The sequence below is a fragment of the Labrus mixtus genome, chromosome 10 (assembly GCF_963584025.1).
Source record: "Labrus mixtus chromosome 10, fLabMix1.1, whole genome shotgun sequence".
Lineage (NCBI taxonomy): Eukaryota > Metazoa > Chordata > Actinopteri > Labriformes > Labridae > Labrus > Labrus mixtus.
The window spans coordinates 20,830,540-20,901,189 of record NC_083621.1 but is presented as its reverse complement, the minus strand read 5'-3'; the positions used below and the strand labels follow the sequence as shown (position 1 = coordinate 20,901,189).

Genomic DNA, 70,650 nt, shown 5'->3' with positions numbered 1-70,650 from the left:
ACAAATGTATTACTTTGTAACATGCTTTCTCACATGGAACACTAAAAACCCATAAATGATCAACCATCAACATGGGAGTCTTTAGTGACCTTTACCTGCTGGAGAAACAGATTCTAAAAATGACTAATTTAACAGTGAAAGACTAGGTTGACAGTTTAGATGGAATTTTTTTCCTCTAAAATAGTATGTTTAAGGTTTTTTTCCTACACCTTGATAGCACATACAATCCCATAAAACAAGGTTGTGGCACAACAGAATCATAAAGTATGATAGTGGCAAGGACGGAAACAACATTTCTGTATTTTTTGTTTATGGCTACAGTAAAGTGGTGACTCATGCTGATAAGGTTATTGCCTCTTTCTCTCACTATCTCCTCAGGGACATCTAGTGTTGCACTGGCATGGAGTGGGACCTTTGACGATCTCATAGGGGGCGTCATATCCAAATTCTTTGAAGAAAATGCACCCATGGGCCTCACTGGCCTGGCTCCTTACCCGGATGTGTTTGCTGCTGTTCTGGTGCTTCTTCTGTCAGGTAAAACTTTTGAAAATGGTTTTATATGGTGGCAGTATTGCATGTAAAAACATTTTCCAATCACACTGTTTTCTGTGTAGGTGTTCTGGCTTTTGGAGTTAAAGAGTCAACAACAATCAACAAGATTTTCACAGTAATCAACATCCTAGTGCTGGTGTTTGTGACCATCTCTGGATTCATCAAGGGTGACATCACCAACTGGTACATCAGTGAGGAGGCTCTGATTAACGCCACCGCAGAACTCAAGTAATGAGTAATACGATCTTGTCTGTGTGGAGTAGCCTGTCTCACACAAATGAAGTAACATGTGTAAAGAATGATGATAATGCTCTCTCCTCTCTGCAGAAACCTGAGCACCACTGCCAATGTGACGAGTGTGTATGGAGAAGGGGGATTTTTCCCTTATGGATTTGGTGGAACACTGGCTGGAGCTGCAACGTGTTTCTATGCCTTTGTTGGATTTGACTGCATCGCAACAACAGGTCAGAAAACCACTTGAAAACGTTATGAAGTTTGCCAAGTAGAAATTGTACAAATTGAAAGAAATATATACTTTCATTATTCACCAATAATCAAGCTTTTGTCAAGTATTAGAAATCTACGGAAGCCCATAGGCAGACATTTATCAATACAGTTAATACATTTTCCCATGACAATTTGAAACGCTACATGTCAGAGTTACACATTGCTGCTTTAAAGTCTGATGGTGATGATGATGATGATGATGATGATGATGATGATGACGATGATGATGATGAATGTCATGAGAAGCTCCTGAAATCCTCCCTACTTATGTATGTGATTTTGTCTAACTACAACTTCAGTATTCAACCTTCAAGCTTAACTGGCAAGAAGCCTGGTATGATACAGTAGCCTGACCCTCTGTTTGACGTTTAAGTTGCAACTTGTGTTTGTTCACTCTTATCCAGAAGACACAAAAGTCCTTTGAAGGGTGCTATCTTAATCAGAACACTGATTTAATGAAGTGTTTCTCACTTTTCTACTTAACTAATCAAATAATTAAAAACTTCTATAACTGCTGTATGAAAATGTTTCGCTAGGGATTGTTGTGCCCCCCCCCCAAAAAAAGCGTAATAAATACAATAAGTACAATGAACTTTCCCTTCTTTTTTCATAGGTGAGGAGGTGAAGAACCCTCAGAAGTCTGTCCCTATTGGTATTGTGGCCTCTCTTCTGATCTGTTTCGTGGCCTACTTTGCTGTGTCTGCTGCTCTCACATTGATGATGCCATACTACATGCTCAGTGAAAAGAGCCCCCTGCCAGTGGCCTTTGAGTATGTGGGCTGGGGTCCTGCCAGATATGTTGTGGCTGTTGGATCTCTGTGTGCTCTGTCCACCAGGTATGAAACAACACATGGGATTATTCCCAGCTAATTTTTGTGATCAACTACTTTTTTTTGTGCCATCATGAGTTAGAAATGTGTAAATATGAGAGAATTGTCTCAGTAAATACATATTACAGTAAATATTTATGAGTCCATTGGCTACTCAGAATGAATAGAAGTAACTTTATGAGGTCAAATCTTATATTTATACTTTTTTAAAAATAAGATTTATTTTTGGGCTTTCTGTGCCTTTCTTGGAGAGAAAAGGACAGTGGATAGATTTGGAAATTGGAGAGAGAGAGAGAGAGAGAGAGAGAGTTGGAATGGAGCCACAGGTCGGAGTCAAGCCCAGCTGCCTGCTTCGAGGACTACAGCCTCTGTGCATGGGGAAAATTAATTACTCGGCCACCGGCACCCCAAACATAATTTTTTTTATACCTATAATTGTAACAATATTCACAATGGCTTTTGTGGCACCAATTAGTAAATGTTAGCATGCTATCACAAAACATAGCATGCTATGGTAAACATTAATCTTTCTCAACATTATGCTTGTCCTTGCTGTGCTAGTAAAGCTACAATGTGTCAGAGTACAGACAAGCTGCACTCTCCACACTCTATATTTCATAATAGTTTTATCCACAGGCTCATATCTGAATGTTAACAGCTTAAGATAAGATGATCACCTCCTTTGTTTCAGTCTTTTACATTAGTTAATGCAAAGGCTTTACCCAAGCTTGAAAGATTTTTAAAAAACCTTGTGAAACAAACAAACCCCAAAAGGCAGCGCTGTCTGCTAGAAAATGATTCTACTTCTTGTGTACATAGATTGCCATGACTTGTGAGTATGAAGTAGTTTATTCACAATTAAGAGCAGTTAGGAGACTTCACTTAGCAGAAGGAAACTCTTCTTCCTTTCACTAGCCATTACATTGGTGAAATATGTATAAAAGATTGTTCAAATCAAAAATTTAAAAGAAATACATTCATTTACGTAATTTTATTTAACAGGTCAGGAATCCAACAGGCCATCAATCAGCACAACAAAAACGCGTTTGTGTTTTCTCAGATTAGACTGCAGTCCGAGTCAGATGCAGATTTTATCATCAGTCCAGAGCTGTGGCCTAGTAAAGAGAGAATTACATTTTATGTTTCAAGGATTACAGTCTGTCGGTCTCTAAATTAAATATATAATGGTGTTGGCTTGATACTAAAAGAATGAATGTGGCTTTACAGACTGTATTTGCATTTTTCTCCTCAGCTTGCTGGGTTCAATGTTCCCAATGCCCCGAGTGTTGTTCGCCATGGCAAGAGATGGCCTGCTTTTCACACCCCTGACCAAAGTCACCGCCAAGGGCAGTCCTGCTATAGCTACCATTTCATCAGGAGTCGTTGCGGGTACAGAAGCTCCAGCTGTTCACATGCTTCTATGTACATGCATGCTGTAAGGTTTATAGAAATAAAGTAATTCTTTCTTTCTGTTTGTCATCTTCAGCCATCATGGCTCTGCTGTTTGACCTGGAAGCTTTGGTGGAAATGATGTCCATCGGGACTTTGTTTGCTTACACACTTGTTGCCATATGCATCTTAATACTCAGGTAGGCTGCTTTATCCATTTTCACTGACACAAAGCTTTAACGACTTGAACAAAAACTAAATTCATGTTGTAATTAATTTTGTATTCAAGGTACCAAGAGAGTCAATCTGACTCAGAGTGCGACCTGAAGATCATAGAATCAGAGAAGTTCAACATCCTGAAGCCTCCATCCTCCCCGAATTCATCCACCTCAAAAACAGTCACACTTTTGACTGTTTTCTCGGGTATAAACAGCTAACATTACTGAGGCACTTGTTAGATTTCAGTCTCATGTGCTTGTAATTTTTCCTTGACCACCAACAATTGACTTTTCCTTTTCTGCAGTTGCATGTGTGGTTGCACTGTGTGTCACCCTGACCCAAGCCTTGGACGCTCTGTCTCGTTTGGAAGGATGGAGTGTGGCCATCGTCTGCATCCTCGCGCTCATCCTGCTGGTCAACACTTTCATCATCTGGAGGCAGCCACAAAATCCAACAAAGGCTACTTTTATGGTTAGGATATATCAGTTGGGATTTCAAAAGATTAGACCCACATTTTGTCTTTAAGAGCTAATAGACATCAATATCTTTTTCTTTTCACAGGTGCCCTTACTCCCTGCATTGCCTGTGGTTAGCACACTCATCAATGTATACCTGATGGTCCAGTTAGGAGCAGACACATGGTTACGATATGCTATTTGGATGTTAGTGGGTAAGGCCGTGTTTCTGACTGAAAGATTCAGAGTCCTTGTAAGGAGTTTGTTTCTGAATGATCTCCTTGTTTTTCTTTCCAGGGTTAGTCATCTATTTCGGCTACGGTCTACGTCACAGCGTCCAGAGGAAGCGTATCAGGGCCGACCACATGAACATTGAAACTGTCAGCGAAAAAACAGACACAAAGGTCATTAAAGAGGAAAGATTCTGAGCTCTGAAAAAGATTGAGATGTTACAGTGAGTTACAGCTTTAGGTGTTTAACTACTGTTTGAAATGTACCAGTGCTGATCTGCTTCTGCACATGTTCAGTGATGAATGGGAAAAACATGGACACATGGGCCACTTTCTCAGCTTTTGTTCCACATTGACACTTTATGACACGTTGATGGACTTTATATCTTTTCTACATATTCTTACTGTAAACATTGAAATGATAGCAGACGTATTTTGTACCTGTTCCTGTGATGCTGTCCTGGAGCCTGAAAATCTTCTATCAGAGCACTTGGTATCACCTGTATTAAAGGGCTCAGACTCTTTCCTGTTGATAACTGTTTTATGACATCTCAATGACAAGTGTAAGATTTGAATATCCATTGTAAAATGAGGAATTATTGTAATTTTGTACAATTCTAACAAAGTGTGATTATGATAACAACAGTTGTTTTTTCTGTATGTCAAAATATAGAGTTTAGTATTTACAGTGTAGATAGAGAAATGTCATACTTTGCTCTGTTTTAACTTGAACTTTGTTAATAAGTTGTTTGATCAATGTAAATACAGAGACTGTACATGTTTTCTAATTATACTATATATTGTAAATATTTTCCCTAATTAAAAAGGCTACTACTTTCTGGATGTTTTGAGAGGCGTCTTATTCAAAAATGTTCAAGTTTCATTTGTAATCTTGGATAAAGTTGCTCGGAGTTCACTGAGAACAAAAGGACCTTTCACAGCAGCTTATCTGTCATGCTCAAAACTGTGTCTTTCAAGGCACTCGAAAGAAAAGATTTACATTGTTCTTCCTGGGAAAAAGTCTGAAAAAGTTAACCAAACCTGCATACATGTACCTGTCCTTTTTGTCCCATATTATTCCATCAGGAATAATCTGTTATTTATATATATATATATATATATATATATATATATATATATATATATATATATATATATATATGTCAAGAAGTGAAGGCTAGTCCATTTAAAAAGAAAGTCAACATTGTAGATTCTTACCAAGTGGATTTATATAAAAGAAAAGAAAAATAAACTATTTTAAGTTGTTGGATGTTCACATTATGTTTGCACAGATTTGTTTGATACAAAAGTTGATGTTCATGTCAGTCTCTAACAGGGCAAAGAGGCTGTTTGAATCAGCACATGAAAATTAAGAATATTTAATATTCAATATTTTATATGTTTATATGTTTCATATATTTATATGTATTGATAAATCTCCAAAGGGAAGTCAAAAGTTAGATTACCAGTAAATAAAGCATTTTTAATGCATGACCTTCTTCATTTTATGTTCATATAAAGCTGCTCAGGATTGTGATTGGCTTGACCTGAGGGCAGTCAGTCAGTTAGTGAGCGACAGAAGGTTTATTGGGCACCAAATGCCTGTAGTAACAATGCCACAGGCTTCGTCTGGGCTGCATGGTGTTCCTTTCGGGACCAGACTCACGCTGCAAGCACACTCCCAGTCCAGCAGCTAAGCAAACATGGCTGTGTGATTCCACATGGAGAGGCCTTCATGTCTGGACCCTCATTGGTCCGGACAGGTTTGAAAGCCTCCATTGAGCCAGTCTGGAGGAATTTGAGGTACTAATGCCACTCACTGAGGAGGAATTTGTGGTAAACAGCTGACCGCTCACTTGGCAAGCTCTGCCCCTAACTCTTCTCTCTCTTTCTTTGCCTCTTACTGGTTTCTGCAGTTTCTTCTCTGTGCATGAACGTACAATCCCCAAACTGCTGTAATACTCCAGTGATTTATCCTTCCATTTGTGAACATGTTTGGGTCACAGTGGAGGCTGTTGTTGAGCGCTCTCCTTATTTGTGGCCTAATCTTCGAGTTAGGTAAGTGATTTTATTCACTTGCTGAGCAGTTCTGTGAACAAGTGTTCCTAGAATTACTAAAATGTCTTGTTGGCATAATGCATGAAACAGCTTAGACTAGAAGTCAGCATTTGATGGAAATGATCACAAAGCAATATTGGTGTAATCCATTCTTAAGAACATTCTCATGTTCCTTCTTGTGTTCCTTCTTTAACTTGTCAAAGCAGTAAACATTTAACCATATCTCTATTTGTAATAATCTATGTGTCATCGTGTGCTCTGTACACTGTGTAGCTTACTGTCAAAAAGATGCCCAGCAAAAGCAGACCACTCCAGGGAGGAGGCCAAAGCAAAACAAACCCAAACTCGGGAAATCCACAGATAAAGGACCAAGAGCAGCAACAGGCAAACCTAAGATCAAAGCTTCTCCTGCAGCCCCAGCACAGACTGTACTCACACAGGTACTGACCACAATAATATTTGATATGTTACAGGATATGTTGCAGGAATATTCATCCCTGCACTTAAGACTCCACTGACTATCTCTCCAAAATTAAATCCTCCTTATCTTCAAACACTAAAGAATCACTCACTCTGGTCAGTCAATACTGTAGCTTTTATTGCCCCACTCAAAAGATAAGCATGCAAACCAAGCACTTCTCCATTGGCTTATCAACCACTCTTGATCTGTTAGCAATGACCCCATAAAAAATAATTAAAAGTACAGATAAGACAGGCCTTTGAGCTACTTTAATATCTATGGCTGTCACTTCTCAAGAATTGTATTCAACACTAAACCCTTCTATCTCTCGTCTCTTCTTGTTTTTGTAAGATTATACTGAAAATATTAGGCTAGAAATGTCTCCCTTCATTAAGACAATTGCCATACGTTAATGGAATGAAGCGTCTACCAGAATTTGACCATTTTCTTTCTATTTGCCTTTCTTTTCTCATTAAAATCATTTCTTCCATAAAAACCTCTACCAGCTGTCTTCATGCTGTTTCAACAAAGTTACTGCAAGAGCTGTTGATAGGAAAGTAAATGAGCATTCTCTATATCATTAGCTCTCCTCCAATATTTATAAAATGTTGTAGTTAGACCCAGAATGACAACTTCTGTGACACTGTTAGATGAACATAAAAATACAAATATTTAAAACAAGTTTACGACTACAGGTAGTTCAAACAGAGATTACAGTTAATGAATTATACATTCAATGAACTAGGTGTCAGCTTTGTACTGTGGGTCACTGCTAATACAGTTAGAAACCCTCTCCAAGAAGACAGTAAGGAGCACAACTATAGGGTCATAATAAAAAGTCAAGCTATGGAACATCAGGTGGGCGCTGTAGTCGTTTCAGTAAATGTTTGACTTTTGTTTAACCCTTTTCTTAGTCAGCAATACTAAGGCAACCATGTAATCTATTAGTCTGACAACACAGACCCCCATGGCTTCAAGTTTAGACATACACATATTATATTTCAGTAAACTCTTCTCCATGTTTACCATATTATCAACTCTTACTTTTACCTGAAATTCCACCTGCAAAAAACTCAGCTAAATATATTTGGTATCGATGCACTTCCTCTATCTCTCTACACCTCATTATTCATCTCATACCTCCTCTCAACAGAAGGCTGAATTACTCCAAGTGACAGGCAATAAAATTAATTCAGATTTGGTATGGTTAAGTAACTACAACTGTGTGGCGACAAATTACTTTAATTGAATAACACATGCCATAACACTGGGGCTTTGAAAGCATTATAAATTCCAGCTACAATTATACAATGTAACACATAAGTTTATTATGTAATGGACATTGGATTTATTTGTTTCCTTATTTAAGATAACATTTTTTAACTCATCACTTCCCTCCTAAATAAGATCCAACAGAAAGTGCTTGAACTTAAAATATAAAAAACAATCTGCTGCTTCCATCCTCTTTTGTTATCACACGCACAACTTAATGTGACGCAGTAGCTCAGTCTGTAGGGACTTGGGTTGCAGGGAGTCGACGGTTCAAGTCCCAGTGCTGACCAAATCTGAAAATTGGTCTGGTAGCTGGAGAGGTGCCAGTTCACTCAACTGAGCACTGCCGAGGTGGCCTTGAGCAAGGCAATGATTTTTTCTATACACAACTGCATAATCATGTGTCTGATGTTTTAAGGTGCTAAACAGAGGGAAGTTTAAGAGGGTCGGAGAGACCATCAGTGTGCAGTCAGGAGACACTCTGGAGCTGAGGTGCAGAGGCAAACCTGTGCAGTGGAGCGTCCCCTCGTACCTGGAGGAGGATGATGATGGACGGCTAAGGTAAACTCCACGGTCTATTGATCTTTATAATACGTACAATCTTGTTGGAAAGTCAATATGTTATATGTTCTTTGAAACTTTCCTGCTTTGGCTCTGCAGAATTGTCCAACAGGAGAGATATGGTGTCCTGACTTTAGTCAACACTACTGGTGCAGACACAGGGGAGTACACATGTTTTCCTATGTACTGTGAAGACACAGACTGCAGGAAGGAGTACCAAAAAGCCATCAAAGTCTTTGTCTTCTTTCCTGGTACAGTGAACACATTTTATTGCTGCTTACACACACACTTCTCAGAATCACAAGTTTTATATTCCCATAAGCTTGATAGAAAGCCTTTTTACATTCAGTTATCTTATCATCAATCTGCCATATCTTCTCCCTGTGCCAATCAGACCCACATGAACTGTTTGTTCCTTCATCTGATTACTACGAGGTGATTCAGCTGAGATCTAACTGGCCAACGGTCCTCCCCTGCCAGGTGACATCACCTGAGGCTAAAGTAACTCTGCACAGGGAGTTTCCACCAGCGGAGGTGGCAGTGGATGGAACGGAGATCTCCTTTAATGTGAGGAAAGGCATGACCATTCATCGACCTCGGCCTTATCACGCAGGAGCCTTGTTCTGTGTTGCCAGTCTGGGCAACTTGAGGCAGAGCTCCACCAAATACATGCTTATTTATGTCAACTGTGAGTGCCTCCAATAAGTTATCCTATCGTTGTCTTCTATTATTTTGCGTCAAAGCCTCTCTTGGCATTAGACATAAACCAGCACCATATAGTTATAGAGGATCAAACCATTTAGAGACTGCAGTCTGCCCATCTTACATGCAGTGAAAAGTTACTATTCTGGATGACAACTGAGTAAAATAGCATTTTTTTTCCCCCCACGAGTATAACAGTCAAACAGACCAACCATTTGTAGGCTCAGAACATCTACATTGTAATCATAGCAAAGCTTACTCTTTGACATTCACTACAAATCCTTTCAAGTCCAAGGTTTTCAAGCTACCTGTAAAAACAACTAAACAATAATACTTACAGCTGCTAAAAGTTGAACTGGTTGTTGTTTCTTTATGCACTACTGGCATTCATTTCTCTCAAGTCGAGAGGGATGACTTTCTAGTCATTTTAATATTGCATTTAAATATTTGACATTAACACTTTTCTAGGTCAATCTTCAACCATTTTTATACAGTTTCAGTTTCCCTGAGCACTTAAACTTAAACTAACTATTCGACCTCATTCAGCACTTCTATTTTAAGATGCTAATTCAGTTTCATTTAGGACTAGGAGTTAGACTGCAACCACATCTTCCACTTTCAACAGAAAAATCAAAAGCAATTTATTTCCCGGGAAGATAGCCTTTTGGTTGCACTTTTGTTACACACAATTTTATAGACTTTGCAAAATATATATTTATTAAAAACTGCTCTAGATGTGACACTTTGTGTTATCAGTGTTGGTTGGTCTACCACTTAAATACTCGAAGAGGGCAGTAGTCCATACCTCCTTCATATGCATACTTTAAATTGCACAAGAAAAAAAGAGTCACTTTGAAATTATTAAAAAGTATAATTCACCTGTAATCTCTATTTCAGATCCCATGGCTCCTCCTGCTCCAGTGATCCAGGCCTCATCAGGGTCGGTGGGTGTGGGGGACAATTTGCAGGTCAGCTGCTCTGTGATTGGAGAGCAGGACGTGGGCGTTGAATTCGCCTGGGAATACCCAGGACAACAGGTCAGACTCTTTGGAAGAGTGAATGAACAGTTTAACTGGTGTACATCCTCTGACAATAGTGAATTTGTCACTCACTCTGGTCAGTCAATACTGTAGCTTTATTTGTGACTCAATTGCCCCACTCAAAAGACGAGCATGCAAAACAAACACTTTCTATTGGCTTATCAACCACTCTTGATCTGTTAGCAATGACTCCATAAAAAATAATTAAAAGTACAGATAAGACAGGCCTTTGAGCTACTTTAATATCTATGGCTGTCACTTCTCAAGAATTGTATTCAACACTAAACCCTTCTATCTCTCGTCTCTTCTTAACAGAGATACAATACAAGAGAAACAACAATAGTGAGCTTTAAGTGTTAGCCAAGAACAAAAATTCAAGAGAAATGGGGGAGCATGGTGTATGATATTTCTGGATTTTACGCTTTGTTTTTTGTAAGATTATACTGAAAATATTAGGCTAGAAATGTCTCCCTTCATTAAGACAATTGCCATACGTTAATGGAATGAAGTGTCTACCAGAATTTGACCATTTTCTTTCTATTTGCCTTTCTTTTCTCATTAAAATCATTTCTTCCATTAAAAACCTCTACCAGCTGTCTTCATGCTGTTTCAACAAAGTTACTGCAAGAGCTGTTGATAGGAAAGTAAATGAGCATTCTCTATATCATTAGCTCTCCTCCAATATTTATAAAATGTTGTAGTTAGACCCAGAATGACAACTTCTGTGACACTGTTAGATGAACATAAAAATACAAATATTTAAAACAAGCTTACGACTACAGGTAGTTCAAACAGAGATTACAGTTAATGAATTATACATTCAATGAACTAGGTGTCAGCTTTGTACTGTGGGTCACTGCTAATACAGTTAGAAACCCTCTCCAAGAAGACAGTAAGGAGCACAACTATAGGGTCATAATAAAAAGTCAAGCTATGGAGCATCAGGTGGGCGCTGTAGTCGTTTCAGTAAATGTTTGACTTTTGTTTAACCCTTTTCTTAGTCAGCAATACTAAGGCAACCATGTAATCTATTAGTCTGACAACACAGACCCCCATGGCTTCAAGTTTAGACATACACATATTATATTTCAGTAAACTCTTCTCCATGTTTACCATATTATCAACTCTTACTTTTACCTGAAATTCCACCTGCAAAAAACTCAGCTAAATATATTTGGTATCGATGCACTTCCTCTATCTCTCTACACCTCATTATTCATCTCATACCTCCTCTCAACAGAAGGCTGAATTACTCCAAGTGACAGGCAATAAAATTAATTCAGATTTGGTATGGTTAAGTAACTATAACTGTGTGGCGACAAATTACTTTAATTGAATAACACATGCCATAACACTGGGGCTTTGAAAACATTATTTGTCTTTTAAGTTGGTTTGTTTGTATTTTACAACCTATGAACTGCTGAGGATCCAGGCCTATAATTATTTATCAATGACTCAACATAAAAGCTCAACATCGCTCGTGCTGTATATGATTCTTGTTTTTAATTGAACCAAACTCCTGTGCTGGTTGCAGATTGGGAGGCCTCTGTACACACAGGAGAGCATCAGTCCAGTGGCTGGAGGATCGGCCCGACAGCAGTTTAAGTCTGTCCTCCTAGTGGATGAGGCGAGGGACGTGGACGAGGGAACGTACACCTGTACCGCCCAGAACCTGCAAGGAGCTAAATCAGTGTCCACCACAGTTAAAGTGGTCCCAAAGGTCAAACCTAAGAAACCACTAACCAACAAAACTAAATGATAATACTGAGGGGAAATAAGGAGTTAGGTGGGGTGGGGGGTCAGGTGCAATAGCTTGCATTGTCGCCGTATTAAACAGCATGTTATGAGTGACAGTTACAGAACCTATCTTCTGTCAGTCTGAGTCATGGAAACATAAAATGATAATAGAGATTCTGTTGTGTAGATGAATGTATCTTAAGTAATGTGCATCAAGCTTATGTATTATATGTTTTTTATAGGATAGTTCTTGCTTTTTCTAATGATTTCTTTTTGTGCCAGACCCTGCCAAAGATGTTGATGTAGACAATAAAAATACAATAAAACAAAGTTATGAAATAATTGTTTATTTTTCTATGACATATTGTTATTTTATGTCTTCAGACATAAGGTAAAAGTGTATTTGTCTGATCTGGGGTCCAGTGGCAACAGTTTGCTGATTGTCCACAGTTGACCCCTGTTGACCCCAACCCTTTGGGAACTGTGTATTGACCAAAGAACTAGAAAGATGTTTAATAAATTAAAATGTGAATATCACAGTATAAAAACACAAATACTACACATTTGTTTCAAAAAGTAAAGTACTCAGTTAACAGCCACATTTCAGTGGAATGTATTTATATAGCAGTTCCCGACGTTGGGCTGAGGTCAGATCCGGACGTTGGGTTGACGTGAGATACCAACGTTGGATTGAGGTCAGATCCGGACGTTGGGTTGACGTGAGATACCAACGTTGGATTGAGGTCAGATCCGGACGTTGGGCTGAGGTCAGATCCGGATGTTGGGCTGAGGTCAGATCTGGACGTTGGGTTGAGGTCAGATCCGGACGTTGGGCTGAGGTCAGATCCGGACGTTGGGCTGAGGTCAGATCTGGACGTTGGGCTGACATCAGATCCACATTTGATATGAATACAACCCAATAGATACAAGACAGACAAGATAAGAGTACGACAACAACAAAAAACATTTTGTTTCATGCTGAACAGGGTTTTTTTTTATATTGGGGAGATTACTTTGCGTACCACCACAGGGAGCCCGCGTACCACAGGTGGTATGCGTACCATAGTTTGAGAACCACTGGTCTAAAGGACTTCTTATGGTTCAGAATGAAAGTTTTAATGACGTATTTTTTAAACATCTTTTTAATGTCCAAGAAAGACGTCACAAATACGTTCAATCTGAACCATATAAGGCAGTCCTGTAGACGTCGATACTGTATGTTAGACACTTGGTTTTTATCGTCTTTTAAACGTTTACTATTGACGTCCAAGTGACATCCTTACAGGATTCAAAATGAAAGTTTTCATGTCGTCAGATCCCGACATTGGGCTTATGTCATATCCTGATGTTGGGTTGACGTTAGATCCCGACGTTGGGCTTCAGAGCAAGAGAGAGGGGGAGCGATAAGGTCCACTGTCCGTACACTCTTGTAAATGTATCAAAACTGAAGCTTCTCCTGGCTCCGTTTTAAAAATGTAAATGTACAGCTGCTTGCAGCCGATTCTGTTCTGAACTCCAATAAATAACAGAATATCTGTTAATGTAGGCCTACAGCTGTTTGCTGTGGATTCAGTGCTGAACTCCTATAGCCTAAATTACGGACTATCGAGTGGAACTTTTGAAAACGCGAGGGAACTTTTCAAATAGCCTAAATGTTGTATTGACAATCTATTTACTTCGAAGCCCTCAAACTAAAGTTGTCAAATAAATGTTTTGATGTTAATTACAAAACGTGCCTTTGAGCCTTGGTGGAGAAGAAGCAAAAATGGAAATAGGTCCACTTATGTTAAATAAGAGTCACTTAAAGTTACTTTCCACCCTTGAACAAAGTAGGCTACTAAGAACAGATTCTTGATTTACTCAGAATCAACCAATCAGCAGCCTGACCTGACATACTAGCCTACAGTCTAGCCCCGCCCCCTAAAGCTGTGTCTTAAGATATAATTCACTATTTGAACACAATGAGAATTAATATTGTAAAAGAAAATGTAGAAGGCTAAATAATTTTTATGATATCTTGGCTGTTCGTAATTTCAAATGTATAAATCATCAAATCACCAAAAATGCTGACAGGTGATGAACCTATAGGACTTTTGCGGGATCTTTGATGGGTACTAGTTGTGGTGGGTTGAAGATCAAATGGCCTTGGATTTACTCGTCTATGTTCACTTGAAGAGGAACAAACTTCCACAGGACTCCGAAGTAAAACTGATCAAACAAATTCCTTTAATCCACAGTTTTGTTAAACAGTCTTACTGGATGATTCAAAGTCAAGTTCTCCTGATCAATGAACTCTACTACGGTAAAGAAACCATGTGGCTCGGTCCTTAATTGATCCTCAACTGCCTGAAACCGGTCTAACCCTCCCACAGCACTAAAGAGCTCTCTCTACAGAAAACCCACATGAATTAAATCAAATTACCTTTAGCTGACTTTTAATACATTTTATAACTTAACTTATACAATGAAAAATAAAAACTAAAATAAAGATGAACTCAAAATGACACTGCTTATTTATTTACGTTAACATGTATGAATGTAACTTGGCTCCTACACTAGTATCTGAACTGTGTTTCAGTGCTATTGTTAATTGTATTTACAGTGAGTGTACTATATTGCCTGGTCGCTAGATGGCGCTGTCTCTCTTCATCTTCTGCAGTGTGTCAGTCCGGTCACCGGGGCACATGTGCCTCTGCCTCTCTTCTCACTCTGCCCTGAGCTGTTCAAACCTCCGAGAGGGAAAGGAGGCCGTCCCAGTGTGCCGCTGTCTCTGCACGCCGCCAGCAGCTCTGATCCTTGTCTGCTGCTCCGCTTTAAAAGTCCTGGAAAAATATCCTGCGGAGCCACGTAAACTCACTTTATTTCGTTATATAACGAGCGAGAGACCAAACTGCAGCAAAGAACCAGAGCTGGTCCGAGAGATGTCCTGCATGCAGAACATGGTGAGCTCCGATTTTTCTAAGCTTTTCGTGAACTGTTCTCGTCTGCAGTGCACATGCAGCCGGAACCTGTGTCAGAACTACTGCATGGGCTTGTGATCTATAGAGATGGCATGATCGAAACTTTCTGCACAATATACCTGAACATGTTAACTTGTTAAGATGCTTGACTGTGTTAAAACAGAATCATAGAAGCCTGATGCCAAATGCCAGACTGTTGCTTTGGATGGATCAATGTGTTTGTCCCTAAATCAGGGTTAATCCTTAGAATGTGTTTTCACTGTTCTGGGATTTTAAAGTGTTTGAGTGTGTGAGGGAGACAAAAAAAGAAAACTGATGGACGAACAATCTTTTTATTAATACCTAGCCACTCTGCAGCTATGGTGGTCTCCTTAACGTCCACTGCAGTGTATTGAGAAGTGTTTGGCTGTAAATGTTTGGGTTGACGCTCACACTCCAGGGTCTCTTTGGTGCTCAAGACTTAAGGGACAAAAGCTGCTTCTATGTGTGTGAGAGTCACTAGTGTGTGTGGGTGGGTGGACGGAGGGGGGGGGGGGAGACACCAGCCCAGTCTTGGGGACTTCCAGACTGTTGTCCTGGAGACCAGAGGCCACAGGTGACCTCTGACCTGAGGACTCACGGAGCGTTGCAGGAAGAGACCTATAGTATTGTGGTTATGTGCGTGTGCTGACGTAAGTGAAGGAGCCTGTCTGACAATAGAGACACGAAAGATGTGTGAGCTGTTTTTGGAGACTTCATGGTAACCGCGCCTGTAGTTGAGGGATGGATTATTGGAGGATTCAAAGAGGGGATGCAGTGTTGTGATATACTGCTGTCATGTCAATGTGTTTGACCGATCACTGCACGGCAATCACAGAGACAGCTTAAGTGTTGTTTATGGTTAAAGTCACCACACAAAAATGCAGTCCCCCACCTCGTCCAGCCCACTTCACTGTGACACAGGGGGTGACTGAGAGGAGAAGATGAAGGATATTGTGCCGTCAGCTCTCCTTTATCATTAAAGGCGAAAAGATATCAAACCCAATCAAATAGTGCAGAGACTGAGCAGTTTCAAGAATCTGGCCCGATCCAGCTAGTGTTATATGATCAAATGATGATATAACTGTGATATACACTGACTGATTTAGGTCTGCATTCAAATACATCCAATCAGCTGTTCAAGCGTCTTTAAAATGATCAGTTTAAGCATCTTCCATAACTTTGATCTTATTGGCACAACCGAGGGCTGTGCAGTGAATCACAGTTTCATTTTTATCAGGATATGAGTTGTTGCTTAAACATATTGCAAAAATCACAGTTATCACAATGAAAACAAAAGTGATTTTATGAAACGCACTCTCACTCAGCATGTGTACATTTTGCCCATGGAGGAAGGCATTACAGCCATACTTTTATACCATTTTGATGATGTCAGACAAAGTTCAATCTAAACACCCTCAGATTATTTGATGCCAATTAGTGGTGGGAAAATAATACTTTGGATTTATTTTGGATTCAGGGGGGAAATGCTGCAAACACATATTTTGTGAAACATTAAGAACAGCAGGTTGACAAAAACGTATATGACTTCAATATAACTTTCAAATATAAGCTCTATTTTTGTTTATCGCACTGCATATTGTTATCATTTTATTGAACAATGAAATCACACAATCCACCCTTTTCATATTGTGCAGCTCTGTTGTATTTGTAATATAGGTGTAATGGCCCTTTGGGTTCGCATCAAGTAAATCCAATGAGCTGTTAACTTCTTTAAAATGATCAGTTTTAGCATCTGACAAAACTTTTGTCTCACAAGCATAACTGACAATTTCCCAAAAAGGCCTTCTCTTTTGATGAACACAATTGTCGGATTTACAGAAAACTAATTGCAGATTGTTTGGTGCAGAGTTAATTTATCAAACAAATACAGCAACACATGATAAAGTTTACAACTGGTGATTACTTGTGAAAACCATATTTCACCCTTTGGAGCGTTTCGGAGACATAAAGACAAAAGAAACTATGGCTTGATAATTCTTAAACGTTTTGTAATGGGCTCCTGTGTGGTTTACTTTGCTAATGTATGATATTTGTCACATTATAAACAGTGATATTATTTAACAGCTTCATGGTGAGGGGTTTTGTAAAAGTATCCGAGACCATCTGTTAGCTAAAAGCGGTGCGGGAAGATTTCTGACAACAACCTATTAGCAGGGTCCGTCTCTTCCCTGCTCTTCAGTCAGACATCTGATGTGATGTCTTCGTTCAGCTGTTTGAGCTCCCAGGGGGTTGACACTCCTGTGTGTGTGTGTGTGTGTGTGTGTGTGTGTGTGTGTGTGTGTGTGTGTGTGTGTGTGTGTGTGCATACTGCATCTCCTTAAATCTCTGGCAGCTGATGAAACACTAATTCTGCTTGGACGTCTGCTGACCATTTGCTTACTGTTGCTTACATGAAGAGCGGAGGAAACAAACTCATTTCCATCAGGCACAGAGATTTTCATAAACAGCACCCTTTTTTTTCATGGCCTGATTTGAAACTTAAATAAAAGTTCCATTAAATACCTTGACCTCTCAGAGGCATAAAAGCCAACTTACTTTCAACACCTTCAAAAATAAAGACAATGCGCTGTTCTGCTCTTTTCTTGTTGCGTGTAGGTGAAAAGCAGGTCAGTCATGCATGGTGCAGTCCAGATGGTGTAGCAGGGAGAGCACAGTTGTGAAGGCTCTGTGCCGGTCCCCTCAGGCAGACCAGCTAATCAAACACTAATCAGCCCTTCTTGCACTCACTGCTTTGGTCTGTTTCCCCTCTAGAACTCAGTTTCTTTAGCTTCTTAGATTATCTCCCCCTTTCTCCACAATTATCTTATTGTTCACTCCCAATCTTAGGCTTATCCTGTCACCCTTTCTCTCTCTCCTGTCTGGACTCATCACATAGACTCTTTATAGACAAGGCCATGCCTGACCGCTCAAAGAAGAAAGTGTCATGCTCTTACACTTCGAGCTTTCACTACGCGGTCATCCTTCTGCCTGTGGCTGGCCTGATACGCTCTCTGAGCCGTCTGTCGCCGCGATTAGAGCCTGGCCTGGTTAATAAAATCACTGTGGGATTTGGCTGGACGTGCATGGTTGCCTGTCTGAATTCTGCCACTGTCTGATATGAGGCTGTTTAGTAGCAATGCCATGACAATAAATACATCACATTCATTAAAACAACTAGAATCAAAGTGTTACACACACATATTTCTTCGTTTAACTGAAGGAACTCTCCACGCCACAGAATGACATGTTTATGCAGTGTTGAGTTTGACAGCAGCTGAGGTTTATTTATCCTTGGTAAAACATTGATTTACTACAAACAAATTTAGCTGGGTCAAGATGCAGAGCTCACGGGCTTAAGCAGAGTTATTTTTCAAATGTCAAAGACAGAGAACACACCTCAGTAGATCATTACCTTAAAGTGGCAGGTGTTTCCTTATGGATGAAGAGTTATCTTTGAGGATATGTTTCCACTAAGGACATGCCGCTTTACAAATTAAAAAGAGAAGCTATTGTCCCAGAGACACTTTAAATTGTATGACGTAATTATCAATATTTTTGTTTTAACAATTTCTAATTCGACTTTGTGTTATTTAGAAAGAGATGCTCATAGGTGAAATACCCACGAAGAAGAACCAGCTATAAAACAGCTCCATGAAGACTTTTGGCATTTTTGATTGCTCGTTTTTGATTTTAGGTCCATCATTTTACAGCTTTCATTCAAGCAGGCCATGCAGAAACAAGCCCAGCCCACACCCAACTGTAGACACAGTTAGCCACAAGCTAGTGTTTTCTCACATGGAGTTGGTGGAGACCAAACAAGAGCTAAAAGGTGAACGAATAATGGACCTATTTTCATTAAGTGCACAAAACAGACCTTGACATGTATGCTAATGTTACTCTGTATATTCTACATTTGTAATTAAGGGTCAGAGTATTACATTAACACCTTAATGATTTGAAGTGCCCCTTATAAGGGAAAAAGTAGATGAAGCTCAAATGTAGCTAAATTATCTGCAAGAAAAAGTAACTACTTTTGAATATTCTCACAAAATAGCTCATGGAAAGCTTGAAGCATCACAGACTGTTGATATATAAGAGTAGGTGTGAATATGCATGGGTGGATTTGGCCTAAAGAGGAAAAAGCTTCGTAGCCCACATGTTTATTCCTGTCAATCAAAATGTCATGCTCTACCAAGGGGACCATGTACTTATATTTAATCACAGTGTTTCCGAGTGTATGATTGTCTGACTCCACACCTCGCTGCTGAACAATAGTTTGAACCTCGTGGGACAGGTGGGACCCCCCTGACCTTCAGAGGGGAAAGGTCTGTGAGTGTAGGAGGGTGGACAGACCCCTGCTGTTACTATTGTCTCTGAATGTCACAAACTGAGAGGTCAGACGGAAATAGCCGCTTTATCCCTCTAACTGGAACAACATCTCATCTTGGGACTATTGTCCTGTTAGTGAACGTAGTGTTCTTCCCTCGTGTTTACCTCAGCTCAGCCGTATCGTTTCCTTGTGTATTGATCGGCCTTATCTCCGCGTGAGGAGCGCCTGCACTCACCTGCCTTCTATAGATAGGCTATCAGCAGCAATGGTTACCCTGTAAGTGCATATGTCTGTGTGTTGGGAAGAATGATGTGTGTGAAGAGTACTTGGCCCTTTCCTCTGTTATTTAGTCTGAAGAATTGTAGCGTTGTGGTACAAAAGGCCACGAGTCGGAGCCCTCCTCTGTGAGTGGGCATTGTTGTTTATTTTTATCAGTGTGAACAAGTAGCAGTCATCGAGGCAGCAGCAGCTCTATTCTCTTAAACAACATTTCATACTGCTGTCACATCGTGTTCTTTTACATCAAATCAATACTTTAGATGTAAAGGCTACAAGGTCTCACACAGGTCACTTAGGTAGTGGAGCAACATTTAACACTTATTGGTCCTTATAATATACTTGCACAAAACTCATGAAAAGGTTCATGAAGTTTTCGGGGTGCACTGCATGCGTGAACGCAAACGGCCACATTTCTCACTCTGATTTTACTCAGACTTTTTCCTGTTAGCGACCTAGTAAATGTTCCATGTAAAGTCGGGGTGAGCTACGGAGGCCCTGAAGTCCCAGAAAGTAAAACAGTATATATCTTGTGCACACAAGTTCATATCTTTGACCCATGTGGATTGGTATAAGAGGTGACTTTTTAAAATTTTTATAGAAGAAAATATTGATACATTGTGTATCGCCATTCATCGAAAAAATATTTCTAGATTTGATTTTTGGTCCATATTGCCCAGACTTAATGTAATTGTGTCTAACTACAGGTAGCATTGATATTAAGCAAAAAAAAAATATATAATAAAGCGTAGAATAGTAGACTGTTGCTACATTTGCCACTTCTGAGTCGTTCTTCCTACTTCATGTCTTGCCTCCTCCCTCCCGTCCAACAGGGATAGTCTACGGCTGTGAAGTGCATGTGTGAACAACCAATTCTGGAAGATTTCATGAGCAGTCTACCTGAGATTGTCTATACATTTTCAGCGGTGCATATGTGAAAACAGCTTTACTCATCTTTTACTGGTCTGTTTAGTTTATTTTTAAAGACATAATTTGACAATTTTGGACTTACACGATTTCTGTGAGTTAAAATTGTGATACCTCATTCAAATATATTTTTAAATGAAGTATATACAATCAACAGTTGGTTAGCTTAGCACACACAAAAGCTGGAAACTTTAACATAGAAAGGGTCATTTTTTTAACAAAAAAAGATCAAACAAATTAAGTTGAACTTTTTAAGCTAGTGAGTTTTAGATTTGCTGGTGGGAAGATTTTTTTTAGCCCAGCATAAAGCAAAATTATTTTCTTTGTGCTAAGCTAAGCTAAACCTTTTCTGGAATTGGCGTTATGTTTATAGCATGGACATGAAAGTAGCATCAATCTTCTTATCTGTCTCTCCAATCCTGAAAAACATTTAACCAATCCTCTCTTTTTCTTTCTGTGAACAAAGATATTCTTGCGATCGTCTTCTGAATCATGCAGTGACATAATATCAATTTGAATTCCCGTTTTTGAAGAAGAACTGGCCAAATTTAGAGACACTGAGCTCAGGTAAGTGTCTGCCCGCCCCCCAGATAAGGTTGTTTCACAAGAGCCAGACATCCAGTGTGCCTCCCGTAGCTGCTTCCTGTGATTTTATTGTCCTGAAGAGCTTAGGCAGAGGAAATGAGTCTAGCCCAGGTTTGTCGTCCTGTCTAGTTGACTGGTCAGAGAGGTACAGTCTTTCCGTTGTTTCTGCCTTGCATTTCCATCCGTTGATCTTCAAATTCTTACTCTCTTGTAACCCTGTCCTCCTGCTGACATTTTTCCATACATTTAACACACTTGCACGCGCTTTACAACTCCTCCGGAGCTTTCATGTTGGAGCTGCTGTGTCTGTCAGCTGGGAGACTTACAACTGGGAATCTGAGGAATCTGAGCCTGGATATGCCTGTGGGGCCCAGAGGTAATGACAGAGGTACAGCAGCACCTGTTCATGTGTTAGATTGGGCTGCAAGACTTTGTTGGGGTTATCCTCTCTTTTCATTTTTTTTTTAGCTAACTGTTCTTCGAATTGCACGGGCAGGCCAAAGGGAGCCACAGAAAACACATACTTGCTCTGGAATGCCTTTACAAGCTTGCCAATCTCTACATTGTGCATTTCTGGTTGGCAAGGTGCTTTATTAGCTGGAATTCCTGTGTGCCCACCTATTGGTGCCAGCTTTAAGGGGTCCTGATACCTCCTTTACTCCCCTCATGTCTTCAGCCTACATCTAATGGGGGTGAAAGAATAAAGGAGTTTCTCTCTCCTGGTCAAGGAGCCTAGAACAATGCCCTCTCTTTTCTCCCTCCCCAGATGCAAGACTCTCTAGTTTGAGTTATGTAATATGACACTGTGCAGAACCAGTCCAGTAACCCAGCTCCAGGAAGGGAGACTTACACTCAGACTATTGTCCAGACGGTCCACGCTGACACAACCCCCACATGCTCTCATTTTCCACTTGTGTCCAAGTTGTCTATCTTTTAACCAAGGTCTGATTCCTCATCATTGTTGTATTATCCGTGAGCAAACAACACAGATTGCATTGCTGGTGTTTGTCCGGTGACGTTGGCTCTCGTATGTCAATGCAGGGTCTGGATTGACTTCCTCAAAGCTGGTTCACATGCGGGGTTTTGTTTCTGGAACTGGGAGAACAGGTCTGACAACACAGGCTCCTGGGAAGCTCAAAGTGCACAAAGAGATGAGCAGGTGAGACAGGGAAAAGGAAAAGGAGGTTAAGTGTGAGCGGGAAAGTACCAGAAAGTACCAAGGGAGTTTATAGACAGACTTTTATCTGCTGCTGAGGTCAACTTAGTGATTTCTGCCAGTTTCCAGGTATATCTCCAGTGTTGCTGCTGCCTGTATTGGTGCCATCCTCACACCCAGCTTAGGATCAGCTTAGTCGTCTATTTAGATCCATGCAAAGTCATCCTGTCGTTGCCTGCAGGTCAGCGGTTAGGACCACGCAGCTCCCTCTAGTCCACACCTCCCATCTGCCATCTGAGACTGAGAAACAGGAAGTCATGTGGCATGATAATCAGTAGCGCGAGTATGAGGCAGATAAGAAAGAGAAATAGAGTGAGCATGGGATCAGGAGTATAGAAGGGGAGTTTCAGGTGGACAAACAGACAGGTAAATATGTCTTTTCCTTGTCCTACTTTAGATTATGTCTGTTTGCCTCTGGGTATTGTTTACTTTTTGTTAAATTGTCCTTTTAAAGTCAGTCAAATAATCGTAAAGGTATCTGGAATTCACTTAGCTAACCTGTCTGCAACTACTTTAGACATCAGCGAGCTTGCTGCTGGGACAAATTGGGTTATTTATATGCAAGAACGCTCAAAATGCTCTGAACTGGCAGTGATTTAAGGCTGCATTGTCAAAAACAAGCGAAAGCTGCAGAGAGAAGAAGAAGGCAGCCTGATTGTTAATTACTCAGCCCACAGGGTTTGATTGTTTGCAGTGGTGCTGCATTGGAATTAGCTAACTTTTTAACGAATTATTTTTTTCCTGAGTAAGAGACGTCACACTGAGCAGCATCCTCAGACTCTTCTTCACTCCCAGCACAGAACAATTATGCTAATTATCTGCTAATTGTTGAACGTGCATGAATGGAGCCACATTGTGCTTAAAGAACTATATATAGGATTATTTGCTCCGCTGAGCTGGACTTCTTGATTTCCTCAATAAACCCTCTTTTCCATTACATACCTTCTTTTTGTTTTGGCCAATGATTGCTGGTCTGATGGTCTATTTGTGTCCCTGGAATTCCCCCTAAGGACTACTTACAGCTCAAGATTGTACTCATGCTGGGTAACAAGCTTTCTTTGGAATGACTTTGTTCTTACACATTGTGTTTTTTTTTTTATCAATTGTATTACTTGAGGAGAAATGTCAGAGCCGTACTGCCTTGTGGTCAGTGTTAACAGTACATTTGTTACCTGAGTTGGCTGAACAAGCTGATATTAAGTAGCTCCCACTGTTCTGCTTCTCAGTACTAACAAACACCAAACAGCCGCTTTATTTACACAGAAACTCAAGTGGAGGAAAAAGTGCTGATGCTCTGACAGGGTGTCAGCGTGCGTCAGCATCAGTGTTTACTACCTGACACGCAGCCCGCTCTGCTCTTCTTCTGGTGTTAGAGTGTAGATGAGATCAAAGAAAATGTTTGGGATGTGATCAGTAAAGCTTTTTTTTTTTTTTTACTTGTGCGTTTCACTTCAGCCTAAATCTGAAAGCATCAAAACTTCAAGCACTCATGCTTTGGATCAACTCCTATCTGCATGTTTCTCTGAATCCCAATCAATCTTTCAGCTGCAGTGCACACTTTTCCCTGCGTGCGTTTGTGCTGAGTGTATGGTCGAACGATGAGGGTGTTAGGATAGGTGCTTACACGTTCACTTTAGCAGTTAAGTGGAACCAGTTCAGGTGTGGGTCGACGTGGGAACAGCTCGATTTTGTATGGCTGTAATCACAAATGGTGACTCCTACATGAACCGCTTCAGGAAACAAAGGAGCCACAGAGAGGAAAGAGAGAGAGTCTCTGCTCAGCCCCCCCCCCCCACCCCACCCCACCCCATCATCACTATAATGAGTTTAATTAGAAGCTAGCTCTTCTGCTTTTGTCTTTATCAGCTCAATTTAACTTCTAATGACTCCCAAGCTCTGATTATGAGATATTAGCCATTTAATGTCTAATATTACCAACAAGACTCTCATGGGAACTAAGCGATTCTAACAATAGACACTGTTGTTTCATCTCTTAAAAACAACCCACAACAGCGATTCAGGGCGTGTAGCAGAGGATCAGGGACCCTCCACTTCACCCATATCACTGCTGTATATATTATGTGAAGGCACATTAATAATTACCCAGTGAGCAATGTAAGGAATGTGCATTTTCCCCCTCACATCTCTCCCTGTTCATTCTTCACTCTGAACTTCTGCTCTGAATTATAACACGTCTGCTGATAGCAGCGCTTGGCAAACACTGCGCACTGTACTTTGCTATAGCTAACACAGAACAGAAACCAAACAGGGAACTTGAACTGGATTAGACATTAGGGGGGAAATGAATACCGTTCCACTTTGTTGTTTGTTTTCTCACGAATTCCAATGAAGTGAGGTGAAAAAATATTTCAGATTTATCAGAGGTGTTGACTTCCTTTATAACATCATGGGAAAACTCGTGATGCGTGTTTATCCAGTTTGATACCTGGATAAACACTTAAATGGAGTAAACATGTTGGAGTACATTCTAGCACTGACATAATGCCACGAACTTATCACATATTAACACTTGAGGTGTGTGTGTGTGTGTGTGTGTGTGTGTGTGTGTGTGTGTGTGCAGGATGAGTTAAGTGCAGGTGGATGTCACTAAAAACAACACTGAGGTCAGGCACCTACCTGCTGTTAGCCCAATCTATCCTCCTATCACACATAGAACACAGAAACACAGACAGACACACACAAACACACACACATCTATAGAGGTTGAACTTGTCACCTCACAGCGGGATCAACACAGACATTCATCTAAACAGCGTGAGGGATTATGCAATGAATCCCTTTAAACACAACAAATGAAATCTTCTCTTCTCTGCTCGAAGAGAACGGGATTAGGGTTGTTGTTGAATAAATGTCCCCATTAATAACACGTATATTAATACATTGTTGTGTTGACCTCCTGAGCACACTCCCTCAGCATGCCATCTTCTCCCACTGACTTACATAACATCAGCCAGATCCAGATCAATAAGCTTCCATGAAACACCAGTGCAGCCAGTCACCCCAGTTAACCCCAACACTGCTACTGTAGTCCGGGCCAGTAACTGAATTCTAAGCAGAAATACAATACTATTAAGTCAGCAGAGTACAGGCCAGTGGCACACTGCAGACCACCATCAATAGGCTAATAGATAAGTGAGGAAGCCCACCTCTGAGGGAGTGTGGTCTGTCAGGATCAGGGCAGTGAGACAAGTGAACAGAACTGTAAGACTCTTAAAACTTCAACCTGGTGTAACTCCTCTAGAGGTTTTGATGTTTCTCCTATACTTTCTGGATCAGTAATTGTTCAAACTTTGGGGAAATTAAACGTTTTAGTTTTCAAATAAAAAAGTGAAATCGATCTTCTCAACAACAAGACCCATTTGGACAGGTAGTTAGTCAGCCCATATCCATCTCAAAAGAAACATTATTGAAATTAAGATAGTGATATGGATGACAGGCATGAAAGAAATGAAGGATGATATTTGAATAGTTTTTACACATTGAAAATTGAATAGGCACTCTATATATGGATAGTTATTATAAAATGTAAGTCATATGCAGGGATATTTTTCTATAAGAGGTTGGAAATATGCTCAATAATGAAATGTTAACCTGTGCGTATCGTGTGCTTTTCTCTTAGATACTGATAACAACAATCATAAAGTAGCATTTATAAATTCAACAACACTTTGGGACAGTCAGTATTGGCTTTGAATTAGAGCTGCACAAGCTAATGATTAAAAATAAACCCAAAACATATCAGAATTTATTACATTCAATTAACAAAACATATTGGCAATATTTTCACATCATTTACACTAGCTATCAACTAATCTCAGATTAAATGGTGCCAATTTTGTCAAAGCAAAAAAAAAAGGTGAGAAAAAAAAGGATTTTTGGATTCAGGAGCGTCATTTTACAAACACAGGTATGTGTATAATATGAAGAAAAGCAGATAGACAGATAAAGTGTAAGCTAAAGCTAATATGCAATCTTTAATTTGTGTTTACTTCACACACTTCATATTGTTGTAGTAATACTGAACAATGCGATCGCACAACACATAATCCTCTCATAATTTGCAGGCGTACTTGTAAACAACATTGCTTATGGTATTTGGCAAGTTTTGGACTTGATTTCTACATCTCTTTTTCCTGGGAGTGTAATAAATACCTAGAAGCAGAAAAAACAACTGCATTTTGAACACCGACCTACCTGTGATGTGATGAAACTGTCAAATATTAGATAATAAGTAGATAAGCTGTTTAGCAACTGCAGTGTTTCCAATATTCCCACAAATGTGTCATTTCTCCCTTGTCAGAACTTGCGCACTAAATCGTCTGCCTCTCCTCTGAACGGTCTGTGCGCTCAATAGCGCCCTGTATCCACCACCATGACCAAAAATGACCTTTGACCTCTATAAAGGCTAAAGTCTTGGTCATCAATGGAGACAGTGTGAGTGTGAACACTGAGCCTTCAGCTATAGCTCCAGCAAATCCAACAGTGAGTGAATTATGTCCCAAATTTCACTAAGTGATCGCTCCTCCACTCAAGTGTCATGAAATGAAAGTCGACCTTTTTATGCACAATTCTGTTTGCTCTCGTTCAGAAAACAGGAGACAAGAATCACGTATTGAAGCCTGAGGCGTCAGACCAGATTTTCCATGTCTTGAGTGTGTCTTGTGTCTTGTTAGATTTTGTAGATTTATGACGCTACATGACACACAGACTGCCTTCAGAGTGCACAGAAGAAGGAGCATTTCATGACCCTGCTTTTGAACACTTTGAGTCCTCAGAGAGGCCTTGGGGTCTGAGGAGAGGAAAGAGGTCTGTCTGCCTGATTGTCTCCCATCTATAATGAATAACCTGCCAACAATTAGAGTCTGCTGCTGAGCACTTCTCCGCTGTCTTGCCCCACAGCCAGAGACACACTCACTCATTACACGCTAGAGTGTAAAAGTCAACCAGAGAGTGAAGCTCTCCTTTGCTTCATATGTTGGATGGTTTTTCCCATTTGGCCTCTGGTGTGGCTCACCCTGCTACTGCTGACGAATGTCGACAGTGAAAACAGCATGGTATCAGATAAAAGCCCTGCTTTGGTTTTATATGAAATGGATTTTGTACACTCTGTGCCAGAAATAGATCTTACAGAACATCCATCACTGTTTAGGATGATCAATGAGAACCCTGTTTTTTCATGCTGAACAGTTTGCACTGGTCAGCGAAGAATGTGATTCTGGTATTTTAAAACTGAGGGGCTAGTTTTACATTGAGTGAAGTCTAAATGATCAGCTGGCAGTTGTAATATGGGCTGCAATTCACCATTTTCACACAGTATCCATGATTCTCTCACCTCAAGCTCAGGGTTAATCGATTTCTATTATTATAAGTTGTAGTGCTATGTCAGTAGTTAGTTGTATAAACTCAAGTTATCTGACATTCTGTGTCAGTTAACATTTTCTGATCGATCCACAACTAAAAAGGAAAAAATGTCGGAAAAGTTAATCTGGGCTGGAGGAACATTGGCCAACATTAAAACAATGTTTATATCTCATGAGCTATCATTAGTCAACAGCTAATGTTGGCACCAGCCATGTCAGTGCCTAGCATCGGCTAGGTAGCTTTTAATGCTAAAATTGATTTTAGATTATGTTTCACAATATGATTGGATCGCCAGGAAATCCCGTGCTGACTGTAATGCCTGGGTGGAAGTAGCTGCATGCTAACATCTGAGTCAAAACAAGTTTGTACTTTTATAGGGCTCAGTTGCCCCAAAGCATTACATTGGATACATCATATACTTTTTGCCTGGGTGTTACTTGTTAGAAGGCATGGTTGATGATGACTCTTTTCTTCCCCTAAATACTTTACAAGAATAATATTCATTGATTAAAATCACTGTAAACGCACCACTGTAGGCTAAATGATACTTTCAGCTTCCTGCTGCACTCTAGAGAGCTGGACCTTTGCTCATGTGGTTGAAAATGTAAAACCAATTAACGTTTTTTTCTATTTTTGTAGTTTTTATCAGATGAAGGATTACTCATCATTATCATGATACAGCCTGTGAATTCAGATTAGATCCATATTTTGGAATTGTCCCTCTTCAGCCACATTAAATGACAGTGTAGGTTGGTAAGTCTGGAAGCGTAATACTGCAGATCTCTGTAGAATAGATTAAAGAAGGCCAGTGGCTGAATCAGTAATCACTCTATAGTCCTTTACACAACTAACAGCTGTGAAAACCAGCACACACAGCTTTGATAGAGCTTATATAATGTAACAGAGTGTGCAATGCGTGGGAGTTTTAGATGTAACCTGCAAAGTTACCCCACAAACGTAAACAAACTTTGATCATGAAGCCGTGGAGAGAGAGAGCGCTGAGGGAAGAGGGCAGAGGATCCAGAGCTGTGAGCCGTGTATAGGCTTTTTTCGGGGCTGTGTTGTGTGACCCTCAGTGTGAGTGAGCGTCCGTGGGAGTGAGCGTTTTGTTCATCAAAAAAAAAAACGGACGAGCCTGAGCTTGTGTTGTGCAAAGCATCTTTGGAATTTGGCTCCCTCGTCCTTCTCTCCTCCGTCTCAGTCCCAGCGCTGACCTGTGTGTCTCTGAGGGTTTGAAATGTCCCCTCTGCACGCTCAAGCATTTCATTGAAAGCTTTGTTTTCCCTACAGGACACCTGATTACAATATTTAAGGAGAGAGCACCCTTGAAATCCTACACTTGAAGGTGAAATGCTTTGTTTTCTTTGTGATTGCATTGAAGTGGCAGTTTTATGGTTTTCAGCTTGAGTTAGGACATCATCCTGAGAAAACTCAAGCCAAGACCTTCACTGTAAAGCTTCAAAGCAAGCCTTTAGAGACTCACAACTCCCAGCAGCACGTTTATATCTTTCCTTTTAAGTATGCACTGCTCTAGATCACCAGCAAAGTACAGTCTTGTGTTTTCAAAAGTGTTTTATGAGTATCTACGATGCATGGAGTGGATGCATCGGGGGGGAAATGCTAGACACCCTTATACTGAAATTAAAACAGGTCTGATGCAAGAAACAAAAAAAATTACATTAAAAAACATCATGTTTATGAAGATATCATGAGTATAGTCCACCAGACTGGAGAAAAAATATTTTTACTGTATTCACTGAAAGCCTTTTCCCAACACAAACACAACACTTTTCCATCCGTGCACTTCTTTGACTTTCGAGGTCCAGTTCACAGCAAATGAAGCATTTTCTGTGAGGGAGGCTGTGAGAAAGTTGCTCTGCAGCTGCATCTAGAAGTGGACAGTATGAGAAGGTGAGAGAGGCTCATCTGTTACCTACGCAGCACTTTGATCCACTGATCCTAAACTTTTTATGTGTGATGAAAGGTAGCAGCTTCTGAAAGAGCTCGTCACTGCTTTGAGAGGAGCATAAATCAACAACAGAGCTTTTCAATTAGACAGTAACTGTTCAAGGCTGGTAGGAAACACTGCTTTGATGCATGTGTGTTCGTGTGTGTGTGTGTGTGTGTGTGTGTGTGTGTGTGTGTGTGTGTGTGTGTGTGTGTGTGTGTGTGTGTGTGTGTGTGTGTGTGTGTGTGTGTGTGTGTGTGTGTGTGTGTGTGTGTGTGTGTGTGTGTGTGTGTGTGTGTGTGTGTGATTTAAGGAGGTGTGTTGCATTTCAGGGCCCCTTGATCAGTCAGACTGGGCTGTAAATCTCGCTGTGTCTCCTGGTTTACTCTGGCCCATAAACCAGAAGGCAATTATGGAAAACAACTGGATGCAAGATTTCTTCAGTCCTGCAAGATTTGTGGTTGCAGCCCTGACAGGATTTTTACTCCCCTATCTACCCGAAAGGAATTGCTTTGCCTCACCCGCCGCCTTCTCCTCCACCCCGGCTTCCCGTCAAACATCGATTGGCCTCTTGTGTCTTTTGCAGATAGAAACAAGACACATACAGAGTAAAATACCGTACCTAAAAAAACTGTATCAGACCTTGGCCAGTGGCCGTTATGTTTGACACACTCATGGTTTATTCATATGGTGTCAGACACATACGGACTCAGCATGACCTGCATGAACCCGTATCCATCATGTCTTACTCTGACCCGGGAAACAGTAAGACAGGAAGACTTCCTGGTCAGAGGAAGTTTAAGTCCCCAGAGTGAAACATTTTATTTGATTACATTAATGATCATTGTTCTGGCTGTATGATATGGGCTTATTAAGAGCCGGATGCTTGAGTGGAAAGTTTTACATCAGGGGGAAATAGTACTTCATGAATACAAACATGAGCAACTTGGGCTGCTTTGATCTCAGCCTGGCGGAGAGCCCTGAGTGGAGTGGGCTGGAGCTGCCTTTGCACAGCTCTCTCTGCCTATTTCAACCATTTGCATAATTGTTATAACTGTCGAGGCCGGCAGCGCAAAACACTTGATAAATGTGGAAAGTATTAGAAGCAGGAGGAGATGCCAGAGTGTCACCGGGGGTGTGTGTGCCCATACATAGTGTATATGTGTATATATATCGGTGTGACAGTGAGAGAGAGAGAGAGATTGCTTTAAGGTAGCGTGTGTGTCATGATGAGTGTGCACATACTGTGAGCTGATGGTGAGGCAGCAGGATGGCCCAGTCATTAGTTTGGATGAGTCCGGGTTTGATCTCCCATGAAGTCATGCACCTGCCAAAAGACTCTCTCCCATTCTGGGGGTTATTGCAATTTTTATCCCTTAAATCACCTCTAAAATGTACAAAGCTTGGTTTTCTACCCTCCAGACAGCCGCATGGTGTTTTCAGTTTAACTTTGGGTAAACGTACTTAATAACCTTTTCATATAATAACTTTTAATAACAACCTTTTTTCCAAATGACCTGAAATTTGCTTGGAGTTAACAGTGTTGAGAGCTCATCTTGTTGGTGTCTCTTGAGACTCTTTTATATCTTTAACACCTTTGACTTCTTTCATTTTAGCACATTTGTCATCTTTCAAGTTGGATCGTGACATGACATAAGAAGTTGAATGTCCCTGAATGCACAAATAAAAATGTCACACATTGTTGATAAAAAATATTTTTGACAGATTATTGTTATTACTATAGAACTATTTTGATCTTGTTATTAAATGAGTCAGAATTAATAGTGGCCTGCAAAAATATTAAACAACAAAGACATATTTTGAAAATGCTTGGCACTGAGCATTAATATATAATATTATATATATATAATAGAAGTATATTTGCCTTTATTCTCTACCTGTTCCATAGATGCCACATAAACTGGTTTAGCACAAAATGAGACGTCGCCTCCCTCTGGTCTTGTTTATAGTCCGATACGCTGCGGCATGTTTGTGTGTTTTATGGTCTCAAGAAGGTTTTATGGCTGCTGGGGCTGTTTATGCATGGAAAGAGAGAGGGTCAAAAAGGTGAAATCAATAGTGATCCTTAATGAGGTTGTCTGAAAAGAAGGGAGGGAGGGGATATGGGGATGATTACAGATTTCACACATTTCCCCCGGGGATTAATATAGTCTCTCCCATTCTGAATAGAGGTGAATAGTAGAGATTTGCTGTAAAGAGTTGAAAAGGCTCAAACAAAAAGAGATACGTGTTGGGGTAACTTGGAAATTGGTTCAGTTTTATCGGTCAACAAAGAAAATGTTTAAAAATGTTGGCTTTTTCTGACAGCTCGCAAACCTAATCTCACACAGCCAGCCATCAAATAAGTTAAAAAAGTATTCAAGCCATGCTAGACTTATAAGGGCGCACTGTGTATATGGTGCATTTGGATACACACATTATCGATGGAGACAGGAAGTCTGCACAGAAAAACAGCCGTCACAGAACTTGATTAAATCGTCCATAATGTGTATGCTTACTGAAGCACTTGTGTCTGATTTTGTTCTCTGGTTTGTAAAGGAAATGGGACCTGCTGTGGTAGCCTAGTTGGATAAGAGTTATGTAACAGGATTGGGATGGGACATATGCTGCCCGTCCTCAGAGAAAAACAAACCGTCACTGAGTACATGTTTTAGTGACCCTGTAGTCTTTTTATCTGCCCTTTAGAAATAATGACACGATGCTGCAACATCTGCTTCTTAAAAAACAGACATTTTAAAATTGGTTTTGGATTGGGATGGTTTTGGGTGAAACAGGGCTTTGGTTGAGTTTGCAAAGCTGTAGTGTTGTGAGAAGCAGACTTGTTCTAGCTGTGCTCTGAGACAGCTGTCTGTACAGAGAAACACAGCTGATGAAACGTCAGCTCAACATCCTCCCAGGGTGGTAAACTGGCACAAAGTAGAGTTTATTTCAGCAAAGTGGGATAGATAGGGATCTTTCTAGGGTCCAGACTACATTAACTTCTCTATCCTCTACTACTATGTCATGGATAGCCATGACATTTTCCACTAACATTTACAGTCTCAAGAGGAAAAACCATTGAATGGGTTGTTACAGATATTTTAGGCACCCAAAGAATGAATCCTAAATATTATGGTTAGCAAATAGCATTTTGTCTTTTGGCACTAACAGGGCAGTCATCTCAAAATCTGTAAAAGTATTGACACAAAGCTAGGTATGAATGTTCAAGGTCCCCTAGTGATGAAAAAACATGTGTTACTCTGTGTAGTCCTAATTAGCAAACCCAGTGAGGTTAATGCCTGCTAAGACACTTAAATATAAAACAAATACGAAACATATCCGTCTACACTCCACAAGTTAGCCACGTCAGTGTGAACATGTTGGCATGCTGATGTTAGAATAAAGCTCAAGAGAGACTGTGCCTCAGTACAAACTCACACAGCTGCTAGCATTGATGTAGACTCTGCATCTTTACTAAATGACTGTTTGAAAAAGAATCGCAAACCTTACAGATTAGTGGTTTATCATTTGTTTGGCTCACTATATCTATCTATGTATAGGTGTGGTGATGTTAAGTCAAGACATTTGAAGAGGTCTTTTTGGGAGCTTTGTGACAGCCCTTTTACTACAGCTTTGTGACATTTCTTAAGCAATTAATTAAGATTATGATCATCAGATTGATTGGAAATTAACACTTCTATTAATCGCAGCCCTTAAAATATCTAGAATGAAAAGTTATCTTTCATTTAAAAAGTTAAATGTTTTAAAAACAGTTACAGCTTGCAGATGACTAAAAGTTGCCAAAAGAAGCATGTTTGTCAACTAATTATTTAATCACACAGTTCTTTTTCTACTTTTTCCACAGAGCACCTCACCCCCCCACAGAGTCCTGTAACCAATGGCAACCTCAGTCCAGACTCTTCCTCTGACCCGTGGTCCCAGTAAAAACTTCCGTAACCCCTTCCCAGCCTCGTCCCTCTCCTCCCGCTGCGGCATGGGAAGTGTAGGTAGTCTGGTGGAGCGGCCAGATGTTTCTCCGACTAAAGGCAGCCGTGCAGTTCCCCAGGTGAGACCCAAACAGACCAACGGCCTCCTGAAGAAAGGTTTCACCCAGAGAGAGTTACTCAACTACCTCAACATCACCAGGTGAGCACTGCTGCTAAGAAGCATGCTTCAGATTACAAGGTACTCTAACACATGGCAGGGCTTGACCTTAGTCACTGTGCTTGCAACAGGAAAGAGCCTAAAGCAAGCCAAAGCAGCGACGGTAAGAAGGACATCATCTCTGGTCTCAGCTCCACCAGTGGCCGGGAGGACGAGAACTTATACGCCAAAGTGTACAATAAAGACGGCACTGAAGTGGATTTGACTAAAAATTCACTGCCAGGTTCTGGCAAGTATGAAAAGGTGAATGATGTTTTACTCTCTTGTAATTTGTTAACGCATTTCATACATCAATTCAGTTGAATGACTTTCCATAATACTGCTGAGGCCGTTAAATTGTTCAGTATCACATTTATACAACTCTGGCAGTGTGATGCAGCAACCACACAGTACAACATCTTACCAGCATAAATCAACCTTATTGTCCTCCAGCTCACCAGCCGAGATTGAGAATCTGTAACTAGCTGTGTTCTTAATTTATTGCAGCAATAAAATCTCACCTTTTTCTCTTGAATTGATCAACACTAAGAACACAGAGTCGAACAGTATTGATTTCATAGAAACATTAAGATTTATGTTTCATAGCTCAGCCCCCTTTGCTGAAAATAAGGTATTTTCTCAGCTACTTTGTTTTATCTTTTCATCCACTTCAATTGCCCTAAACTTTCCTTTTTTCTTCACAGGCTCGGTTTAGGTCCTCTGCCTTCAAGCCTGTCACCCCCAAAAATTTCAGCTCCATGCAAAACCTCTATCCGTCTTCCAAGTCAGAGGATGTGGACCATGGCCTCTCCAACGGCCTGCAGAGAGGCTACGCCCATGTCACTAAAGCTGTGTCCACGTCCTCTTCCTCATCCTCACCTTCCCGTCATGCAGGACCGACATCCAGTGGTAACAAGGTAGCCTAACATTTGTCATAGCATAGAAGAAAAAAAATGTTCATTGACCTCAACAAAACTAGTTGAAAACTGAGCCTTAGCCCACGGAATAAATATGTTATAATTAAGTTACATCGAGAACAGAACCAAAGCAGTTTTCATTTTACTCAGGCAGAATTTGTGATAATTATTTATTTTTCTCAGTCTATTTCTCTAACAATGAATCATAACTGTATCATTTTGAACATGTAGGCTGTGTCCTCTGTGCGTGGGATAAGCCAGGAGGATGATAACCTGTCAGACTCGGGCCATAACTCCATGAACAGCCTGCCGCCGTACAGGCCTCCATTCCGCCCACACCTGACCCACATCAGGTCTGCCACTGCAGCTCTACTTCATATTCAGTGTTGATTTAATTGGCGTTTTTCTGCTTAATTACTGTGTGGGAAGTGATGATTTAAGACATTCAATTGTTTCTTTTTTTTTTCTCAAGTGCATCTATGGGCCACATCAACACCATCGGCTCCCTGGATCGAACCTGTCTAAGCCCGAAAGGCGTTGGGTCAGGGGGCATGGCCATTGGAGAGATGGCCTGTCGGAGCATGGCAACTCTGAGTCGTCTGGCTCCATATGGAGGAGAGGCTCCACCCCCTTATGAATGGACACTCTCCATGTCTGTGGAGGAAGTGGTGAGTGCAGGGCAGGCAGACACATCGATGGATGGATATGGACAGGTGGATTTGTATGGATGGATAGCTGAATTGAGGACTTAATGAATGAATGGATGGATGGATGGCAGGAGGGTATGATTTAAAGATTGGTAAGTCATTTACACTGTTCCTTCAGGTGCGTGATCTTGAAGAGCGCCTGGTGGAGAAAGAGCACGAGCTGAAGCAGATGAAAAGAAACCTGGATGAGAGTGAAGGAGCCATCGCTCAGGTGGATCCCATTTTATTGGTCCGTTAATCATCAATCTAGACATCCACCTGTCTCCCTTTTGAAGTCTGACCCCCATCTGCTTGTCACATGCAGGTATTTGAAGGCAAACAGCGTCTGTGGGAGAAGGAGGTAGAGGAGCTAAAACGCCTATATGCTGCCAAGCTGCGTCAGGTTTCCCAGCATGCACAGCGTTCACAACGCAACCTGCAGTTGCAGTTGTTCAAGGCCCAGCAGGAAAAGACCCGACTGCAAGAGGAGCTCGAGAGCCTGACGAGGGAAAGGAGCCAAGAGGTTGGAGCTATGGTCAAGCCAACCAGTCCCACTCTGGAGGAGACGCAGTGGGAGGTGAGGCCCTGGAAAGTCAGGGGAAATAGACTTTATGGCTGGAGAAGCACTTAAAAAAGTAGTAATTACAGGGGACAGTGGAGATAACTGAATTCTTTCCTCGTTTGTCCTTTCAAAAATGATCCAATCAAGGCCCGTAAAAATGTATGTTCTTCCACTCCTTAGTCCTTTTTTTCCATATATTTCATCTTGCAGGTTTGCCAGAAGTCAGGGGAGATCTCACTGTTGAAGCAGCAGCTGAGGGACTCCCAGGCGGAGGTGACCCAGAAACTGAGTGAGCTTTTTCAGCTGAAGACACAGCTCAGGGAGACTCGCACAGAGCTGCGCAACAAGGAGGGCCAGATAGATGCACTGAAGCTGGTCCTGCAGGGGACACAGCGGCGCAGACTCCCCTCTCAGACTGCACATGACAATGAAAAAGGATCTGATGAGAGTCATCCAGCGGGGGCGACAGGTAGATTAGCGTCTCTTACCCGTGTGTACATATCCACACTGTTAATGTTTCAGTCACATGCTTGGATGTTTGAAATAAATACACCGTACATTAGTCATGCAGAGGTCAAAGGTAAGGTTTGAACATTTGTTGATACAGCACGAGACAGAACGAGAAAAAGCAAGATTCAAAGACTTATCATAAAACCAGACTGAAATGATCAAAGTTCATTCAGAAAAAAACGATTTTTGAGGCCTTTTCATTGCCAAACACTAAGCTATTTAAGACCTAATAAATCCAGGCATAAACCCAGCTTGTACACATTGGAAAATTAAAATAAATAAGTGATCTGTAGCATAGATAATATGCCACAGATGCATGTCTGGCATCAGAGTAAGTAAGGCATCTAATCTAGGCTTCTTATCAACACAGCAGGAGCTTGTTTGAACTATTTTGAGTTTTGGTGTCTACATACTTGGATCTAAATCAGGTTATTTCAGCAACCAGGTCAGGAGCAGAGTTTTGTGCCCTTTTAAAAGGCAGCCCGTGTCTTTCATTATATTTTCCCTACGGCTCTGTTGAACTTTAAGTTAAAGCCATGTGAACTTTGTTGCAGGAGGATGCGGGGGCCCTACAGAGGAGCGTCTGCGCGCTGAGCTCCTGCTGGAGCGACGCCAAAGCGAGGCCCAGGCCATGGCTTTTGAGGAAGAGAGGAAGACATGGCAGATAGAGAAGGATAAGGTCATCCGCTACCAGAAGGAGCTGCAGGCCAGCTACTTAGACATGTACTACCGCAACGAAGAGCTTGAGAAAGATCTGCAGCAGCTGAGTGTAGGCAGAGAGCGGGGAGGAGCAGGAGGAGGAGGAGGAGGAGGGAGCAGAAATGGGACACTGGAAAAAGAAGTACCGGACCTGAGGATTGAGAGGGAGGATGAAAAACAAGAGGAGAGACCTGCCTCTGGTTTGCCCTGGATAGAGAGAATTGAATCATCGGAAATTTGAATGTGACTGATTTGCAATGCAAACTGTTTTCTCCCTGTAGTATGGATTCTACGGAAGCTCATTTGTGCCAGAAAAAAGGGTAACTATTTCACAATTAAGACCCATGCGAAAAAAAGTAGTTTGAAATAAGTACAAAAAGTATAAAAGAAAACTCACCAAGACAACAATGTGGAAACAAGATTACACTAGGTAAAAATCTATATTAAAAAGATGAATAGAAGTTGTTAATTTTATGAGAATGAGTTCAATTTAGAATTTACAAAAAAAGGTTTATGAAAGAAGTATGATTTACTAAATCAAACATGCAGAGCAACATGAAACTATTGGAAGTCAAACGGTTCACTCAAAGTCAAAACTAGAACTCATCCAATCAAGAGATATTTCAACTGTTGAATTAAATGTTTGATTTTAAGCTAATATTTTTTTTTACTTGAGGACTATTCTTATTTTTTAATCATATAACTTTTTTTTTTTCAAACCCTTGTTAAAATGGGTTTAATAGGTTCCTCTCCTTTTGCAGTTCTCTGCCCTTGCACCCCTGTTGATTGTGTGAAGCCCTTATCCTGCAAAGAGCAGACCAATAACCTTCTGCAGTGTGCTCTTGTTACTGAGGGAAGCTGCACAGAAATACTGTTTCTGCCTCATTTCTCCTTAGCAGAAGAGAAGTGGCCCCTGGACTGACTTCTATCTGTAATAAACCTGTAAATGTTTGATTGATATGCTAACAATTTGTGTGTTCATTTTGAGTTACTTCTTGGTTTGGACTGCTGTACGGTCTTGACAGTAGCCAAAGGCTTCAAAGGGATGTATTACATCTTAGCACCTGTTCAGTCTATGCAGGAGGTTTTGTTGATTAAGGATCCACCTGGACTCATGGAGGAAGGCTGCATCTCTGGGTATTGTGGATTAGAGCTTTCTGGTGCCAAGGTGCAAATACTATTTGTTTGTCATTAAGACAACTCTGCACCCTACTAAAGTAACTTTATTTTTCATTTGGTTTTCTGCCTGTGTCAGGTCAGATCTCTATAGTTTGTACAAAGTGTCTTTTTGATTTTATTGGCCTTTTTTCCATAAACTCTAAGCACACTGTTGTCTTATTTAAGTGGGTATATTTTTGCATCTTTCCATTGCAATGGAAGCGATCAATAGGTGATGAACATGACTGCTCTTCCTATTGGTGCAATTTGTTGCACGCGTCCAGCCAATAACATCCAGTGCATGACCTAGATGAAGATGTTCTCCGCTGTTGTTTATTGTTAACATATGAACGTTCAAAAGCCAGCTCCCAATCGACCTTTTGACATACTGTGACTCTTGTCTATTTACTGAAAGTTAAAGTGTACAGTATATGAATATATGTTTGGTTTGTATTCAAAATAAACATTTATGAAGTGGTGTAAATATGTAAGTGGGTGCTTTCCTGTCTCATTTTTTGGTGTAAATCAAGGCTGCACAATGCTCAGAAGTTGGCCTTTCTGTTAACTGTAGTACAAAAAGGTATGAAAGAGGTGTAACTGAGGGCTTTGACCCTGAGGCTCAGACATTCGGCTGCACTGAGTTGGCTTAAAATCTCCACAGAGCGTGCCAATAAAAAACCTAAGGACAGAAGCTTTATGACAGAATGAACAGAGCAGTGGAGGCTTTTGGGACTAATGTGGCTTTTAGAGGTTTAGCCTTCAATCCTTATCTCAGCCTCCCCCTAGGGCCCCTCCCTGCTTTACACCCTCCCAAGTCCTCACTACCATCTCTTGCCCGGCAGAGGGGTGGGAGGTCAGCAGGGAAGGAAACATAAGAACAAAATGAAAAAACTAGGTGTGAAGGACACCTTGGCTGGTACAAAGCTTTCACACTTTTCTTATCAACACATCATGCTTACGGGTATGCTCAAGTGAGAAAAAAAGACTATATTAGATAATATGCAATGGAAGAGAAGCACAGGCAGGTCTATAACAGACGTATTTTTTTTTAAGTCAGTTCATCAACTAAATAGTTAAGAGCTGTGGCTGACTCACATGGCCCCTACTTTGGCATTTAAAACATTATATAAACTAGGGCTTAATATAACTGCACAGCTCGAGTGTCTTGCAGAAGTGGGATGAGAAAACCTCACACATTATCTTTCACTATGTAGGAGGGATGGAGTGCAAAATATCATCAGTGCAGTTTATCTGATAAATCAACATGATTATCCAATTTAGTGGTTATTGATGTCAGGTATTATAAAATGCGGCATATGTCCATTTTTAAATCATTCAAATTCAAACCCTTTGGCCTGATATCTACTAGACATTAAGGCTATTAGGCCAGAGTGTGAAAAATACAGCAATAGCACCACCAAGTGGTGATGAAAGGAGAGCTGGGCAGCTCTTCACCCACAGGTCACTTAGTTATGGTCATAGCAGGCCACCACCAAATGCCAGTACACACCTCCAATATCCCCTTGGAGTATAAACTTTTATTTTAATTTCAGATGCAAGTATATGAAACATGTTAGAGGATAAATATTTACAATAAAAGTTGCACACACAAAAACAGAAAGAAAAAAAAAAACATTCAACAAAATGAATGCCAGAAGTATGAAGCGCTAGCGGTCTATCTGAAGGAACACTCACTCGAAGAAGCGATGAATGATTGTCAAAGAAAGAAGGAAAAACAGAGGAAATTCAGTGAAAGTCCACACAAAACATGTGCTTTAACGCATTCCAAATGAAACCAAGATAAAAGGCCTTTGCTAAACTCTGAACTTAAACCTATTGTGAAGCTGCATCGTTTGTGTGAGCTATGCTGGTGCACTCTGAACAAATGAGCCTCACTAGAGTGAGTTGACATCACGATTGTAAAGAGGACAACAGGAACTTGCACTACAAGTATTCTACAGACAAATGCCTTAGACGTTGTGACACGCTTTACCCAAGTGTATGCATACACATCACCAGTTGAATAATATATACAAAGTCCTGTAACACCCAAACTATCAGCCTTTATAGTAAAATCTGTGTAATCTGTTTAAATGTGTTCCTTAAATAAATCTACACCTTTAATACTAACTGCAAAGTGTGGTATGAACTGTAACAATGAGCCCTGAGGAAATGTATGGATTTCTATGTTTCTTTTCTGACTCACTCTCAAATAAAAGCAAAAACCTACGCAGCAGAGGCATTTTCTAAGTATATTAGTAAACAACAGCCACAATGATAATAGGACGTCCCCACCCACGACGAGTAAAGCTGAATCACAAGCCTACAGCCACTGCAAGTCAGACCATACGGCTACCATCACACCACTTTACATCTCCAAATCACATGGTGTGCAAGCTTAGGGTACACAAGGCGGGGCAGAGTGACGTGATCGCACAACAGAGTTGTTACCTGTCGTGTCGTTAATTGCGAAAGTTACGCAGTAGGGTTGATAAATGTATTTTGCTGTTGAGTTTAATTGACTATTTTACATGTGGCAGTTGCAATGAAAAGTAGAAACAAAGCACATTTCACAGTAGTATATATTTTTTGTTTCCTTTTAGTCATTGTTAAATACATACATGGAACAAGACAAATGGCATCTACAATGAGGAAAATCTTGCTGGTGCAGTCAGTCCAAAAAGAAAAAAAGCTGATCCACCTTTGATGAGTGAATTTTTCTACTAATCAACATCCTCCATCAGTGACTTTCAAGCTACGTGAGGCCTTTATAACATTAAGTAACCAGGGTCACAATAGAGCTCAATTCAAGATAGACCTCCACATGTCCCTTTACCTGCAAATAATACAGCTTCAACACCATTTGTTCTCTGTAGTTTTCCTTGTGTTAAATAGAAGTTTATTACCTTCTGAAATCAGAAACCGCTGATCTATGCCATTCATACCCACACTCACCCATCCATATCCATTCAACTGCTTCTGTCACAAAAAAAAAGAAAAAATGAAGCAGTCATCCAACTCAAACAGTCGCTAAAGCAAAGAAAACAAACACAAAGTAGAACACACCTTAAAAAGATAAGCCTATAACTTTCCAGGCATTTGCAAATGACTTTCAATGAATGATCCTTTTTCAGTGGTGCATCTTTGTGAGGCGGTTCTCATTACTGACACACTCCTCACTCTACTACAATGTTGTAGTCGGACCTTCCCCGCTGGACTCTCTCTGTATACTACGCAAAGTTGGATGGTCCAAGGTGGGTTTAAAGGGTGGCCAAGGCTGTCCAGAGGAGCACTGGGATAAAACCTTAATGCTTACAGAAATAGGCCAAGAGGCCAGGGACAGAAGAAAAAGGGCCAGAGCAAATGGTCCTGGAAAAGCAAAGAGCTCCAGGGAACTTCATCCTTACTCAGGAGGAGAGTGTGCGATATCAAAAGTAGATCTGCTTGGCATGTGATGGATTCTGCTCCATGGGGCAGTACGGACATTTCAACCTGAGGACGAGAATAGGGAGGGGAACAGGGAACGGGATGTTATGAGGGGGCATGAGTTCTTGAGTACCTCAGTTGGACCAAAACAGAAAAACTAACTAGGTCAAACTTTACCCATTTATTAATCACAATGGCAAATAATTAGAGACAGGTCACAGGCAATCCCTCCTCACCCTGTTTGCTAAAAGTATAAACAGTCAGCTATGAGATACCACCAAAAGAGGGTTATCCAGTTGATTTGCAATGTTGAAGGCATTTATTGAGCTGAAATCCAAGCTATCATAGGGGCGATAAACTAGCTTGTAGGAGGACGTTGCTAGAACATTTTGACTTGATCCTCCGAGTACTGACAAGTGAAGGTATCTACTATTATGGATTTATGTAAAGCACTACTTAAGGAGTTGTATGGAACTGTCATAGCATCGAGGCCCTTCTCAGGGCAGCTACTGAGGAGTGGAGCATGTTTGTAAAGTTGGTGCTTACATCGATCAGCTGTAACATTATGACCACCTGTCTAATAATGTGTAGGTGCCTCTCTCGTCAATTCATGTTCGGCCCTGAACTGACCAGACATGGACTCCACTAGACTTCTGAAGGTGTGCTGTAGTATCTGGCACCAAGACGTCAGGTCTTAGAAACTTTAAGACCTGTAATTGTGACGTGAAGCCTCTGTGGATCATACTTGGTTGTCCAGCACATCCCACAGATGCTCTATTGGCACCTTGAACTTATTGTTGTGTTCCTACAGGCCACCTTCATCCATTGCTTTGCAGTCCATTTCTGATGCTCACAAGACCATTGTAGGCGCTTTTAGCAGTGGACAGGGGTCTGCATGGGTGCCCTGAGTGGTATGCAGGTATTCAGCGACTTTAACAACAAACTGTGATGCACTGTGTGTTCTGACACCTTCCTTTCAGAACCAGCATTTACTTTTACAGCAATTTGAGCTTCAGTAGCTCTTCTGTTGGATCTGACCACACAGGCCAGCCTTTGCTCCCGACCCGTATCAATGAGCCTTGGGCGCCCCTAACACTGTCACTGTTTCATTTTAGATCTTCCTTGGACCACTTTTAGTAGGTACTGACCACTGCAGACCAGGTACACTCCACAAGAGCTGCACATTTTGAGATGTTCAGACACAGTTGTCTAGCCATAACAATTTGGCCCATAAAAGTTGCACACATCTTTACCCTTGCCCACTTTGTCCTGCTTCAAACACATCAACCTAAAGGAAAAAATGTTTACTTGCTGTATAAGTTATCCCACCGACTGACAGGTGCTAGTGTAATAAGATTACATGGTTATCCACTTCACTTCTCAGTGGTCATAATGTTATGGTTGATCTGTGTATGTCTACAACCTTAAAAAGGCATTGGAAAGTCTGAGTGTCCACAGTAACGATGTGTGCTTCAATAGTTTAATGCATGAAACCACTTTTAATAAAAGGGGGATCTTTTCCTTAATTATTTGTTTTTCAATTTGTTTCTTCATTTCACTTCAGTAAACATTTCAAACTTCGGTGTTTGCATTCTAGACTTGCTTTTTTTTTTTACAATCTACGTAGGTCTTGGTTAAAATGCTAATTTGGCTGCTGACTTTCGATATTAGTGTAGTGTCATTTACATCTTTTTTTTTAAATGTATAATGATTTAGATTTTGACACTTAAATGTGATCCAAGATTTTCACATTCCCATTATTATGATCATATTAATATTTGAGGCTATATTGCTGACTTACTTCCCAGCATTAGTCAGCTTGTTGAGGGCATCTCTGGAGATGACGTGTCCGCAGATTAGCTTCATGGGAGGATTACTCTCTGAGGTCTGCTGTCTGAGGATCGGGCAGGCGAACACAGAGTGGTACCAGCACTTCTTCCCGAGGTCAATTTCGATCTGAATAACCAGACAGGAGTCAATTAAATGGCAGAAGAGACAGATAAGAAGTGTTAGAGCAATTTTGAACTTTCAGATGGCCTTACAGGCAGCTCGTCTTTGTGCGTCCAGACTCCACTGCACTGTCTCTGCTCGATAACCTGCTTGATGTTCATCAGCACTGGCAAGGCCATACAGCCCGATGCAAAACTGCAGAGAAATAGACACAGCAGCATTGATCACCTTTGAATCAAGAACACAGGCTTGAAACTTATGCATTATTGTTTGTACTTCATGATCAACTCTGGTATAAATGTAAAGAGTTTCAAAGGAAATCAAAGGGGATGTGTGCTGTGATGTACATGGTGTTCTAACCTAACACTGAGTGGAGACTCTACAGAAAGGCCAAGTAAAGCACAGGCATCCCTGGTGAAGATGTTACAGATCTCTGCCCACTGATTCGTCTCCAGCAGACTGCGATACGGAGAGTTATCGATGCCATGACGCAGGTACACAAGACTGCCCATCAAGATCTGAATATCTAGAGAGACAAAAAAGTACAGGTGTTGAAATATCCCCCCCAAAAAACTATTTTTTGTGAGAAAGGGCTCAATAACCATGCATTTGCGTAATGAATATTCCATTCCTACTTGATTGCTTTTATATAAACCCAAGTGTTGTATGGGCTGTAGAAAGGGCCCAAAGAATATCAGGTTTAAGAAACACAATTTAAACACATCTCAGGTTTAGCATCCCTGTGTGCTTGTATCTGAAACACCACAGTATATGTATATATGTAGATATATATATTTTTTTTTACAGTATATTGTGTACCTCTCTGATGCTGGGAGGCGAATGGCTGGAAGTGCCTGGCATACTGCAGGGCCTCCATTTGGTTGCTGATTCCGCCACCGAGCAGGGAGATGAAGTACAAGCGGTGCAACTTGAATTCTAGACTGCTGTTCAGGTCCAAAAGCCGCTGCCGATTCGTCACCGCCCACCTAAGACACAACAGAAGTAAACAAGTACAGTTAACTATGCTGAAATAGACATAATAAGATCAAGAGCTTGTGGGTGTTAAGTATTGGGAAATGTGTAATTCTCAATTCAAATGCCTCAGGTATTTTGGTTTTATAGAAGAGGTAACTTCTACTATGATGCCTGAGAGTCCCCAAAGTTAGAGGAGTTTGCCAGGCTTTTTAGAACATTGACACAGTAACTTAGTAAAAAGTCAAGCTATTTTATTCTTCCTAATGAGATAATGACAGTCTATTCCAAGGTAATGATAAGAGGAAAAAGGAAGCATACTCTAGTGCTGGCCTGAGGTCCTGCATCCTCAGTGCTTCAAGGATTCTGTTGAGCTCCAGGAAAGGCTGCTTCATGCTCATATCTATAACTACACCAGACTCCTAGAAAACAGAAAGGGGCATGTTAAATGATCAGGACTTGCAATATTAATTAGACAGAAAAAAGTATAATGTTTGAAAATCAGAAAAGTTGCATTAATTGTTCTGCATTTCAACATTTGAAAACAGAATTTATCTTAATGCCAATTTTGGTTATGTTTAAACCAGAAAAATGTGTTTAAGTCGTCTACCTGACAGAGATCCTCTGCTACACTGAGCATCCCTTGTCTGTACAGGTGCTCCACAATGGTTTCACTCAGGTATTTCTGTCTCTCTGGTGTGTCCCACACTGTCTCTGCGACCACAGCACTGATTTCTGCATCAAAATTCTGCAGAGAAAAGTATCAAAAGTTAGCACATGGTATGAATGATAAATGATAAGTAAAGTGGTCAACTGTCCTTACCCGGTCAATGGCTTTGCCGACTTTTGACACGCTGCCATGGATGTCCTTGTGTCGGGAGGCTAACATCTGCACTGTTTCTTTGATATTCTTACAACACTGTGCCATAGTCTGAGATAGCACTGATAAGTCTGCATCTTGTACTCCTAAAGAAGAGAAAAACGATTCTACTAAATCAGTTATAAAGCACAACATCTACGTCTAAAGAAAATGTTAACCACAATAAAATGAGAATAAATTATTTTACCACCCAAATATGATATCAATGTGTCAGGTAGCCTTACCGAAAGCAACTAGCTGTCCTCGTATCTCACAAACACTGCGCAGGAGTTCGTCTAGCCTCTCCTCAGACTGGTGGCCGTATATTACAAAACGATGGAGCACTTTCTCCAGCTCCCGCTCAACACATGCACACTGTTCCATGATTCAGACTGGAACACTCACGCACACAACAACAACACCTAGACATGAAAGAGAAAACACAACAAGAAGGAAAAAGATCTAATCCCGAAACTGTTAAAATGGCCAAAGTTATACTTCTTTTCTGAGGCAAAAATCCATACCAAATAAAAGGGGTTTAAAATTTGTTGGGCAAAAACTATTAGTCATTAGTTGTATTTTTTAAATAATGTTTAATGCTGATTGTAGTCACATTTAACCCCTTTGTCATTGCTTCCTTTTGTTTGGTTTGTCTGACCAACAGCTTGAAACTGAAAGATTTTAATTTTCTTAAAACTGACCAGCTGGAAGTAGTAAGTCAATTTCGCCCACAAAGTTAATAAAAAAAAAACTTTATTTTAAATAGTTAGATATGAAATTATATTGTTGGTCGGTCGATTCCTCTCATTTTTTAACATAACAAATTATTTTTCTACATAAAATAGTCACTAAGTACTAGAAAAACACATTTCTGGGCCCTTTATGTGACAAATAATTTAAAAGAACCTCAAAAACTTCAACTACTTATATAAGCCCATCTAATAGAAAGGTCAGACTTACCCACCTAATGTTTCTTTAGTTAAGTCTGTAGTTTGCAGCAATATAATCACCCCAAAAAAAGTGAAGTAAAAATAGACTGAGGACCTAATGACAAAGTCGGATCCTCTTTCATCATGGTCACAAACCAGTGTCCTGCAGGGTTTGGTTGAACTGATTTAATATTGACACTCATGATACAGATACAGATGTTTCTTGATCGAGACAACCCAAGGTGTAAGGTGCAATGTTAAAATTGCCTTTAACAGCTGAAAGAAAAGGTGTCATGAAGAGAGAAAACACAACACAACACCGCCCAGATTAAAAGTTTGGCCTGCTGTAACACTGCTAACAACTAACGAGGCCTGGACGAACAGGGACACTGTGTTCTCTGTGGCCTGCTGTTTACCTCCGTGTTCCTCCACTACCGGCTCTAAAATCAAGGTAATCATCAGGTAAATAAACATTCTGTTAATCAAAGACTTTATATAGCCATTGATGTGATCACAGAAACACCTAATCTCGTGTTGTAAATACAAATCGTATTCTCACTCAGCGCTTCAGAGTTGACTCAGTCAGCTAACAGAGACCGTAACACAGCTAACATTTTAATACAAATAACCAAAGACTTTTAAGTCTACTGAATACACATAATGCACATTTTAATAGTCGCACGCTATTACGTTTGCAGTTTAACTAGATTATGTAATTTATAAACATAACACCAGCTGTCGAACAGCTAACATAAACAAACGCTATGACAGTCGCTGGCTAGCTACAAAGGCTAGCAGCTGCTCGGCTATTTGGTAGGTTTTGGGCAGTAGCTGACTGACAAGGCCCAAATAATTATAGAAAAGAGTGACAACCCGCTTGCCATCACCATTTTGTTGTTGTTTTAACACGCCCAGCAGCTTTCACCATTTGACGTAAATGTATGAAATGTTTAAACAAATACCACTCACCTATTCTGCTAATTAGTTAGCAAACATTAGCGTTAGCCGCTTGCCTGTTATGGCAACACTTGAGCAGCAGTCGTAATGCGGAGCTTCCTGTGTCGCATTGTGCGTTGACATTTCAAAATAAAAGCTTTCTGCCCTGCTGTAAGACAGACAGCTCTCCAGTATGATCACACCAGATTCATTTAGTAAATCACACTTTTGTCATGAGCGTTTGGAGTCACATTTCACACTTTCTGGTGGGAAGAGAGTGTAAACAAAACGTAATGTCTTAATTAATGTATACACAGGTGTATGTTAATGTGTATTATATATATATGTAAATTGTACATATAGTAGCCTATATCAAATTGTATATAAATATATATAGATATAGATTGTATTAAATGTATAATTGTAAACATACTGTACCAAACTGTATAGATATAAGAATTGTATAAATATATCAAATGTAAATATAGTACATCAAATTGTACAAATAGATATGTATAGATATAGATATATGGATTGTATAATATATAAATTATAAAAAATCATAGTATATCAAGTTGTATATATGTATGGAAAATCATTGGATTGTAAATATCAAATATAGTATCATAAATATAGTATATAGATAGATTGTATATATAGAGAGATTATAAGGAACACAGGAAGTTAATTTAATTTAATAAATATTAATTATTGAGCTGTGGAAAAGGGGTAGGATTAAATAAATGTTATACTTCTTCCTACTCCTTTTCAGGCATATCAATTGAATGCAATTTGCTTTTTCTTTTTCCTTTTTTTGCGAAATAATTTGAACATTGTTTTTTGTCTATTGTATTTTCATGCTTTTCATTTTGTTTTGTATTTCTGATATGTTTGATTTTATTTGATATGTCTGAAATAAACTTAATCAATCAAAGCTAATGTTAACTATTTTACACATGTATTTTTAGAAACTTTCATATTTAACAATGTTTTAGCCGGTCATGTTTTGTATGCTCTTTATCATCTACAAAGCAACTTGTAAGTAGGTCAGTCCAGAGTTAGTAGTGGATATTTTCAGATGAAATTTTAAGCCTAAGTATAAAGTAGCCCGTGATAAACATAGCCTACCTTAGGTATCTTAATCGTGTTTCTACTCATAACTAACAAAAAAATGCAGTAATATAAGACCTTCAGCTTGTATAGAGCGTGGCCACTTAATACTCGAACACAACCTGAGAGAGCAACTAGGTCAGATAAAAAAAAACATGTATTTGTAATGTGATTACATATTTTTACTGTTTGCCATAATAACCAGCACGTCAACATCGTGAAACTGGTCTCTCCATGTGACATAGGTAAGTCATGTATTTTTTTGAGGACAGTGAACATCAGCCTCTCTACCAAGCTTCAGAAGGTTTAATACTTTTGAACACTTAAATCCATGCAACATTTATCTTGCTCTGCTTACGCTGAAATGTGTGTTGCATTGCTGGTGGTTAGGGTGGGTGAGGTCTTTGGATTTGCGCAGGCTGACTAATCTATCAGTGATGTGGACTAAAGCTCCCCATTGCTGAGGTGCTCATCATTCTTTCCCTCTGAGTCCTCCTCCTCAATTTATTTGAGCTCCCTACACTTCAGCTCAAACTATCCCCTACCAGCCTACCACTTATATATTTGCATTTAATTATGCTGCACAACCTTTCCCTACCTTATTCTCCTTAAATATCAGGTTTTTCTTTAAGTCATTTTATTGTTTATTTTTAACCACATAATGAAATCATGTAGCTATACTACCAATAAGTCCCAATCATAGATCGTTAATACCTGTTCAGAGGAATAATTCATGTTTGTTATGCCATCAGAGCCTCAAGTGAAACATGAAATCATTAGGCGCATATTGAAAGGCTCTCTTGAGTCTATTAATGCTATATGAGTTTATACTGAGTTCATGGTTTATTAAAGTATAGCTTTTATAACTCTGTGAAATGAGTCATAATGCAAAACTCCACCAAGGTAAGGACTCAGTGTGTAGCTAGCCATTTACATTGCACTTGTGGCAATGTAAATGCAGCAAATAGAGGTAATTGTTATGGAACCTATTTTAGAGATTGTTGACAGTGGCGAATGATCTTTCAACCTTTTCATATGAAATTACAGTATAATAAATCCTTAGTCACAGCCTTGTGCAACTTTCAGTCTGGAATGCAATCAAAGATTTTCCAACGGCTTGCTCTGAAATATTTAATCACTGAGCATGAATGGTAATCCCATGAGGTATTAGGTGAGGGACAGAGGGTTTATCTAAAAACTCACTACAATCAGACATACCCAGACAGCCTCAACGTGGCTAAAGGGCACTGTTATAATCACACAAATAATTAGTACAGTAAAATAACATGATCACCATCCTTGTAGTATTGTTCTTATATTTGCTATTTGATAGGGAAGCTTTTTTCTTTCCTTTTTACCTGTAGTCTGTGAAGCTAAAATATCCAAACATTAAAGAAAAGAAAGAAGAAGTGACTTTAAACATGTGACAACACCTCACCTATGAAAGTTATTCCAGCTACCATGCAAGCACAGGAGCTCTGCATATTAGCTGTCAAAGTCGGGTGGTCTGTGTCAACCTTTGACCTGTTGTTCTTCAGCTACACCTTAAAGTCAAAATGTATTAACGTATACAGTATACATAGACATACACAAATAAATAAATAAACCAGAGTGAATTAAAATTTAAACACAAAAATATCAGTGGCCATGTGTGGACTATTCTTAGAGCTGGGTATTTTCCCTTTCTTTACCCACCAGGCCCAGGCAAAAAGCTAGAGCTATGGCTATCTGGCCTTGATAGTATGGGTCTAAATATAGAGGTGCCCTGTGACTGAGCTTGCTGTAAGTGTCAGATTCCTGGCGCACTCATCTATCCTGGCTGGACCAGCACCTGCTGCTAACTATAAACCCACCCGCCCACCCACCCCCATCGCTGCTCACCAGCCCAGCACACACAGGATAGCCAATGTCCAGTCAAACTCTTGTCTGGAGAAGAAAAAAGATTCAGGCTAGACTCGGTAAGCATTTTCCCTAAGCTCAGCTCAGAAGGGAGGGGCAGAAATAGAGATGGGAGCATTGGAGGATGAAATGGGCCTAAGCGAGATGCCTCTCTTTGCTTTTTCTATTCAAGTGAGGTACATGGCACTGTCTTTTGCATTCTGAAGTTGTCCAGCCAGAGCTGCTGCACTGTTTGAGTGAGTTGTACTAAGTTGCTCAGTCCTGGATTCAGCTGTGGATTTAAGAGACAGTTCCCTGAATGAGGAGCAGATATTGCAACCTAGAGGAACTCAATGCCCTTAGGAAAGCCCCACCATCGGCCAAAGGTACAGTACCAATCATTCTGTCTTTCTGTATTAGCACAAGAAGCAGACTGTCTTTCTTTAGTCAGTTCTAACCCAAGGTTATGTTATTGGTAAAGTTCAGTTTGTTAAAGATAATCTAGATAAATTGTCACTTTGGATATATGTTAGATTTAAAAAATCTTAGTGACATTCAAAAGAAGTTGCACATCACATACATTGATGAGATCACATGTGTAGGTACAGTGCATTTTGAGTACTAATACTAAGTATATTTGGTATATTCCCTTGTCCCACTTTCAAATTGCTAGCTCCTGCCTTTTAAGGCATAGTAACATAGTTATATCAATGTTCTGAAGACCTTTTGGAGATTTACAGTTACTCTTTGTAGGTATTGTGGGTATTCCCAAATACTTTAAGCTAAATTTGTTATTGGAAAGCTAACAACCCAGAAAAAAATTCAAAATGTTTAACATCTACATGTGCTTTTACTCAAGTTTTGACTTTTAGTGATATTATCACTGTTACTGATTATATAAATGACTAAGCTACACACACTCCAGGTGAACATATCTTTTTCCAGTCCAGGAACAGAGCCCAGAGCAGACTAGAAGCAGACTGGATCGGCCACGGTGATAACTTGGAGCTGGTGGACAAGCGATGGACAGCTGGACTCTCCAGGGGGACAGCTACTCCTTCCTGCGCACTGCGCCCCGTACTTTGTCCTTGTGCCACCGTGACGGTACCCCTAACCACGTTGAAATCTTTGACATCATTAACGTCCCAAATCAAAGCAGTGCCATTTCAGAGACCACCTGCCTGTGTGACATTTTTGGAGACGACTGTGAGCCACCCTCTCTTTCAAGCAGCCCTGCTGTAGTGCCTCTTGTCCCTCCTCAGAGGGAGGTGGAGGGGACAGCTGCTGCATCACCCCTGGTGGATGATCTGAACGACTCGTCAGGTTCTTATCACACTGCACACGGCTCCAGTGAAGGAGAGGAAGGCTTTGAAGATTCAGGAGAAAGGATTTACAGCCCCACTTTGCAGAGTGAGTCTTTGCAAAAGACAGAGACAGAGGGCCCAGGTCTGAACTCTGGGTATCCAGAAGTTTCTGTGGACAGTAACCCAAATTTAGAACCAAAAAGCCAATCCCCCTTACCCAAGCTTAGTGCAGTTAGCCCATCATCTGAAGTTCTCACCAATGGTGAGAGAACCCCACCTCCTGGACATAACAGCTCCTTCACCCTTAGTCCAGTTGGAAGTACATCATCCTCATCTTCTCCCTCAATTGAAAACAGATGTTCAACATCACAACATAATCACAGGCAAGTTTATTCAGAAGATGAATTAAATAGAATTACCCCTTCCCTCAAAGATAACCTCAATAATCCCTCATATCAGTGTTTAACTTCAAGTTCCTCCCCTCTGCCTAGAAATTGTGTCAACTTGTCCTCTGAATCATCAAATCCCCAATCTTTAGCTGAGGTCACAGTAGCACTAGTCTCACCTGAACCACAAAGCAACTACTTTAGTCAAAACAGAAGTCTTTTATCTGAGCCATCTGAGCCCACATTCAAAGATTTTTCTCCAGATCTTTCAGAATCAGACTTAAAATCTAGCGCCACCCTTTCATCTCCTTTACCTTCATTCAGTGGTACAGAGTCATCACCCGTTTCAAGAGCTTCATCAGCTCAGTCTCCTGAGAGAGAAGGGTCCTACTCCCCTGATACCCAAGCATCATCTCCTTTTCCAGAGCTAAGAAGGAGGATCTCCTTGCCTGATCTATTCAGCCGAGGCTCTACCCCGGATAGAGAAGCTTCTTCTCAAACTCCTGAGCTGATTCCAAATCCTCCCACTGCAGGAAGAGACACGACTACTGAGTGCCAAGATACAAGGTTATTCACTGAACCCATCAGTACTGTGTCTACACCTGCCCCACAATATACACCTCCCTCACCTATCATTTCTACAGCAACATATCCTGACCTTGTGGAGAGTAGTGTCTCATCTGGAGTACGAAACACAGCTTCCTCACCTTGCCTGATTGGTGTTATTTCTCCAACTAAGACTGAATCAAGAAGTCCCTCTCCTGGCCCTTCTCATAGAATAAGACACCTTTCAACACCTTCTGAAATTGAGACGAAGGTGTCTTCACCTATAATAAGTTATAGTTTATCACCATCACCTGAAGTTACTCATAACTGCTCTCCCATAGAGCTCAGACATACTGGTCCCTCACCTGAAATCAAGATTACAGCATCTTCACCGGAGTTCAGTAGGAGTGAGCGTTCCTCTGAGTCGAAGTCAACATCGGCCTCTCCCCTCCAGGAGTCTTACTTTGGTTCGGCCTCATTGAGAAGCCTCACTTCATCCCCTCATATCACTGGAATTTCTTACTCTGTCATTCAGCCTGAGGACAGGGACAGTCCCCTATTTCCGGAACTCCAGCGTCTCTCCACCCCTGAGCCTGATAGGACACTTGTGTCCCCAGAAGCAAGCCTTACCCCAAGCAGAGACAGTTTACTGAGCAGTATAGCAGAACCCACTGGTACACCAGAAGACTCTCCGCATATATCAGGCTTCTCAAGCTCTGTCCTGCAGCCTGAAGTAACACAACAACACAGGTACCAAACATCTTCGCCAAAGCATTCAACATCCTCTCCTGAGGCAAGACTTCAAACCCCCTCACCTGACAAGTATCAAAGTCTTTCCCCCCGGGTTAGAAGTAGAGACCCATCACCAGTTGCCCCTTCTCCTGACCCAAAGTATCATCAGCTTTCACCAGCAAACCTCTCTACAGTGAATAACCCTCATTATAAACAGCCCACCTCTCCTCTAAAAAATATACCTGATGTTGAAGAGAATTCCTCCTCAGCTGATTCTATAGAAATTTTATACACAACACATTCGGAAAAAGAGAGTGTGTCACCCTTCTTTGCATTTAACAGCGGAGAAAAATCAGTTGTGGCTGAAAACAAAAGCCCGTCACCAGTTGTTGCTGTTCATTCACCTGAATCTATTTCACCTTTCTTAGCTGAGGGAAAGATAGATCGTTTACCAAAACACCAAAGCTCAGAGAGAGAGGAAACACCTCCTCTCTCTGAGGTAAAACAAACTATTTCTCAGAAAGAAGAAACTTATAACCTTCCTATTGGAATAAGGTCTCCTTCACCTAATCTGATCATATCTCAAGGTGGGACTCCAAACATTTCTGTTGTGCACAGTGCTGCTTCTAACTCCCCTCTACAAGGACTGGAAATCCCACAGCCTACATTCACTACCCTGAATTCTGAAAGCATCAGCTCATTTAAATCAGCTTGTACACCTGAGCACACAAGAAAACAGATCTCAAACCGTGTAAAACGTGAAAACAAGTTGAGGTTAACAGAGGACATGGCCCACCATGAATACAGAAGGCGAACTCCCTCTCCCCCACTCACCAGGTTTACACCTGTCCACATCCTAGCCCCTGAAAAACCATACAGACAGTGGCAGAACAGAAGCTGTAGCCCCTCTCAGGCTGTTGCATCTTCAAATAGTGGTAATTTAAAGAAAGTGGTAACAAACAGGGAAAGTCCCAATGTTGCCCCTATTGACAATAATAGCCAGGCTCACTGGGTCAGGCTAGGAACACCACTGGAGATGGAGAAGCAAATACAGCTGGAGGAAGATAGAGAGGTTGTTAGGGAAAGGCTCAAAGATAGGGAGATGGATAGAGAGCGAAAAAGGGAGGAGCAGGTTCTTGAAAAGGGGAAGGGTTGGCAGTGGGAGGCCAGTTACAGAGGGGAACAGGCTGAGCTGTCATTCAATGCCAGGAATAGAAAAGGGCCTGCGACACGCAGAACAGCTCCCACAAGCAGAGAGATTCGTCAGGGACTGCCAACAGTGCAATCCTATTCAGAGAGCTTGCTTGCCACAAGACGACAACAGCAACACAGTCTGCTTTCTTCCCAACAAGATCCAAGGAGTGTTGGACCTAGCAGACGGATTCAACCTTCCGCTCTGCAGAGCAAGAAGACTACCCCAGGACGTGTGGCTTCAAACAGGCCCGGCCGGAGTTCCAGCTCCAGCATGGGAAGTGAGCTTGATGAGGCAGATAATGAAGTTAAGTGGTTAACAGATGTGGCCTTCAGCAGCCTGTCAAGCCCTGACACAGATTACCTTGACATGTACAACTCCAGCCACCGTTCCTCTACCAACATTTCTCAACCTTCTACACAGGAGAGCCCAGCTGGGGTCAATGCTGCCTGGCTTGCTTATGCTGACTTCAGGGGTTCTGCTCAAAAGCTAGACAATGATGAACTCTCCTTCCAGGAACCATATACATACTTCTCAGATGGCCTCGATCCATTAAGGCGCAATGAGTTGGGCAGCTTTGAATGTGTTGATGTTGCTGTGGAAAGAGAAGACTCTAGGAAGGCAAGAAGAGGAGTGCCAAAGAGACAGATCCAACTGAAAAGAAAGAATAATGCTGAAGGGAAGCAAGATGAGAGCAGTGAAAATAGTAGTCCTGGGGTACCTATTATGACTGAAAGCCCCTCTCTAGAGAGTCATTCTAGTGAGACATGCATGAGACAGCATATTACACCAACAGCAATGCAAGAATGCTACCCTTCTGAATGCAGTCCTGAGCCCAATCAACAACATGAAAGAAACTCCAAACTCCAGAAATCTGCTTCTCTGGATGAGTCATGTTCTAAAACCAAGATGGCCACGTGTCTTATCAAAAGTGTGTTGTCCAAGAAGATGCAAAGTGTTGATGAACAACCGGATGAGCTGGTGGGCGAAGATATAAGCCCCTCCTTTGAGGAAAACAGCCCACCAACCGAGACTGTAGCATCATCGCTCAAAGAGTCCCCAAAACCTACTCTGAGTTCAAGTCTTCGGTCAGATTTCAGTATTTCATCTGAGATTCTTTCTGTGAAAGGAGAACCAAAAATAAAGGATGAAGCTAAAACAACAAAAAGCTTTGGAGAGGTTTCAAGTATTAGGACGAGTTCATCCTGCAGCAGCAGAAGTGTGATTTTCTCACAGTCTGAGAGTGAAGATGCTGATTCTGAAAGCAGGAATGCAACCTCAAGATCTGAAAGTAAGTCAGAAGTGAAAGTTAATAGTAAACATTCAAGAACTGCAGTATTGAACGACAGTAAAACATGGGACGAAAAGGAGAGTGGTGAGTCAGCCAATGCCACTGCCAGGAACACAGTAGCTTCTTCTGTCACTAGAGCCACCAGCATGCAGGCCAGGACGACAAATAGAGACCAGGAATGTGAAAACACAGAGGACCATAAACAACTGCAACAGGGTGACAAGGGCGCATACACATCAAACACACAGGCGATCACACTCAAAGCTATGGAGAAAAAGAAAGCCTCTCTAAATGTCTGCCTGACCCCTGAGGCTGACGACAGGCCCAGGGGTTCTTCACCAGATCAATCTTCCCAAAAAAAGGAGGAAAGGAAAGAGGCCAGTGTTGATGACAAAGTAGAGGAAGAAAATGATAGTAATCAAGTAAAGGTCCCCATTCACAAAGTAAGAGATGTGAGGCGGCTTGTAAAAAACACATATAATCTGTCCTTCAAGGCAACTGGTCCTATAGTGCCTTCAGCTGCGAATGAAGAAAAGATGCAACATTTTAATCAGGAGAAAATGGACAGAGTGAAAGAGGAGAGGATGGAAAAGGTTGAATCAGAGCCAGAGAGGAGGGAAGACAGGGAAGAAGAGTTCAGGTTGCAGAGGAAAATGGAACATAAAGAGGAAGCGAAAGACTCAACCTTATCACTGCCTCTTCAGAGAAGAAGAAATCCTCTGTCTCGTCCTCAGCCAATGCAAATAGAATATAGGGCTGTGTGCTCTAAAGATGAGAAAAATAAAATATCTTGCAACAAGAAAGACTCAGAGAGCCTTGATGACAAATCTCAGGCTACTCCAAAACTTCCCATGGAGGTAAGCAGGGAATCACTGATGTCATCAAACGAAAACACACAGAATTACTCAAGGAGAGACACAGCAACTGTGACTCCATGTCAAGATGATCAAAATATGGCGTCAGTGAGACAAGAGACTGTGGCAATAATGGATAAAGTGACAGCCAATGAGGACAAACCTGTTAGAACAGACAGAAAACCTCCCATGCTGGGAAGTCTCCCCAGACAGCCCAGTAAGGAAAGAGAGGTGTCCACTGCTGTAGTGTTGATAAGGGATGGCTCCAGCAAGACCAAGGCATCTGCAACTTCAGCACATGAAGATATTTCTACAAAAAGCCAAGCCCCAGCTGCTTCGCCCTCACCTGGGCCTGCTACCCCTAGCAGTACCCCTGGTACCCCTGGTCACTCAGTTTCAATGCTATTAAAGGAAAAAGGCTACCAAGCAGACATTGGAGCGGTGGTAGGTGACAAGGAGAATGCAGCTGGAGGTAAAGGAGTTCCCCATAAGCATGTAAACTGCCTTGAGATCCCCCTTCAAGCTACTTCTTCCTCAGATGAAGGTCAGATCCAGTATCACAGAGAAAGGACTTTTTCATCCTCTTCTAACATGTCTGGCCCCTCAGCAGCGTCTGAAAATGCGGACAGCCTAACAAAGACCACAGAAGATGAGGGGGTTAGCATGAAGCCTACAGTAAAGGATGCAGCTAAACAGAAAAGTGCTTCTCTGCTTTTGAGTATGCATGAGCAAACACGGCCTCCTACCAAACAGAAGGAACTTGGAGATTTTGAAGCAGTGAAAAGACTTGATCCAACTTTTCCCCCAAGGTCCCCCGCTATAAGGAGAGTCAGACCTCATACAATCGAGGTTAAGTCATTGTCTAAAGATACACAAAAGCAAGATATGTCCACAAATCCTACAGGAAACAACAGACCTCAAACCATAGAAGTTAAATCAATAGCAAAAAATTCACAAAAGCCAGTTGTGCCTCCCAAACCAAGCTGCAAATTTAAACCTGCAGATTTTGGAGCAATGCCAAATGATGCAGAGAGACCATCTGCAACAACATCCAGTGTAAAGCCACAAGGTGAGGACAGGCCTCAAACAATAGTAGTGTCCTCACCCACAATCTATAGAAAAATCTCAAATGAGGCCACATCAACATCACACAGTACAAGAAAGCTAGCGGTGTCTGCAGTGTCTAGCATCAAACCTCCACCTTGCAAAACAACGGCCACCACCATCACCAATCTCTTAAATCAGTCATCAGCATCATCTGAGACAGATGCATCTACTGACAGAGGTCAACTGCCAAGAGCCCCCCCTCAGAGCTCTAGTTATACACAAAGAGCCACAGCCTTGGTAGCTCAAACATCATCCACTGACCCAGGTTTCACCTCAGATCCCGAGGCAGTTTCTGATCCACATGCAAACCAAGTCCCTGCACCTGTCCCAGCTGGAGCCAACCAGCAAAACCAGCCAGCTGTTATGGATCAAGATATCCAACCACCACAACCCAGAACGGCACATGCTCATGAACAAGCTATGCCTGTAGCTTCAAGCAACACTAAACAACTGACTCCTTTTTCCACCACACAAGTGCCAGGATACACACACCAGCCATACAGACGCTCACTCTCACATGAGCGCTCACACAGGACAGAAGAAATGCATTTTTATGCCTCAGATGATCCTCCTAGTTACGATGACAGAGAAAGCTTCAGTCCTCTAATGCTCCCAGATCTGACCACCAGGAGGACAAATCGATACCAACCCTCCACCCGCCCTCCTCCCTGCTCCTGCACTGCTGGCTGCCCTTCCCACCCTGGTCTCACTCCCCCTCACCGCAGCCCCCATAACCTCACCCCTCCTGCTCCTACACACTCTCCTGGCCAGGCACTACCCTACCCAGTTGCTCAGCCCCCTCTCCGTTCACACCAGTGCAGACCTGACCCTCAGCCGATGACCTATCAGCCCGGTTCTCCAAAATCAAGTCCACTTGGTCCATGTCAGCCACCAGTCATGTATCAGCCTCTTCACCATCCTCCTCCCTGTCCTCCCCACCCCTCACTAATGCATGCTTGCCCTGCAGAACGTACATTGCAACCATCTCAGCACATTGACCCTCGAAGAGCCCCTGTCCACAGATCCCCCCAGCAACAGCCTCCCGGTATGGCTGGGGCTCCTTACAGTGATCCTGTCCATGGCCACTCTCCTGGCCTTCCACCTATGGATCCCCAGTATATTTGTGGCCCTCAAAGCCTGGGGCCCTCCTATGGCTCTGACTATGGGGGTGACAGCTCCAGTTTATACTCAGAGAGCACTTATGGACAAGCACCTCGCAGAGTGCTCCTGGATCCTGAAACAGGGAAGTACTTTTATATTGAGGTGCCTGTTCAGCCACTAAGGAAAATGTTGTTTGACCCAGAGACTGGCCAATATGTGGAAGTGCTCATCCCACAGCAAGCAATGTCACATTCAGGCCTGTATCCTCCCTCAGCAGCTCCCTACCCATCTCTCCACAACCCCAACATGTATGCCCCTGCTCCACAGTACATGCCCTATGCAGCTCCTCCTCCCCCAGCTCACCCCCAGACTGAACCTCATCCACCTCGGTATCCAGAGCCCTCTGCTGCTGCAGCAACAATGCACCCAGGTGGACCTGGGGTCAGCTACAGGAATCTCTCTGCTCAGGGGTCCAAGCCAGAGCCCCAGAACCATCCACCACTGGACCAGAGCTACCTAGAGAGTATGTATTATGTCCCTACAGGGATGAATGCAAGCCCCAATACAACCCCACCAGACTATTACCACAAACATCCCCCTAACCTACCCCCAACGGGGGGGAAAAGATCCTGAAATAGAGGATTGAGGTCGCCTTCCTGGAGCCTGTTGGGTTTTAAATACATAGAGTATAAAGGGGCTGTCTAATGTTAGCCTGAAATGTTATTTGAGTTTTCACATAGCAACTGAAGACAGCAATAGTTTGGTTGTTGATCATTTGCTGCTTCCTGTTCTGTCCTAGGCTGCTTTAAGAGAGCAATATAAATGATTCTTAGTAAATTGTTTTTTGAAAAGTCAACAGAATTAGCCTTTTCTTTGTGTGTGCTCTTAAGATCATTACCTTAATTTAAATGATTCATAACAATGTTGTCCTTTTTGATACAGGGTAAGAACATCATACACAGATGCAATGCACAGGCACCACAAATCAACATGTTTACTGATTTACTGATGTGTCTATTTTTGCAACAAATATCTCCCAAAAACTTGAAAATGCTATTAAAAAAGAACCTCATATTTATTTTATTATTATGTGTCTGTTATATTGAATGGTGATGTTTTCAAAAATAAATCAAATCAAATATTTCACATGTATTGCTCTTTTTGTCATGCCCCAATCACTTTTTATTTAGATTTTAAAATAAATGAACCATTCCATGATTTGTTTACAAGTCAGATTATGTGAGTAAAACTCTACTGTCATTGTACTTTTTGGTTAAACAGTCTCTCAAGAACTTGGATGAAATAATATTGTAGTTTGTAACATCTTTAGTATTTTTGTAAAAACAAGTTGCATTTACACTGAAATTGTCCATGCTCCTCATTAACTGTTGGCCAGCTCCTGCTTTGACACAAGCGGTGCAGTTTTTTAAATGTTAATAAGTAAGGTCTCAATTGACAGTGAGAAACAATATAAATAAACTTTGAAGCTGGGGAAAGCAACTTAAGAGCAACTGGCAGATGTAAGTTAAAAAAATAATTTTCCAAATGAAGAAATGCCAAAGCTAATCCCCACACCTGAAAATGATCTGCCAGACTTGTATTGCAGGAAATGTCCATGAGTGAGTGCCACATGCACAACAGTACCATCTATCTTTCTCTGATTTCTAGTTTGACTAGCTTACTTAAGTTAGCTTGTTGTGGAACACTGCTAATGAGCAATCATCCCAATAGCAGCAGGCCAGCAGATAGGCAGACAGAATTATTAGCTATCTAAGCATTTGATTGAATCTAAATAAATTGATTTAAAGGAGTCATTATAGGCATGCAGACACAGATAACAACCTTTTTTCTAATTTTATTTATACAATGCGTTTAAATCAATGAACGTTAGATCAGGGTTAGAACGTTAATCAGGGTTAGAGTGAATTTCATCAAATTTAACAAAAATGCTTCTAAAATAAATTGCCTACCCTAGCTTTAGTTAAATTAAACCAACTTCTCAACCTTTTAGTAATCAGTTTACTCACTATTATATTTAGACTTAGTAAACATTATTTTTCAGCACAAAGATGTGTCCCCTATTGTCTGCTGTAAATTTGTTTGTAAAACAATGTTGTACTGTGACCACTGGAGGGTGCCACAGACCACTAAAGCAGCACAGGAAGTCCCATCATGACGGTATGTCTGAATGCTTACCTCTCGTGAGAAGACCCAGTCACAGTAAAAAACACTTAATGACTACCTAATCAAAACCTCACCCTTTAAACTGAAACCAGGACCTAATGTGTTAGGTCCAGAAGGACCAAATCTCTCTTTTTCTTTGATGTTGATGACAGTAAAACTAATGAGAGGTCTGACCAGTAGCTGTGAGGGGCCTCAGCGTCTTTGAGAGTGGCTATGTATGCGCACGTGCATGATTAAACAAAACATCTGGAAGAGGAAACATAAGAGTTTGTACATTCACATCTGGAGGGGAAAACTGACAGCACATGGCAAGTGCTGTGTGAAGGCAATAAATGTGGTAGATATTGTGCATTGGAGACCTGCTTCGACAGCACTCGATACAAAAAGGAAGGATGTGATGTCCTATGGATTAAAAGGAGGCTGATTTAATCCCAACAAGAGCCAACAAGTTACTGATAAGGAAACTGAACCTTTGTCAGTATCCCAAGTTACACAAGTGAGGGAAAAGGGTGCTGCCAAAAGAACTCAAAGCAACCACATGTAACAGTTAAACACTAGTAATATCAAACAGGAATACCAATTAATTCAAATTCAAAATGACTCCAATGTTAGCCTACAGTTTCAAACAATCGACAAATTCCACACTAATCTGTTTAACCCCCCTGGCACACCTAAATCACTTCCAGACAAAACACACATCCCTTCCACACACCTTGGGCCTGTTCCAAAATCCACACAGATGTGATGTATAAAGACCTGTCCGTTTATATATATATATATATATATATAACAAAGCAAACCTGCTACTTCAAATAGGTCTCAGCAGAGTTTGGCTCTACTGTTCAGAATGCTTGATCTCACTCAAATTCTGAACAATGTGAGACCATACTGCCAAAGAGCCCATGTCTAAAATCAGTGTGTTTCAATGACATTCCCAATTGGATCGTTCCAATCTGATTGCACTCTCAAATGTTTTTGAGGTCTAACGAGCGAACATTCAATAAGAATATCAGTGGAGCTTCTTCGTAATAATAATAATTTAAGATTGATGCACATTTTCCAGACACATCCTCCACCTCTTGTGTGTGACTATGTTGAATTCCAGTCGAATATGCACACAAAACAGACAGCATGACATCATTAGGAGGGCTCCTGGCTCTTTCCAGTGTTTCTGTTATTGTTATAATTCTATGAAATTACCACTTTTCTAACCCCCCCCCCCCAATGCAAACACACACACACACACACACACACACACACACACACACACACACACACACACACACACATACACACCCACACTCTCTGTAAGAGTCCTTCATCCATGCCGCATCCTGGGATGAGTGGGTGAGTTTGATTCCAATGCCACGTTTGATGTCTACCCACTAGTGTGTGTGGGGGGGGGGGGGGGGGGGGGCGGCTGATTGGTCAACGGAAAAGTCCTCTCTTCATTGTCTTTCGGTATTGAGATTGTGGATAAAGTGGGTTGCTTGGGCCTGGCAGCCAGATAACAGATAACAGAGTTTTAGGTGATGATAAGTATGTTTGGAATAATATGTGCAATGTGCTTCCTGATGCTTTCCAGTGAGTACCCTGTGAGTGTGTGGGCACAGATTAGAGGACAGAAGTTTGTAAAGGTGAAATTCTAACAATGACTCAGTGAGAATTAAAAGAGTGTTTTGCAGGTCATTGTGTCTGTCTATGTATGTGTGTGATGTATCAATCAAACTGAGCATGAGGTGGATGTCGGGTACCTGTCAGACATTGATATTAGTCATTTCTGTCTGGGTGGAAACTTTTATGGTCCCATTGTGTCCTGAGAGAGGTCAATCAGCAATATGGGCCACATGTTAACAACTACCTTATTTAAAACTCTGCTCTTCACTCTTGGGTTTGTATTCTTGAAACTAAGTAGTTCCTTCCTGTGAAATAAGTTGTTGGCCACTGTATTTATTTCACAGGAACAAAATAGGATTAAAGAAAAGAAAGTTCACACAATTGACAAAGTAAATTATTTAATAAAATCATGCTTTTTTTTCTGAAACATTTAGCATTTTACAACCCTCAGATTTATTATCTGCCAAACATTGAAAACATTTCACTATATATCTTATTTGCATCGAAATGATTAAAGACTTGCAGTTGGAAGAAGCAAAGGGGTAGCAAATTGTCAGTCTGAAAAATTGGCATTTTGAAAAAAAAACTGAACAGGTTAATGAGTGTTCAGCCTTCCTTTCTTGTTTGATGTCTACCAACACACCTTTTTCCTTCAGTTGTATACCGAACATTTGTTGCCTGACTACCACCCAATACAGACGGTGGCTTTATGACCATAACACTCAATAAAAAGGAAGAAGACTCATTAAAAGAGAGGCCATTTAACAAGAGCGAGTAAGCAAAGATTCACTCCTGTTTATCTCAAGCGATGCCTCACCTGCACGCCCAGGTTGATGCCCATAAAAGGGTTTCCTCCAGCAGGAAATGAGGGGGATCACAGGTTACATGGGCGTGCTGATTGTGACAGCCCAAGAGTGAAGCAATGGGAGTGGTGATAAGAGAAAGGAGGGCTATGTGAGATGGCGCTGTACACCTGAAACCTTTGGCATTACCTTGTTGCCTAGCAACCAAGCCATAATAATGACTCTGTGTTGCAAGTACTGTTACTGCGTGTTCTGACTCTGTGTGTCATATAGACCTCCCTGTCTCCACCAGGTGGTGTGCCTACCTGTCTGTATGAGTAGATTTCACGTCATGTCCTGAGATTGCTTCAGCCACAACACTTGTAAATGATATTCATCAGACATTAATAATCGAGTTGACTCACCTGTACTACATGTGTTTCTAATTACTGATATTGGCATAGGGCTTAATCACAGTGAGAAGCTCTAGATTATAACCAACATATGTATAAACTGACTGAAAGAAGCTCAGAAAGAGATGTTTTCATTCATAGTGGAAATCATCAGTCTAGACTAGTCTAGTCCCTTTAGTGTCCCAGACCCCTCATGTCTAGGGAGGAAATTATTACTTAGAATATGAGTCTTTGCTCCTCTTAAAGACCAGGGTGCACATACACCATACACAAAAACACACTCGCATTATCCAGAGCTAGGATGAGGTAGCCAGAGAATGATGTCATAGCATGATCACTTTAGCCGTCGTCCTCTTCCTCGCAGGACCTGGGTAGCAGATCAATGAGGAATGGAAGGAATGAAGAAGAGAGTGCGAGCGTGTGAGAGAAAAATGAGTTATCGAGAGGGACAGGCTCTTTACTGCTTTCATCCTGAATCACTCAGAGCTGATGACATGTCTCAACTCTTATTGATACCAGCCATGTCAGCTATTTGCTATACTGCTTCTTGGCTCAACTTGGAAAGAGATATTACACACACAGGCTGCCGCCAACTGCAGAGAGGTCTGGCAGATATTAAAGTGAGGGAATCTCCTGGGAATCAACCTTTGGTCTCGTTCTGTGCTTAGGTCCGTTATGAGTTGGTGTGTGTGGGTCACTGGATTCTTCAAGCATGACGTGAAAGTAATGAGTCACAGCAGGGTGGCCTAGGCCTCACAGACTGCAGACGTTAATAAAACAGCTATTAGACATAAGAAGGGAAAGCAATCACTTTAATGCATTAGTCTCTTTGTTTTAGGGGGAGCAGTAATAGTTATGTTTCCCTTTGCTCATTTAACTGTATAGCTGCTTTAGCATCAAGTGGAGTTTGTGGAATCTCAAACATGGTCTGGAAAATCTATGGTATGCTTAGAGGACTTGAGATCCTACAGTACAGTACAGGAAACTATGCAGCGTCACAACAGGTCAATGCAAGGGCAGTACCAAACAGGTGACAGAGATGCTTCAAGAAACAGGGATAGAAAGTGACAAATTTCCAGTAAGGGGACGGTACAAAGGCTGATGTAATACTTGTTAGCTCCATTCATCATGTTTAGTATTGATTGATTAAGTGGATCAAAGTTTACAGGTAGAACATTTTGTGAATCCCACAATGTGGAATGTCCATGTTCTATCTTTATATAAATAAAAAACAATTTTGGATTCTAATCCCAAAGTTATTTGGTGAAGCGTTTTGAAAAACTTCGTTTTTTCTGAAAAATGGATCGTTTGTGAAACAGTAATTTATTTTTTATTTTTTTACAAATAGGACATTTATTTGAAGATACAGTTATCCAGCTTTCTTTCCAGATCGTAGGGAGAGTTGTGTCATTCTTCTTCTTGCTTTATTTTCCTCCAAGAAAATTATCATGCAACTTAGGTAATCAGGCATAAAATAATCATCTTGCCGTGGACATGTCCAAACTACTGGGGGGAACTGAAGAACTGTCAGACATTCAAGACATTCTCAATGCACACGCTTTAAAATTCACATACTGTAATACTGTAATTTCATCCATTTCAATAGAAATATACTCTTTTAAATTGATTCAAATAAGTAGACATATTGAGGTTTTTTACATTTATTTTTAACATATGTAGTTTCCTATCAATCTTACAGATACATAGATTTGTTGTTGTAAGAATTGTGGTTGTAAACTCCATTTGGGTTCATAGTAGAAATTCCTATACAATACTATTATCTCACAACACTCAATGGTGGCTCATTCTTCTGAATTCCAAATTTCTGCACCTTAATTGCAGGTGTGATCCCTTTGGACTGTATCTAATAGCCAGTGTGATCCTGGTGGTCTTAGTAACCATAGTATTAACAAGACTAGACAAGCAGGAACAGTAACAAACATTGTTATAAGGAGGAACATCAACTTAATAGTTTTGTTGTCTGGACAATTTGTCATGCAGGTGGTTGCCCATGGATTGTTGTGGTAGGTATCAGATAGTTGTTTAGTGTGATTTTCAAGTAGTCTTTTCCACCCTGAGCTAGGCTGATGCCTTTTTTCCAGGCAGTGAACCAAACACAAGGTGTGTTGTTGTTTTTGATTCTTAAGAAGTCATCCATAATCTCCAATTTGAGATAAACAGAGGAGTTCCACAGTTAACATACAAGTTAGAATGGAAAACCTCTCAAGGTTAAAAGTCAGCTCTAACAAGTCTTCAAGTATGTTATTATTATGTTAATGGGCGGAGGTACGTTGTGATAACAGATTAATGAGCTCTCGGTCATACCTTCCCTTCAGTACTAAGCCAAGGCAAGTAGAAGATATGAAGAGACAGGTCATCCAACTTAGGAAAATCAACAACATTAGAAGTCAAACAAGTCTGTTTGTGGAAAATGTTTGGGATCTTGGTGACTTACTTGAAGCATGGTTGCTGGGTGGCAAACAACAGTCAAAACAAAATCGAGGATGCATACAATTTATCTTCACAGATTGCAGTTGACTGCACATATTTCCAATTTCCTACACTAATAAGTTAAAATGTATAATGTGGGGGGAAAGCAAATGTTGTCTTATTTCAAATGTTTAAAGGTACCTTGTGAAGTTGTTGACCACTAATTTTGCTAAAGAGCAATGTTTTTGTGAGCAGGCTGCAGTTTGTTTGTACCAGTCATGCATACAAGGAAGTATATGCATGCATGGGAGCTTGCAGGCTGCATGATTAACATTCCTGATGCCTTCATGGCATACCACTGATTGACAAGCTGGCATCTGAAACATTCACAGAAACAAAAGGTGTCGACAAAGGAATGATATAAAAGAACACATTGATTTGAACCTTATAGCATTAGTGTTATAAAAATGCTTTGTAATGTTTTATTATTTCATAATTGTATGTTTTGTAGACTTCAAGGATGATTTTTGAATGAAAACACTTTTTATACAGACATGAAAAACTACAATATGCCCTTTAAGATGCCACATTAGCATATCATGAACTAAGCATTTATATCATTAATACTTAGCAATGTGTCAGTGGGTAATTGCAGCAAGGTAACCATACAATCAATACTGAAGGAACCCTAGATATGACTTTTGTCAAATTGTCTAACTTGTCTTCACTTTGCAATGCACTTGTCTTTGTAGGTGAAAATGTGCGGTAAAATCCGAACAGCAGCATTGGAGTGTTTGGGTGATTGTTGTGCTGCGAGTCAGAGAAGGCTTCCTTTTGTTATGGAGTGAATAGAAACTCTCACACAGTCAGATTCCATCCTACCAGCACGGCAGCAGCATGATAGGCTTCTTCTGAACTTTTCTCAAAGAGTCTCTTGTCCTGTTCTGCCAGATCAAAATGATTTCTCCCCTTTGAATACCTCTGTGGTCTATTTTCAGACAACGGCTCTCAGATTTGATGGTGGCACAATGTCCCGTACTCTTTAAACTTTAAAGGGAACTGCCATTGTTCTCCTGTCTGCACCACATGAGGCAGGTGTGGTGGTTCAGTTAAATACCTGAGTAAACTCTCCATTGCACTACTAACATCATAGCCTCTCTGCTTGCGTCACATACTGCAGCCACAACTGGCAGCCATCTCCATTTCTCCTTCCACAACATCCATTCCAGTATCAGTGCATTTAGACACAGAATTTAGAGTTAGGACGGAAACCATGGCAATGACTTGTTACAACAGCAGTGACTCGTCACCACAGTGCTGGGCAAAGCTTCTGTAGACGGCTGCAGAACCACAGTGTTTTTCTCCACTGGTCTTTTCAAAAACTTTTTTCTCTACAGTTTTAAAGCCTTCTGACTTGTAAGTTTAGACCACCTCTCATTACAAAATGTTTTCTAACTCATTTTCTATGTAAGATATATTCTACACCCTGTCTGTTGTGAATTGAATCTGGAAGTATTTATTTTGGATGTATATTTAGCTCATGAACACCGGCCCGGATCATGCCAACCATGCTAACTAGCTGGGGCAGACCTATATTTAAAGAGGCCTGGGCATCCATCATCGCAGTGCAAAAGCACATACAGACAGAGAGCAAGGAAGGGAAAGTGTGGCCCATCAGTCACCACTGTCCAATCCCAGGGCTTGCCTATTTAAATCACCTCGCAGTTTGACCACAACAGTGCCACAGGTCACTCTCTGCAACAGGACCTACAGGGTAGCATTAAACAGCTGATTACTTACAGCATTCGTTAATAATCATAAATTCATACCTGTGCTCTAATTGCATCTAATTGTATTTTTTTAGCATGCACATGTGCGTGCATTCCCGGAAACCCAGAATTGACCGTGTCTGAAGTGTGTGTGTGTGTGGGGGGGGGGGGGGGGAGCTGATGATAAAACCTGGGCTTTCTGCCCTGGCACACTGCACCTGAATGACATCACTCAGACACACAGACAAAATAACACATCAACTGTCAAATACAGAAGGGATAGACAGTCTGATGCTCCAAATAGATGGCTAGACAGATAGGCAGCCTGCAATGACAGATAGTGTTAAAGTACACAGACAGACAGGCACAAGGTCAGAGAATGACCGACAGACATCCTGACATGCTGTGTCACAGCTCGAAACAGAGGGGCAATGAGACTGTTAACCTGCATTATGTGTTTGTCACAACGTGTGGTGCTATGTGGTAGACTGCAATGGATGCATGATTGATCCATACAATGGTATATGTCTTGGTAAATCAATAAAGCAAATATTAAGGACGTTTTTATTACCCGGACAGTGAAAGTAAAATAGTGCATTGTAGTATTTTTATAATTGGAAAGGGTAGACATGGAGCAGAAAACATCTTCAAACAATAAAATGTGTCCATATGCGACCACATATCCAATTTCATTGTCATTTTTGTGCATATATTTTGATTTCTTGGGTGATTGTCAAAGAAAATTTTGCTGCGCATACAAGTCCATGTCTGGGAGCTGCTCCGTACAACCACAGTCTTCTGCTGCTGACCACAAACAGTCCCAATGGGGCAGTTGGGGGCTTAAGTACCTTGTTTACCACAATAACTATTGTCAGCTTAGATGACAGTGGTCTCATCAACCCCAGACATCGCAGTCACAAGTTAGCTTCTAATCCAGCACCAAGTTTGCATACAAATTGTTGCATGGCTGTGGTACTACGTGTGGACGCGCATGTTTGCTGGCAAAGGCTGCAGATTGTATTTGTTGCATCAATGCATTCGCAGCGTGGGGCTCTGATGGCTCGGCATTTTCCGTGTGGGGCCAAGTCGTTAGCACATTAGAAGGTGAGAAGAAACCTGCCATGTAGGGACATTTGTCTGTGAGTTTAGAAACACTGAAACCCAAGGAGCCTCTCAAATCCTCCCAACTGACTGCCTCTGGGGTATTAATAACACACCCATACGCTCACTCCTGTCCAACTTCTGATAAACAATGACCTCAAGCTAATTTTTATTCTGATGAGTGCTAATAAAAGGTGTCATTGCATGCCAAATACTTGGGTCATGATAGTCTGAAAGGCACATTGATGCTGCATGCATACTGTGCTTCAAGATGAAAACACTCTTTGCACACGGTGCATGGGGTTCACGTTCATGCTGGGGTCAAGTCTGGGCTGTGATGAGGGTATGTCTGTGTGTTCAGTGTAATGACATCATGTAAATGAACACCTCTGCTACCCCGTCGTTCCTGACCATGTGAACGAGCCTGCTTGATGGTGAGGTCACGACGCTCTGTGGATTCTTGGCTTGTCATTGGGGTATAGCTGCTAAAAACAGAGTATGGGGGGGGGGGAGTTTTGGCTTTGCATGCACACTATACTATCTACTATGGTTTTTCCCTTCACAGGTATCTTTTTATTAAGTACACCTACCTTTAATACTGTCTGTGAGTGCATAGTTCTTTAGCTTTTTCGTTGCTAAACTGCAGAGCAGGTTGCCTATTTTTAGATGCTCTGTGGCAAAAAAAAATGTGAATGTAACATATAAAGACCATGGATAGTCTTGGCAATAAACTTGAGCCACAGCTGCTCCACCCGGTGAGCACTGTGTTTTATGACCTCAGGGCTATGAACAGAGACAGCGGCTCAGATACATAGGTGCTATAAATCGTGCATGTGTTGATAGCTGTAATCTGTGAGGTGTTTCTCGCCGTCTCAGGAAGCAAAAGCAAGAGGGGGAAAAAATACAGAAAAGATATAAATAAAAAGTGTATGAAGTTTATTCTTTACTGTTTTTATTCAAGCTGTTATTTTCCCCATTGCATTTCTTTGTAAAGCTACTCCAGCTGTGCTTTGGAAAAGTACCAGATTGTGGTTCCTTGAAGACGGGAAAGCCTTCGCTGCATTCCTGAGTTGTGAGAGGGGCAATCATTCAGTGTGATGTCATGACAGGTTCATAGGTTTTGCTCATGTACATGTCCAGGCAGAACACCTCACCACACACATTAACCTAGACAGGAAGGTTTTATTTCTTCCACAATGAAGGTTTAGTTTGATAACAGCATTGTTACTCAAGATACATGAAAGAAACGGATATGATTGATGAAGTTGTATTTGAACAGCAGGGTAACCATTTATGACACTGTCTTACTTAATGATTTTACACGTGAGGCTAAAAGGCCCTATGTTCTACAATTTTCTTGACAGCTGTTAACATCGATGAGCATGAATATTTGCTAGAAACTTTTGTTTTCTGGAGAAGTTTTTTAATTGACTTTGAGGATGTCCTGCG

At 41.0% G+C, this 70,650-nt stretch overlaps 5 protein-coding genes across 10 annotated transcripts in view; 4 read left to right on the top strand and 1 right to left on the bottom strand.

Moving 5' to 3' along the window:
* LOC132982297 (cationic amino acid transporter 2-like) overlaps positions 1–5,021 on the top strand; it is a 6,538-nt gene extending 1,517 nt beyond the window's left edge. For both annotated transcript variants that reach the window (XM_061048704.1, XM_061048703.1), the window contains exons 3-12: positions 379–534; positions 615–780; positions 880–1,016; positions 1,673–1,895; positions 3,142–3,278; positions 3,376–3,478; positions 3,568–3,701; positions 3,802–3,968; positions 4,059–4,167; positions 4,250–5,021. In XM_061048704.1, the coding sequence (XP_060904687.1) occupies positions 379–534; positions 615–780; positions 880–1,016; positions 1,673–1,895; positions 3,142–3,278; positions 3,376–3,478; positions 3,568–3,701; positions 3,802–3,968; positions 4,059–4,167; positions 4,250–4,380 (1,463 nt within the window). In that variant the 3' untranslated portion in view covers positions 4,381–5,021. The remainder of the gene's footprint in view (positions 1–378; positions 535–614; positions 781–879; positions 1,017–1,672; positions 1,896–3,141; positions 3,279–3,375; positions 3,479–3,567; positions 3,702–3,801; positions 3,969–4,058; positions 4,168–4,249) is intronic.
* Positions 5,022–5,804: 783 nt separating this feature from the next.
* Positions 5,805–12,342, top strand: LOC132982298 (platelet-derived growth factor receptor-like protein). Of its 2 annotated transcripts, none has more exons than XM_061048705.1 (8): positions 5,805–6,018; positions 6,189–6,240; positions 6,514–6,680; positions 8,391–8,533; positions 8,633–8,784; positions 8,928–9,221; positions 10,133–10,272; positions 11,810–12,342. In XM_061048705.1, the coding sequence occupies exons 1-8, from the start codon at positions 5,992–5,994 to the stop codon at positions 12,032–12,034; spliced, it is 1,200 nt and encodes a 399-aa protein (XP_060904688.1). In that variant the 5' UTR covers positions 5,805–5,991; the 3' UTR covers positions 12,035–12,342. The 2 variants fall into 2 exon arrangements, with proteins under 2 accessions (XP_060904688.1, XP_060904689.1); XM_061048706.1 differs by having other exon boundaries at positions 5,806–5,985; positions 6,099–6,240.
* Positions 12,343–14,715: 2,373 nt separating this feature from the next.
* Positions 14,716–38,823, top strand: n4bp3 (NEDD4 binding protein 3). Of its 3 annotated transcripts, none has more exons than XM_061048698.1 (10): positions 14,716–14,954; positions 33,523–33,803; positions 33,893–34,064; positions 34,505–34,717; positions 34,949–35,070; positions 35,190–35,385; positions 35,543–35,653; positions 35,729–35,980; positions 36,176–36,434; positions 37,030–38,823. In XM_061048698.1, the coding sequence occupies exons 2-10, from the start codon at positions 33,556–33,558 to the stop codon at positions 37,413–37,415; spliced, it is 1,959 nt and encodes a 652-aa protein (XP_060904681.1). In that variant the 5' UTR covers positions 14,716–14,954; positions 33,523–33,555; the 3' UTR covers positions 37,416–38,823. The 3 variants fall into 3 exon arrangements, with proteins under 3 accessions (XP_060904681.1, XP_060904683.1, XP_060904682.1); XM_061048700.1 differs by having other exon boundaries at positions 14,717–14,954; positions 35,543–35,635; XM_061048699.1 differs by lacking the exon at positions 14,716–14,954 and adding an exon at positions 22,326–22,693.
* A 2,073-nt stretch (positions 38,824–40,896) lies between these two features.
* rmnd5b (required for meiotic nuclear division 5 homolog B) lies at positions 40,897–47,554 on the bottom strand. 2 transcript variants are annotated; one of them, XM_061048701.1, is made up of 10 exons: positions 47,438–47,554; positions 45,785–45,961; positions 45,504–45,646; positions 45,291–45,428; positions 45,002–45,102; positions 44,528–44,694; positions 44,069–44,234; positions 43,801–43,903; positions 43,560–43,714; positions 40,897–41,824 (listed from the first exon to the last, which is right to left on the bottom strand). In XM_061048701.1, exons 2-10 carry the CDS (start codon positions 45,921–45,923, stop codon positions 41,761–41,763), a joined length of 1,176 nt encoding a protein of 391 aa, XP_060904684.1. In that variant the 5' UTR covers positions 45,924–45,961; positions 47,438–47,554; the 3' UTR covers positions 40,897–41,760. The 2 variants fall into 2 exon arrangements, with proteins under 2 accessions (XP_060904684.1, XP_060904685.1); XM_061048702.1 differs by lacking the exon at positions 47,438–47,554 and having other exon boundaries at positions 45,785–47,431.
* A 2,869-nt stretch (positions 47,555–50,423) lies between these two features.
* si:ch73-43g23.1 (uncharacterized) lies at positions 50,424–60,048 on the top strand. Its single transcript, XM_061048696.1, has 2 exons — positions 50,424–50,778; positions 51,338–60,048. Exon 2 carries the CDS (start codon positions 51,415–51,417, stop codon positions 59,536–59,538), a length of 8,124 nt encoding a protein of 2,707 aa, XP_060904679.1. The 5' UTR covers positions 50,424–50,778; positions 51,338–51,414; the 3' UTR covers positions 59,539–60,048.
* Positions 60,049–70,650: the final 10,602 nt, after the last annotated feature.

Excerpts from the sequence above, each read along its gene's own strand:
- si:ch73-43g23.1 (XM_061048696.1), top strand. The coding sequence starts at position 51,415 with ATGGACAGCTGGACTCTCCAGGGGGACAGCTACTCCTTCCTGCGCACT.
- n4bp3 (XM_061048698.1), top strand. The coding sequence starts at position 33,556 with ATGGCAACCTCAGTCCAGACTCTTCCTCTGACCCGTGGTCCCAGTAAA. Across the intron at positions 34,065-34,504 it reads GTTCTGGCAAGTATGAAAAG|GCTCGGTTTAGGTCCTCTGC; the intron begins GTGAATGATGTT and ends TTTTCTTCACAG. Across the intron at positions 35,654-35,728 it reads AGGTGGATCCCATTTTATTG|GTATTTGAAGGCAAACAGCG; the intron begins GTCCGTTAATCA and ends TGTCACATGCAG.
- LOC132982298 (XM_061048705.1), top strand. The coding sequence starts at position 5,992 with ATGCCACTCACTGAGGAGGAATTTGTG. Across the intron at positions 8,534-8,632 it reads GATGATGATGGACGGCTAAG|AATTGTCCAACAGGAGAGAT; the intron begins GTAAACTCCACG and ends TTGGCTCTGCAG. Across the intron at positions 8,785-8,927 it reads AGTCTTTGTCTTCTTTCCTG|ACCCACATGAACTGTTTGTT; the intron begins GTACAGTGAACA and ends TGTGCCAATCAG.
- rmnd5b (XM_061048701.1), bottom strand. The coding sequence starts at position 45,923 with ATGGAACAGTGTGCATGTGTTGAGCGGGAGCTGGAGAAAGTGCTCCAT. Across the intron at positions 45,103-45,290 it reads TAGCAGAGGATCTCTGTCAG|GAGTCTGGTGTAGTTATAGA; the intron begins GTAGACGACTTA and ends TCTGTTTTCTAG. Across the intron at positions 44,695-45,001 it reads GACCTCAGGCCAGCACTAGA|GTGGGCGGTGACGAATCGGC; the intron begins GTATGCTTCCTT and ends GTTGTGTCTTAG.